We start from the raw sequence: 72,089 nt of genomic DNA on the forward strand, positions 1-72,089 counted from the left end.
CAAACCATCTCCCTCCCATGGTATGAAATATAACGAGGCATTTCTTTCCTTCCCAGTGATTTACTGTTCTGTAGATAAATTTAATCCCACCCACTGTCTCCCACACAGATTTTTTGCACAAACTTGGACTCAGGAAAGACTTATTAAAAGGAATATAGATTTGCTATTATAAAGGAAGGTAACAGCCCTACTGCCCCTCAAGTTGTGTTCAGAGGGGTAGAAGTTCACTACACATTGCATCAACACGTGTTGCTCTGTATGTCTCTTGCAGGTTTAAGATTAAGATATTCCTTGGTCAAAGAACTAATGATAGTGGCAAAGAATTGTGATACACACATATTCTGTCATTTTACACAATATTCATACATGTGTTTTATAACAGAATCTCTAATGTAAGGGGAGAACAAAACAAGGGCATTTTTTGCTTCACCTTTAAAGATAATGAGACTTCTCAATGAAGTGGAAGTTTTTCTCCCTGCTGAAAAAGGAATGGGCTATTTCCTACAATTGCCAAATGATTGAGGTCTGCCAAGGAGGCTCATTTTGCTTGCATCATCTTACAGGAATGATTCACCAAGGTATATACTGGCCAGCACAGCATCTGGAAACTTTGCAGCTGAAATTGAATGCCAGAGCTCACTGTGGCAAAATCTAAGAAAGCTATTTAGAGTGACACATATGACAATAAAGATCATAGTTTTGGCACAGAAGAAAATTCAACCCTCAACTTTCTTTATGTTTGCCAGTATCTGGTTTAGTATAATTATTCACTTAACAAGGCTTCTATTTATTCATTTCAAGAAAGAAGATAATGGCCTCAAGTATTTAATTACTAAGGCAGACTAAAGGGGAAGAAAAAAACTCTTTAAACCACATCTTAAAAAAAAAAAAAAAAAGCCAACCCATAAAACCTTTTCAAATATGCTCTTAAACAGTCCCAGAATTTTTTTTTATCCTGATGTTTTATCCTTTCTCTGGAAATTCTCCTTCTTTTTCTCCAAAATATGTACAATACAAATTCTAGACAGAAAACTAATAAACAAGTAATACAGACCCACACAAATGCATACACAAGTTCATTACTAGATAGTTTAATACTTATATATTCTGTGCCGTGGGAAGCACGCACTCTGTGTACTTATATAGGGGGATAGATAAGCCACTAGTTGAGTGGAGAGTACTAAAAAGGAAAATTATGTCTTGAAATATGACTGGGTGATTATATTTAGACTCTGAAAGATCCACTGAAGGGGGAATCATCTGCTTTACAAAGTAAACTCCCGGAATAAACACTGGATGTACAGTATTCATCTTCAATCCAGCAAATCATTGCAATGTATGACATTCTGTGGATTATGAATGTGCATTGAATTAAACATTGCTACAGAGTTTTTCTCCCACCTTAGAATGCACTCAACACTTTCCTCCTTCCTGTCTGACAATATGTTGCCATGCTATAAAAGCCCTAATGCCCATTTCAACGATTAGCTGTACATCAGCATCACTACTTCAAATCCACAAGTTTCACATCAAGCATTAAATGGGATGAATATTGATCTGCTAAAGAGGATTTATTTATTTCTAGCTCTATCCAAAGATCAACTGCTAGCAGCTTTTGGTGGATCTGTTGAGCTCTCACAGCACAAAGCTACTGCATACATGACACCGGACTTGACATTTCAGTTCTGGAAGAAAACCAAACAGTAAATTCACTGCAATAATCCTAGATAAATGAGATGATCACTGGAAAAGCTGAGATAGTTAAGTGGTCTATCAGAAAAGTCCAAAGGATGATATTGAATTGTTGCTACATAGTAACCTCTCTCATGACAACATCATGGCACAAGATCACCATATCAGATGCCAATATCTTTGCCTTAAAAAAGCACCATGACTTCAGATTATCTTGGAACACTTCACAATTATGTTCTGAGCTGAAAATTTTATACTTGGCATGATTATATCAAATGCATATCAATATCACAATATTTACCCATACATTCATTTTTTTGTCCTGTTCAGTCAATAACACACTAACAATAACATAATAACTTTATAATTCATTCAAGAAACACAGATATCTATTTCAACCCTGCCAGCATAGGTAGGAGGTTTCCTGTGATCTTAGTGCTGTCCTCAAAATACTCTTTTCACTGTATTTCAGTATATTTCAGTATTTCAGGGATAATTTTTTACTCTTTGGCATGGATAAAGTAGGAAAACATACAAAGGAGTGGATGAGGACTGCAAGCAGATTAGAGATGAACTGGTGAGTTGCTTTGCCTTTTATACTCAGATGGCAAGGGCATAAGTGGATGCTATATTTCCACTAACTTTGACAAGGAGTGTTTGAAATGCCAATGTAAGAAGCCATGACATTTTCGCTGTGTCACTCACACAGGAAGCTGAAAAAGCCAGTCAAAACATTGCCTCAGTGCTATGATTTCATCAAGACATATCATTTCAGTAGCTAATAACATCATTTGAGTCATCTGTTAAATGTTTCACTTTTATTTATCTGATTTCTCTACACCAACTTTCCCTTATGAGAGTATTATCTTAAAGAACACATGGAGAAGAAACAGAAACAATGACATACAATTAGAATATTTGCAGCTATTAAAGATTGCCTCATTTCTGCCTGCTCATACAACCACATATTTTAAAAAAAACCTTCCAAAAAAAATCAGGAAAAAACCTGTGCAGCATGTTATCAAGACCAGATCTGAAAACCAATGCTTTGTTTTGTTTGCTTGAACTCTGTGAATTCCTAAATGTCCTTGCCACAACTAGCACTCAGTTTAATTAGGTTTGTTTCTGTAGAACAGTGTCTGCTTCACCAAGGATAGAGGACTTTGGGTCAGCTCCAAGTGTCAATGAAAGAAGAGCAAAATGCATTTCAAAATTAGCCCTGCATTTAGACAAACTCAATCTGTTTCATTGTTTGTTTTTTTTAAAAAATATATCTTCTATTTCATCTGTGAAAAAAATAAGACAGGCTTCTGAAAACAGTGTTTCTATGTTCAAATATATGTCCAATGCAGAAACATCCCTTAAATAAAACAACTCAAAAGAAGTTTAAAAAGGTAATCTGAAATATTTTCTGGGTAATCTCTGCTTGGTTAAATATTTTAAATTGTTTTAAAGAGATATCATTACTGCAGAGCCCCTCCCCCCTCCCTCACCCCCCCAAGTTTTCTCTTCCAACATCCTATTTCATTCTTCTGGAAAAACAAAACAAAACAAAATGAAACAATATAACCATAAGTAAATAGTGCTAGGAAAGTCAACGCTACATTGCCTGAGGCTTTCAGGCTATTTGTATCTGGAACACATGAAACGATACCAAATTCATATCCTGAGAAGTAAGAATCTTTTTCCTGTCATTCATATTCTCATAACATGGCTCCTTATAAACTACCTTCTAGGAACAGTGTCTACATTTGCAACATAATTTGGTGGAGAAGTCTGAAGTCGCTAATTCTTTCAATTTTTTCCACTACTAAATTAATTTTAAATAACAGAGTGTAATATAAGGAAAACTTACACAAAAAGATCATGTCTATATATATTTCAGTAGTTTGTTGGGAGTATCTGTTAGAAGGAAATAATATCAGGAATATTTGCTTAACTCTGGTGTAGCACACAAGGCTTTTACCTAACAGTAATTCCGTTCTTCACTAACACTTTATAATACTTATCAGTCTGAAAAAGGTTACACTGCTTATGGTTTGAATATAACTGCAAAATTTCAAGTGTGGTGAAACTATCTCTTATCCTGACAGTGTCCTTTTAACATCCCTATGGTAATTTCTGCCTCTGCAATTTGCTGTACTATTTAATTAAAAAAGGCGTAAGCTCTTTCTTCTTCCTGCCCTTCCCCCTCAACCCTTTGCACTAGATTCCCGAACTGTTGAAAAATGCTCACATTTTAAAATTATTTTATAGTGAGTTTAAAATTAACCTTTTTATTTTCCCCCCATGCCCCCCCTAGATTTACTTACTCATCCTTAGATCACGTCTAATCTGCATGCAGCAAATGAAAAAACAAAGATGTCATAAAACAATACTTGGTGTTGAAACAGAGACACTGGTCATCCTTGGAATAATCACCAAGTATAACCAAAGGCCAAACTCTACTTCAGGGCTTCCACCAAGTCATGTGAGAAAGAACCTCAGTGAGCAATTTACAACAGCACAACTTGTTCAGGCAGCAGCATCTCTCAAATGTGCCATATTAACATATAAACCACGGATACTTTTGCACGTCATATTTCCATACGATAGAACATTTTCTCTTTTGGTATAAACAACAATTTATGTAACTTTATGTCCTAATTAGGAATTCTGTGAAATGTCAGTGTGCCACATCCCATCTTCCCACCCCTAAGTACTCAGGTTTTAAAGAATGATCATAATACAAACAGCACTATATGATGAACTCTCTGTAATACATGTATCACATGAAATACAGATGAGGATTTTTTAAATGTATTGTTCTACGAATCAAAAATTCTAACACTGCCTAACAAAACTCCTAGCTGCATAAGATGCAATAAACCTCTCCAACAGTAGCTGATTTGTATGCAACATTGACCATAAGGGTAACTCTTCAGTAAACCTGAATCTCATATATAATGCATAGCAGTTAATAAATCATAGTAAAATCAGGTGGCTTAAAGCCAACAATACCCAACTAGTAATGGAAAGAAGGGAAAGATTTATAGAGAAACAGAATCTGTCTGGATTTTGCTTTAAAGAGGCTCACACAGTGCAGTGGGAAGATCTTGCTGTGGTTTCCAAGTGGACACATCTGTGTCATGCTGACTCACTTCATCCTTCCCCCAACATTGCTCCTCACTTACCGCAGGTGATGCCGCTTCTCCAAAATCATCTTCTTTGACTTTCCACTGGATTTTTTTTTGCTTATCAGCTCCCTAGCGTCTGCGCTGAAAAGGAGACAGTAGAGATCAAAATAATATCGGAGTATTGTTCCTGAAATTTCACAAAAAACATCCCACACTAGATTTCAAACTTAAAAGAATACTTAAAAAGAGACTCCCAAAACTGGCTTCTCAACCCTCAAAAGCCCTATAATGTTGCAAATTATAGAAAGTGTCGCACATTTCCCAGATCCAAAATCCAGCTGCACAGAAGGGAGAAAATGTACTTCAGCATTTAGGTTGGGAAGAATGTTTTTTTACTTTAAATATCAACTGTAAAACTGTTCGCTCTCTTCTCATTGGAGATCCAGGGGAGTAGGATATTAGAGACGATTGCTGCTGCACAGATCTGAGAAAATTCTTTTCTTGTTGTTTTGGAGCTTGCCCATGCTGACCAGAGGCACTTAGCTAGGCAAAAGCTTTAGTGCCAAGACGAGCTGCAGCACTTTCACATTAAGCACGCTTGCAGCTTTATCAACAGATAGTGTGATGTCAACTACATACATGTAACAACTGGCACGGTACACTTACTTCTTAGGAATCACATTCTGAAGGCATATATAAATGGCTAATACTGAAGTTCTTCAGTTCTCAGTTACCTTTGTCTATGTTATTCATTCTAAGGAGAAAACATTTCTCTTTTTTGTTTGGTCATGCTAAGTTTATGGTTGTCATTGCTGGGACCATCCTGGTTCAGGATTTAGCTTGGGAAAACTGCAGCAAGATTTCTAAATTGAATTAAGACCAAACCCCCGCTTCTCCACATTAAAAAGCAAATTACAAAACATCTGCTTATGCCAGGTTTTAAAAGCCGATCTTGTTATTAAAAATACCCAAGTATCAGGCTGGTGCCACACCACCAAAAGCTTTTTAAAATTAAAAGCATCTTGACAGCGTGACAATCCGAGGCACAAATCAACCGTGGCCAGGCAGCCGAAACAAAACCAGAGCGGCAGAACCTCGCACAGAGGGAGCGCCTTTCCCCTGTGCGCTCTCGCAGCCCCGTCAGGGGAGAGCGAGCGCTGCCCTCAGGGACCGCGGGCGCGGCGCAGCTTTCCCGGCCGCGAGTCCCTCTGGGAGGCGGCCCCGGGACGAATGCGGAGGGTGCCCGGGAGCACCGAGGGGTGCCCGGGAGCATCGGGGGGTGCCCGGGCTCTGCACTCGGCCGGGGTTCGGCGGCAATTTGCGGCCGCTCGCCCGGCGCATTCCCGGCCCAGGCACAAGATGGCAGCAGCCGCTTGCGGAATGGCGGGCACCGGGCGCAGGCACAGCCCGGGCTCAGCTCCCGGCTGGAGGGCCCGGCGCTGGCCTGCCACACCGCCCGCAGCCGCGCTGCGCAGGGGTACGCGCTGTAGTAACAGGATTAGTAGAAAAAAATTACACCTCCTGACCAAAGTGAAACGCAGACCGGAGACAAAATCACTGCAGCAAAACTGTCAGAAATAACGCGAAGTCTACCATTTCAGACGGAGGTAAATATTTAAGTATCGCCCACTGCCAGGGAAGAGGATGGGATTTTCTCCACTGACCTCTGTGGCAGTAGGGTTGAGAGCAAAAAAGTTGGGCCATATGTTTTTCACAGATATCTTATTTTCTACAAAAAAATATATTCTTTTCTTTACATGACAAATTATTTTCTTGCAACTTATTTGCAAGTATCAAACAGCAGCAACGAAGTCCTTCAAAATGACAAAAGCCAAAAAAGCCAGTCTCAATGATAATTATTTAGGGATGTTCATGACGATAATAATAAACAAACGAGAGTTCTTTCCAAGTAATTCAGGCTTGTTCACAGTTTGTGTATAGTTTGGTCTAATTCATTTTGCAGATTTTTTGTGATATAAAGCAACACAACTAGCACAAATAGTTACCAGTCCACAGTTTTCCACCTCTGCTCTGCTTAAAAAAGGTAGGAAGATAATTCATATGAAATAAAACTGTCTTGCAAACAAACATTTGTTGCAAGCCCTAGAATTGGTGAGCTACCATGCAAGCAAGGGGTTCTCAGCTGCTGCCACCCTGTCCTTCCAGAGGCACAGCAGGAGCCTGGCCTGAGCACTAATAGAGCCCATGACCCCACTGCAGCTCTCCCAACACACCCTCTGCAAAAACAGCTGCAGGCAGAACCCACTAATTTTTATGCCTTTGCTTCAGAGCTCTACCCATCCAGGGGACAACCACTGGAATTCCATCTTGTGCAGGTACAACTGACACAGGTACAGTTAGAAGGAAGTACAAGCAAGAAGGAATCCACCAGGACAGCAGCACCCACTCACTGCCACAGTGAGGAATGCACACTGCTAGAAGGTGCTGTGATTTCCCTGCTTCATCAAACTGGGGAACAACGAGGCCCAGAGGATATAGAAGCGCAGAGTATGCTGATGAATGAAAGCACACTGTTCTTACATGCACAACAACTGATGACAAATAATCATTGCAAAGGTTTTTTCATGTATCAACGCAAGCATTGGATTATGCTTTTCTGGCAAGAAATGTAAACTTACTGACTATACTCCACATTGTCTTTACAAGTAGCCAAGAAAGTGTTATTCCAGAATTCATAGTTAGACTTGGTAATATTTTGCAAGGAACGGTCTGCTGGCAGACTCCGAGGATGTACAGTCTGTACAGTGTCTCGGTCTGTGGTTTGACTGTAGCTCTTAGCCAGAATATTCCACTGTCAATCAATCCTAAACAGAAAAAGACACTCCTCTGGCTATTAAATAAAAACAAGAACATGTATGAATTAAAGAGTTCAGATTAAAAACCAGCAAAAATGTATAAAATCCTCAAGTTAATCAAGAAATAAATTACTGGAGAAAAAGTGTAAATAATAAACATTTTTTTCCCCAAATACAAGCCCTAAAACTAGAACAGAAAAGAGCAAAAATTGTAAACATGTTTTGACCAAAATTCTAGTAAAAACATTATTTTGTTGGGAGGGTGGGGAGAAAAAATTAAAATCAACTAGTGCCCTCCTTTTGCCCTGATCCCTCAGCTTCTCCTGCAAGAGAGTTACGTGTTCCATGTTCAAGAAGAGTCTAATGACACTACATGGGTTCAGCCTGTCTGCAGTGCATTTAATTTCTGTTTAATTCCCATTTATCACTAATAGATGAGACTGAGCACATGGGGCCCCCCAAAATCTGTATTTGCTTCTAATGTTTTTTTTTTTTTTAAGTCTTTAATAGACTATGCATAAAGTGTCAAGCAGATCTAAAAGATGCAACTAGAAAATACTACATTAAGCTTTTGTATCAACCCCCATTTGGTAATGGTTTGTAATATGTGCTGTTTGAAATAGTGGTACAAACTCAGCAAAAGATGATGTAAGATTAAATAAAGAGGGTCAGAAGTTTGGGGAGAAGCACTGAACAGTAGCAGAGGAGCCAGCAGCTGTTACACAGCACGCAGCAACACCACAGAATAGTTTATGACAGGAAGTGAAGAAAATTCCACAATCCACCTGAAGCTACAGTGGGAATTATGTAGGCAAAATATAGTTATTAAAATTGGAATGCAACCAAGACTTCAGGGGCTAATAATGCTTTTCTTGCAAGAGATAGCAAAAAAATCCCCAAGCATCTTCATTGACCACAAACTGCAAGACCACAGCTTTACATCTCAATTGAAAGACACGGCTTTTTCCATGATAAATTGTCACAAGAACGTGATCTTTCTGGGATGTGATTTCCTGGCCAGCAGGCTCCATTTCCTTCCAAAAACTGCAAAAAGAGTTAGTGATTTTGGGATTTAAAAAAAACCAAAAACAATCTGTCTAATATACATCTCTCTATAAATATACATTCCTTTATATATGTATATACACACCAACATATATATGGAACATGTATATAAAAAAATCCCTTTAAAGCCAGTGTTTAAAAAATAATTGGCCAGTCTCGATGGTCTCAATGAAATGCAATTTGGCAGTCACAATATGAATGTATTTACTATATATAATGTCCATTAAATTTCTTTATGCTAAAATATTATTATTTCTTACCTAGAAATTGACTTAGATTTTACAGCCCAAATATTCACTTAAACTTAAAAGGACTTAAAGGACCTCATGGAAAAATTTAAATACAGTGTGTGTAGTGTGTTTTATGTCTGCATCTATAAAACACATACATGTCATGCACAAGTATTTAAGTATATAAACGTGCCAATTCTGAAAGTACACATGCATTAGGACCATAAATACTCCCAGAAGTGGAACACACACATTTATGCAATGTGTATTTGTTTATACAAATATGACTAGAGTACATAAATGTAGATAAGCCTCATGTGTATTATACATTGAAGGCGCTTTACTGTGATATAAAAGATTCTTTTTGATGAAATTTCAGATGTACATGTTTCAAGGAAAACTACATGGAAAATAGCTCTCTAGCTCATCTCAGTACTGAACAGATAATGGGTGCTATTCCAATTTGTCAAATCCCTTTTACAGCCACTGTCTGTTCTAGAGAAAAATAATTTTTTGCAGATGTTTATTTAAAACCAAACTTGTTCTTGTATTTTGCTTCATTGAAAGATACCAATCTCTTGCAGAGACATAAAGCAGCTGTAAAGCAGCATTGACTGCTGTAACATCTTATCGCATGAAGAAGTAACATGCAATGGTAGGCACACAAAATGGCAATTCTTCTGAATGCATCCTGGTACCAATAACATTGGGTGACTTAGAAACTTCAGTAAAATTGTACTCATAGTAAGACCTGCTAGAGCAGCAGAAAGAATTTATTTTTCTTTTCTTTAAATTGAGCATAGTAAATGCTGAATATGTTAGAAACTAATTATACATGTATATAAAAACCTGAACTATTATATAGTCTTTCATTACTTGAAAATATTAATTTTCCTAGCTTTATTCAGTGCTTTAAGATTCACTCCTAATGCAATTAATGCTGGACAAATCGATGCAACATTTAAGACTTTGACTTTGCAACCTTAGTGGCTTTCTTTTATCATCAAGGGGAATTTTTGAGATACACACTGAGCAAATAGGTAAATATTGGGACTTCGCTGTATCCTTCCTCCTAATAAATTCCTTGCCTTGAAATTTTCTTTTGACTATCACACTAAGTGCAGAGCCTGGAGCATGATTTAGAAGTACACACAAATGGAGTCACTCGAGTCTCTAACAGGTTCCAGTATCCCCAGTTCTTGGCTGTGTCAGATCGGCCAGGTACACATAAACACACACCTGTGAACACACGCTGTGCCTTCCTACTGCACAGCACTTCCAGGCTGGCCAGGTGGGAGCCAGATTCTGCCAGGTAGTTATGTGACCACAGTAGCTTGTTACACAGTAGCTTAGGCTGGGGGACCCAGCGCTTACACCATCCACACTGCTTATCTCATCCTGAGAACTGCTACCAGAAGGTGCAATTACAGGCTTGTCTACAGATGTACAAGAGAGTTTTAGCCACAGGGAGTCTCTGTGGGACTCCACCCGCTAAGTACAATTACTGAATTTGTCTCACAAATGCACTATTAGGTGCACTCTTGAAATCTGGATGTTATGACTGTGGATATGTGCTCAAAGTTTTGGAAGTGTGCCCATTATGCTGACTGCCCAGGGTAGTGTCACACACTGCCCTTGTGCCCAAACTGTGACAATGCTTTTGGTTGTCTTTTTTAAGATAATAATTTGTCTGATGCAGAAAGAGACATAAATAAGTAGGGTTGTGTTTCATTCCCCAAAGTATTTGTACTTCCACTCTGTTGGAAATTTAGCAAGCATTATTTGTAACTATGAATCGGGAACATAAACATTTACATGACCTTGGCATTCACACCACAATTATCTATAAGTTCTGACTCAACTCATGATTATTTATCATCTTTTTGAAGTGTAAGCATATAGAGGCTTTCACAAGGCTAACCAGAAAACCATCCACAACTTAAAATTGCCTTAAGCAATATTTGCAATACAGAAGATCTGATCCTCTGATCCTAAGGACAGCTATTCCCAAAATAATCTAATGGAAATACATAGGAGAGCAGACTCAAATGAACATTATTCACACAAGGATAGAGTTTGAGATTGGGCCCTAGTTTGTAATTTATTTCTTTAGACTGCAAATCACAAAACACTTGATTCTTTTGTTATTATTGAGCTTTATAGCCTTTTAAGTTCTCAGCTGTCCTGTTTTTGTATTTCATTTTTAATTCTTTACTTCTGCTGTTTCGCCCTTCCCATACCAGTCATTCCTGTTTTTCCTACCTATACATTTTTGCATAGCTCAAGCAGAGTTGGGATGTTTACAGATGGCAGGTACAGGGGTGGGGGAATGAGCCCACACAAGAAGCAACTTGTTGGTTCAAACAAGTGAGCAAACAGCAGATTTGGACTGCTCATCACAGAGCAAGGGCCTGGACAAGATGACAGCAGCAGTCTGCTTGAAAGCAGGTTGGGACCATTACTGGTAATTACAGTTAATCAGCAACAATTGTCTTGACCAAGATACAGATCAACATTGAGCACTAACCTAACAGGACCTAATGAGTGTAATGGAGGATGAAGACTGCCTGATTAAACTTGCAAGGCACTGAATGACCTGAGCAGATGAGGCATTATAATTCCCAGACCCTCTCTCTCCCCTTCTGCCTCCAGTCCCCAGTGCCAATGAGAGCGAGTCCTGTAGCTACATGGCGATACAGACTCTGTCACAATATGCTCTCAGTGCTGGTTAATGGCATTAAACCTTGCACTCTGGTGTGACTGGATATATTTCTATGCTTTTATTTTCTTTTTCGTTTTTTCTTTTTAAGTAACTGATATTATGCTATATAGCAATTTCTTAAAACTAATCAGTAATGTTGTTCAGCAGTCAATGGCTATTGCAATGCTCAGACCATTTAAAAAGCATTTTGGAGAGGTAAGGAATATCTAAGCATTTAAACATAAGTGAAAAAGGTGCATGCATTTCTGTAAACTTGTGGGTAGTGCTCTTTCTACTAGAGCCTAAACTGATTAGAGGCTCTTATGAAACTTCCATGTGAGTAAAACTTCAATCCTTAAGATCCCTGTTAATTATATAGTATTCTTATAAAATAGCATTCTTGTGTAATTTTTGCAGGTAATTTTATGTAAATTTTTATCTGAAAAGTTTCCGATTAAAATAAAAATCTGCAAAAAATTTAAGAAATGTATTTTGGCATTTATATAAAAAATGCTGCAATAACTGCACATTTTACAAATTTTACATTCAAAAAGGTATTCTCACAGTATATGCTTTAAAACAAATAGTAATTGTAGCCTTTCACAAAAAACATGCTATAAAATGATTTTAACTCTTGACTCTTCAGGCTTAAGAAAATGAATGTGCAAAATAAATTATAATTGCCTAGACTTTCCCAAAATGTGAGTACAAATGATTAGACTATTTACTGAAACACAGCCCTATCAATACCCCTTCCACTTCAAAGGAGGAGTAATTTGGCCAAAACCTAGGAAACCTTTTGGTGTGACACAAGCCATCAAAACATCTAAAAGCCAGCGAGCATTTGGTACACCTGTGTTTTGTCAGGCCATAATGACATTTCTCAGCCTACCCCTATTTTCACATATGCTTCATACTGCACCTATGGATCCTTTACAAGAATTGTGTAGTCAGTTTAGCAGGAGTGAATAGCTGCAAGCAAATCCTTATTTAGCAGAGCATCTCTGTTGAGTCTCACTTTGTTTTCTGATCTTGATATAATTTTTATTGAGCGGAAAGGGCATCATTATAAATGACATAAATACTATTACCTTTTCTGCACTAAATGCATAGCCTGATGAAGCCCAGTCTTTCCTGCTCTGCCTCTTTCTTAGTAATAACCTCCCATTTTCTTATTTAAATTCTTCCCAGACGCCTAGCCTGCTGTCAAGCTCTGCTTGGCCATTTGCTCTAGCAAGATATTGAAGACAGTCACAGAATGAGGACATGCTACAACTTCCCTATCCTATACCCCAGCAAAATGCCCAAACAAGATAAAAGAAAGGGGCATGCTCACACTGGGCATTTTGTTCAGAGTGAGGACTGTACTGAAGTAGTAGATCTCAAAGTGCTAGGGTAAAAGGAGGACTAAAAAAAAAAAATTAAAAAAAAAATAGATAACTCCATTAGACCCAAAAGCTTATACTGCAGTTCCTATTTTGTTGTGTTAGTCCTATTGAATAACCTACAAACCCCTAAAAGACCAGGAAATCTTATTTTCTGAATAAAATAAGCTAGGTTCATTCTCACAACACTGCATTGTGCTGAAGCTTCAGCTGCAAATGAGTCTGCCAGAGAAATTCTTCCCATCAAAAGAGACGAACTGATTATGGAGAATCACACACACAAGCCTACAACCACTCTCCTCTGCATGACACAGTCAAGGACAATTCTCCTGTTATCCAAGGAGTTCAGCAGCATCAGGGTCATCATGTAATTCTGGTACCAGTGTACTGGCTTGTGTCCTTGTCCGTGAGGATTGGGTTTATCTCAGCTGTTGTTAGGAGCCTCTAGCTGCTTTGGACACTTTAGAAAAGACACTGCAAAGAACCACAGATACACTTAGATTTTTCTGTTGATATACCATGCTGAATGAGTGAAGGATAAGAAAAAGCATCTCCTGGGAGGAATGGAGTTTTCCATGAAGCAGCCAAAAATCTCAATTTGAGCACCAGTTCAGGCCAGCTGTGCACCTCATCTACATTTACCTTTTAGGCAGACTGGAAGGAAGAACAGTGTTAGAGACTGGGCAATCTTTAGGCAAATCTCAGGACATAAAAAATAAAAAATCTATAAAGGCTTGGGGTAAAAGATGAACAACAAGCTGAGGTTTAGTTTTTCACCTAAACTTATCTTTCTGCAAGAAATATGTGACAGAAAAAGAAAATGCCTACTACATGTTAACTCTAAAAAATTGGACCTGTAACCAAAAGAGACCAAGAGAGACAAAACAGATTATTTAAGCAGTTTGGAAAACCTCTAAGATTATGTAAGATTATTGTTAGTCCAAGATATTAAACCCAATATGTATATAAGGCATCCCATGGTTCTAGCTTTATTTTATTAATTAAAAAAAAAAATCAAAGCAAAATGAAAACAACAAAAGACCCCAACCAAAAAAAAACTGCCACAAACCCACAAAATTTTAATGATCTACAAAACATCAGTCTTCTACACTTTCCTAGAAAAGTAATAAAAGCAACTGAAGTGTGCCTACATTCAATACAGAAGTTATTCTTTAAGTAAAGGATTTGTTCTGGAAATGTATTTCATGTTAAGTATAATGTAAAAGATGGAAAATTGACTCCTTTGTTGCTGCCAAGGTTTCCCCTCCTTCTTGGTCATTCTCTCTCAAACCTTTTTAGTTCATTTTAAAGTAGGACACATTTCATGCTTCTCTACAAGATGGAAGAACTCTTATTTTCCAGCCCTGTTCTTCACATAAGGACAATTAACATTGTAATTAAATGATATCTGTATTTTTTTCTATAAATTAGAGTTTCTTAATTCCCTCACCATAGCACATTCTCTCCCCTTTGTCCCTAATTCATTTTAATGTCCTTTTTACCCTCTCTAGTTTTTCACCACCTTTTTAAACATGCTGACATCAAAACAGACTAAACTGTTTCAGTATCAGTGTTTAGAGATTGCTAAATCTGTAGGCACAGAGATGATCTAGCCTTGCCTCATAATTTTTCATGCAAAATTTAAATATTGTAAGAGTATGACCCAGAGAAATGAAGATTTTGCACTAGAAATTATAATGAAGAGAGGATCTACTACCAATAAGTCTCTCTGTCTGTGAATTGAGCTAATTTTGATACTAGTCATGTTCAGTACAAAAAACATGGGGTTTAAGAAACAAGAAAATTTACTCAAGATGAATCTCATAAGTCAAACACTTTTAAGGATTTAAAGAAGCCCATTTACTTTTGTCAACCTATTGTGAAATAATGCACAGATTCCTATTTCTGTGTAGAATGTGAAAGAGAGTAGGTTTAGATTAGATAACTGGAAAAATTTCTCAACTGTGCAGGTAGTGAGGCACTGAACAGATTGCCCAGAGATGTTGTGAGTGCCTCATGCTCTCCAAGTGTTTAAGGCCAGTTTGGATGGAGTTCTAACCAGCCTGAGCTAGTGTCCCTGTCCATGGCAGAGAGGTTGGAGCTAGATCTTTAAGGATCTTCCCAACCCCATCCATTCTATGTTAATATGCTCCCTGACATCCACAGGAGTGAAGAGCTCTCCTTGACCTTCTGGATTCTGTGCATCTCACTGGTTTGAGCAACATTCTTTCTTGTGCTTAGGTCAGTCTGAAGCAACTAAAAAAGTTTTGGATACCCTGTAAACCAGTCTGAAGAAAACCTTAAGTCCTTACAAAGACTACTATAAGGCCTTATACTCAAGCATTGGCAGGGTGGGAGCAGTACCAGTCATGTTCACTATTAAATATTCCAATGGTTTTCACAGCTTTTTCATCCTGGAATTTAATTATTCTCAACACCACTTTGATTGAAATTGTAGCAGCACAAGATTATTTTAGTACCGTTATCTGTGACTCACATGGTGCAGAAAAATATAAACGTTCACAGGACTAAATTAGTTTATCTATACCAGTTTTATATGACATACCTGTGGGGATTGCTTGAAAGAGTAGAGCTCCTCCTCAATATATAACATATACACAGACTTGAAGATACATTGTTTTTTCCAGAGCATCTAGTATAGGCTAACATGAAAGTAAGACAAATTTAGTAGATCTCATTTCAGTTGCTAAGCAAATTAATTCATGAATCTTGCTATTTGCTTATGTGCAGATTATTCCCAGTCTAGTTTTTCAGTTTGTGCTCTTCTGTTTGTGCAGGAAAAAAAAAAAGAGGAAAAAGGTTGTATCTCTTTACAGTTTATCAAATATGCCTGTCTTACACTTAAGTGCCTCTTTTTATCCAATTCTTACTAGAATGCTACATTTTCTGAATGATGAAGTGGTTCTCCCTTTTACATAAGGGAAGTGTTATTAAATGAACAAACCTTGTCTGGACATATCCAAACACATTCCACACTTTTGAAGGTAAAAGCAATTGTTAAATATTGCTTGAATAATATACAATTTTTAATGAACAAGACACTTGCAGTTTTACTGAATCCTACAAAAACTAAACTGAAACCAAGCAGGCAAAAACCAGGGGCTCAGTCATGTGAACATAATGGGAGTAATAGGAAAAAAAAAAAAGAAGATCTAAAAATGCAACCACAGAAACACTCCTGACCTCAAGTACCAAGAGAAATGGGATAAAAATATGAGTACTAATGGACTAGTGAGCTAGGACACTCACTTTTTTCAAATTTCTTGGCTTGCCATGTAAAGTAGCAAAAGAATGCATATACCAACTGAATGTTTCTTTTTCAGATTTTCCTTTTAAATGCGGTATCTCAGAATCTGCTTTTAAAAAGTAATTGACAATCAAAGTCTGTAGACTCTGCTTACATAAATATTGATGTCATAGTCCTGGATTCACTGCATCTGGAAAAGATGAAATCAGTTGGCTTTTAACCCTGATAGCAAATCATCATGATGTATTTGTATGAAAATATACAAAATTCATTTGTGTTTTGTGCTTCCATGATGAATGTTTCACTGTACAGAAGGAATAACTGATAATGCTGCATATTTGGCCTAGCCAAGATGCTCAAGGTGAATTGCGGCAAGTTTCCAAGGGAAAGAGCAGGACAAACTATGCTTAATTTTGGCTGCAAGTGAGCCTGAGACATGAACTTCCAAAAATGGGGATTTTTTTTCAGATTGGATAAGAACTCAAATCTTGGTCAAACATCATTTAACCTGGATCTTTAGGCAGAAGTCATGATTCAGACAGGCTTCTGAAGGAGCCTAATCATACCGTGCTTCAGAGAAGGATCAAAACCACTGAGTGAGTTGCCTTCCCCTCCCACCTCCCCCCCAGAAAAAGTAAAGGAGAGGAGATTAAAATCATAATTTGATATAAGAAATCATAGAATTATTTAGGTTGGAAGAGACCTCAAAGATAAGGTCTCTTCTGAGCCAACTTTTCTTTAGGGTATACAAGCCCAGCTCCCTAGCCACTCCTAAAAATTTCTCCCTAAACTTCTGTGGCCATGATTCATCTTAAACAAGGTAAAAGTAATCTGATGCATAGAAATAGTCATCTTATTCACTGCATAAGTCTTACAGTAATTATAAATTCCAGTTTAGACCGGGAAAAAAATATATTTGACCAAGTAATTTGCTCCATTACTATAAAAACCAGATTCTTATGCAAAGGCTGAAGAATTAATAGATATAGATATAGTTTAAGTATGCTATATTCATTTTGGTTTTAAGCAAACACATTTTTGGTCACTATTTTTCTTTTGCAAATGGAAACCATCTGTCATATTTTTCTTTTTCAGCTGTTAGGAAAAAAGTTTCCTAGCTGTTGCTTTTTCTTGAGTAAAAAAAATGCTGATGAATTTTTTTTATGGTTAAACAATACCGGTGTTTCCTGAAAGTAATTTTATGGGTATACTTTTGTTTTAGAAGTTCATGACAAAGAGTCAATTGGAAATAACTGAATCAATTATAGTGTGTTCATACTTGTCTAATACCCTATTAGTTCAGAAATAACTAACTCTAATCCCCAAAAAGGGAGAGTGCTGAATTTTCTTTGTTTTACTTGAACTCTCCTTACAATTAAAAAGGCAAGCCTAATGGCTCAGAGATTTGTGTTGCCATGTGCCAGTACTGGGATGCCTGGTAATCAGCTTACTGCCTGCCACAGCCAGCCTCTGATTCTTCCAGGAAACATGAAATATTTTAGTGTAGTTGCATCCCTGTGTCCCCTGTTGCCATTTCAATCACCCTACATTCTCTCTAACCTGCTCTGGGATGCTGTGCAGCACACTAGACATCTATTCTAGCTTAGTATGAGGGCTGTGTGTATATAATTTTTCAGCTACTTCAATTGGTTCATGTAGAGGTAGACTGGGTCCAGTTGCCAACACTCACATCTGAAATGAAGAATATTCTTGGTCTCATTCTACTTGTTTGTTCTGTCTGGTATGTTCTGCCTGTGAGCTCTGTTACAACTACATTTTACAGGGTCCTCTCCTAGCAAAGTTTCCGTTGATATATATTATTATTATATGGCCATTTATATAGACCCAACTGTGTTATTTCCATTTTATTGCAAGGACATAAAAGCTGGAAATTTACCAAAAGTACAGAGAGGAGACTAAGAGCCTTTGAAAGAAAATGCCTTAGGGAAATACTGGATATTAAATGAAGCTGATTTATAGCTGTTGCCAGAATTTGTCAAAGCTTGAGAACTCCTAAATATAAAGTTGTCCAGAAGAAAATGTAGAAATACTTATGTTAGCAATACCAGCCATATCATTGTTAGATACACTGTTTAATCATTGCCAGCATACATGCTGGCATGATCAGTGAGATGGTCCCACCAGAATGCTCCCTCCACCCTAGCCCCACACAGTTCTTATAGAGGGAGAACTAATTAAAAATAGGAACCTGGAGGTTGCACAAACAAAAAAGCCTTTGTAGTACAACACAGAATAAGATCTGTTTGCCTAGGAAGAGTTCAGATTTGTAATATCAGAACCAGCAGCAGTATTAGACATGTAGGAAAATAAGAACATGCAAAACTAGTATTTGTTTCCAGAAAAATCTCTCTCATCCATATCAATGAGTTCTGACTCTATTTTCCCATTAGGGCTTAGCTTGTCAAGGTTACAGCGATGAAAACAGGTAACAGCAGCTGACCTGTAATAACAAGTCACTTGTAAACTCTTTGTCCACATCAATACTGTCCATCCCTGGCAGTGTTCAAAGCCAGGTTGGATGCAGCTTTGAACAAGCTGGTCTAATGGAGGATGTCCCTGTCCATGGCAGCAGGGTCAGTGTTAGATGGTCTTTAACGTCCCTTCCAACCCACACCATTCTATGATTCTATAACTGCAAGATAACATGGCTTAGCTTTTAGTAATTCATATGATCTTGCTGTCACAGCAGGGGTAGAGCAACTGCATGGAGAGTTGCTCACAGTAGAGTAGGGAAGCCTTTATACTGAATTGTGCCTCAGACCCTCACAATCTGCACATCAGTCATTTAGGAGAAAAAAAAAATTAAAATAAAAACATATAAACACATATATTTATAAATCTTCTGATAACCACTAAGTCATATCTCCCCACATTTTTATATTTCTTTCTCAGCTACTTCTCTCATTCTTACTTCTCACAGTCATTACTACCTTCCTTTCTCCATAGTGAGCTCCCGTTTCATTTATGCTGTTTGGAGACTGGCTTCCATAGACATATCCTTTGAAGACTTCAGTTGCCCATTTAAGGAAAGGAATGAACTCTTGCTCCTATTAAGTATTTCATTCACTGATAGGCATTGATGTTCTGTCCTTCTGAAAGCACTCTCTACATGTCTCAAGCCTCTGGGCAATGCTTTAATGCACATAAATTAAGAAAAACAAATGGTAGAGATCAGCATCACAGAGGCCAAATTAATAAAATAGAGCCTAATGATTTCAAGTTGGACACAGTCTCAACACTTGCTTTCTCAGAATAAGAGAATTTTCTCACAGATTAGAAGACTAATAGTTCTTGGGAAATTGTCTTTTCAGAGAGCTTGCTTTACCTTCTATTTTGTGTTATCAATGCTCCAAATAATGCTAAACACTGTATGTCTGAGACAGAGTCAGCAGCACTTGGGACTTGCTGGTAATTGAAAACAGGTTGTGAAGCAATGACTATCACACAGTAAAACTACAGTACTTCACATGCTGCACAGAGCCAGCCAGTAACCCTAGCCATTTTCTTTTCATCTGAGAGAATAGAACCATGCACTTGAATATTTTTTTGGCAGTCAAGCAGTAAATGCACTGTGAACTTCTTTTTCAAACTGTGTTGATATCTCCTGGATTTACTACTCATCAAATATCAACTCTGCACTAAAACAAGTCACATAGTTACAAGTTCCAAGACAGTAAGTCAAAAGACTATTACGCATTATGCAACTGTAAGCTTCCTAAAAAAGCTTCCATCTACTTTGGCCTAGTGTCAGGTTTTTCAGAGGTGTGATTCACAGATTCTGAGAAAGAGGTTTCAGTTTGAATTGTATACCTGGATTTCACAAAGCATTGCATCAGATTTCTCAAAACAGTTCAAATTCCTATCCAAATTCACTTACGTACATTTTCACTTAAACACTCCTGAAGATCTCCTTTAAGCATAATTCATGTCTTGAGATTATTGCAAGAGAAACACCAACTACAATTTCTTTCCTGGGTTTGGAAGGAAACTGCAGCTGATTGTATTTGGTAAGACACCTAGAAATTTGCACAGCCCTTCCCAAAAGAACCAAGTTAAGACATCTTTAAAAGATCCAGTTTTCCTTTCCAGTAGAGAAGTACAATTCAGAGAAGAAAAGCAAAAATTACCTCAATGGATGCCTGGGTACTGTGCTCCCAGATATTTCCTCTCTCACCTTAGGCAACTCACAAAGCAGAGCTCTAAAAAAGGGGTTGCAGGACCCAAGTGCACTGTCTGTTTATTTCCAGGTTTAAGTCATTGCCTACTCAGTAGAAAATGTCCTTTCCCCTCTCAGATCTGCAGATTTCTCTCAATGTTTGTCATTCATTTTTATTGCTACTGCTAGTCGGTATTTCAAAGGCTGAGCAAGGCCATAGTTAACCTCTTTATAATGTTATTGCCAACCATGGCTGGCATGGACAGATAGAAATAAGAAAACTGCATGGATGATACAAAAAGTCTGAACTCCCTTTTAAATCGCTGCCATAGCTTTGCAGAGTGAGCAGGATTAAAGGGTAGTAAGAATTGATTTTCTCACAGGAGTCAGGTATAGCTATCTACACAGCAATCAGGTTTCTGGAGCAAGAGAACATAATTTGTAGAATGACTTGATTTTTCAGGCCAGGACTTCACCTGATATATGTCTGTGCTTTTTTTGTCATTGTCTAGTGAACAAAGAAGGTGGCAGCTGAAAGTTGGAAGTGTGATATGTGTGAGACAATTTCGCAGACAATTACTGAAGTGATCTTTTGGTATTTGAATTGAATTTTACATGAATAATTTCCATATGTCTGTGTCTGTTTGCACTTGTAATCCTAAAATTCTGACAATGTGAATATAGAATTTATAAAACAGTATAAACTTGATAATTAAATTTCTTCCTTAAGTATTAACATCACAAAATAGCTGTATTGAAGATGTTTTAAATAAGAGCTTTTTACATCTCTCGTAGTTTTGCAAAGGTGAAGTTCATTTTATTACTAAAGTTTGACCTTCTTAAAAACACCTTAAAATTTCTGTTCTGAATATCAGCTGTCTCTAAAGACATTTTTAGGTGGTATTCCACTACTGATGAAATGCACATTTTCTTCTTAAGGATTTCCATTAGCCTGTAGGTTTTTCTACTTACTAGCTATAAGTCATTGTTTTTGCTGGAGTGATTTTAAAGGTAAATACTAAAATTTGCAAAACTGGATCCTCCCATAAACTTATTTTTGTCAGCTGTTTTGAATTTTGTAATGAACTAAGATAATGTGTTCACCCTCTCAGCTCTCATTGGTTAGATATTATTTTAGCTGCAAAGCCAAACAATTCTCAATGACTTCTGTTGCATAAACTTGTTAACGTGAGACCTAGAGCATTTAATGAAACAGAAAAACATAGTTTCAGACTTAAAATGGTCCAGGTGCTTTTCAGGATTTTATACCAAACTTTTTCCTATTTAAAAAGTCTTTCAAATTTTTCCTTTGCATGGTCTTTTTCACAGAAAAAAAAATAAAATTGAAGGAAACTTGGAATTGAAATTATTTAGGGAAAGAAAAAGGTTTAAATAAGCAAAGTCAATGATCTAAAAAATAGATCCACATTCTCTTGGCTGCAAAAGCTTCTTTAAAAACCTCTGATGTTATTGAAACACTAATGGATAAAAAATTGGACTGGAAAGTATCGTTTTTTCATCTTGACAGTCGCTATGCAAGTTGAGTAAGGCTGGACCTGTTTCCACGATGTACACTGACAGAAGGCAGAGGAAGAGTTAATAATGCCTTCTTTTTTCTTCACCTTGGAAAATAAGGAAACAACAGGACACTGGAGAGATTAGAAACTAGATCCCAGGATTTAACTATCTTAAAAAGAAAAGTTCCATCCCTGAAGCACTGCAGCTTCCCAAGGTCTGAAAAAGAGCTACCTATGATGTGCAAAGAAGGTACAATTTACTCTATAAAACGCACACGCTAGTGAAAATAGTTCACTTAATGGGTGAGTCCAAGCTGAAGCCTCATTTTTTCTGGATTAGATGGGCATCACTTGAATGCACACAATATTTTACACATTCCTGCTGCATTAACGTTGTTCTGCGTGTGCTAGAGAACTTTAGCATTTGTGGAATAACCAATCAATGAAATAGAGAGTATCATAACTTCTGTTCAGTTAAATGGGAAAAACATCAATCTTTTTCTGACAAGACATGAAGTTGTAAAAGCAGGCATAAGAGCAAGTATATCATTTGCAGATATATTGCTATTGGAAGAACTCTCAGGTTAATTTTCCCTCTGCTGTCAGAAGAGGCTTGTAAATAAGGATAGTTTTTATTATGATGTATTAAGCACTTATTTCATTAAGGAATTGGTCAAGGGAGTTGCTAATCTGGATTCAAACCATAGCTCTATCACAGAAATCATTTGAGCTCCTGGGCAAAACACTAAACTTTGCTAGGCTCTGGTTCCCAGTTTGTAAAATAAGAATAACAAGTCTTCATTATCCAACATTTTACACATCTTCTGTGCCTACATTGCAAATTCTGTGGAGTGAGGTCTGGATAATGTACGTTTATGCATATGGAAAGTCTTAGAGGCTCTGTCTACTTACAATTTCTACAATACTGCCTCAAACACAAGCTCTGGGCAAGTCATATCTCCTCTTTGACAGTCTCACAAATCCTTGTGATACACATTATTCACACTAGCGCCATTTCTGATGTACCCAGCTCTCTTGGGAACTACCTCTGAATGTCATATTTACAGACTTGCACTAAAGTATATTGAAATAGGTATCAAGCCCAGGGAGCTAAATGCTGTAGTGGGTTAATGCATTAACCTTTCACATCTGACGACCTGAGGTGAAACCTTGGTTCTGTTGAAGTCCACAGCGAAGTCTCAATGATGTCAGCTGAGCCAGAAGCTGACAGTAGAGGTTCAAGCACTGTGCCAGTCATGAATAAAATAATTCTTTACCAGCAGCCAAGTGTCCAGCGAGCACTCTCACACTTTGTACTGAGCTACTGAAGAGCCTGACACATCACAGTAATTTGGCATGGCAACATCTTCCCAAGAGCTGGAATAGCAGAGAGAATCATGCCAATGTGACATGAGATGCTGCAGAATTTCTTTGAGGAGCCTTTTATTTGTCTCTTACCAATACTCTCAGGCTTTATACTTCTGCCTTGCACAGACAACTCATACACATATATCCCATATCCTTCCCAGCACACCCAAATCTAAACACGATGACTGCCTGAATTAGGAAAGAATTTTCTCTAGAGAGCAGGAAACAATTTCCTCACTATAATTTCCATTTGATCAAGAATTTAGAAACAAATTTAAAATGAAGAATTTAAAACTTCCATACACTTAAGTTAGAAAACAGTATGCATCACATGTGTAACTCTAAAACTTGACGTAACCTCTAGAGAACAGTAGAAGAAATAAAAGTTTTTTTGTATTTAAAATTAAGTCATGACACATTCTGTCCAAGATTGAGAATCTGCATTAAAAATAATGTACTTTCCCTCTGTGACCACTCAGTATGATTTCCATACCAATTTCAGAGTTGGATCTACTCTGAGAAAATATACCCTAAAAACCATCAAACTCAGGAGATCACTTCCAGAAGAAAGTAGTCTCTCCAATAACGTCCTGACCCTGCAGATAGATATTCATTGACAACAGGCAACATATTTGTCCCCTGTATATGGTTAAGGTTAAGTCCAGCATGATGTGAAAAGATCCCTCTTCTCTTTATAAAATTTAGGAAGAAAACTTATCTAGATTTGGGATGTTTCTCTGAGAATCCAAAGGTTCAAAGGAATTATTGCAAATATAAGGTTAAAAACGTACTATGTGTAGCCATACTTAAACAGAAATATAAAGCTCTTTGGGAAAGTGTTTTGCAGCAGCTGTAAGATCCAAAGGAAATGGATTAACAGTCATTAGCAATTGCCCCCAGATACAGTTTCTGAAGCTGCGTAGGCCCATTTCTCACTTTAAAATGAACAAGGTTATTATTATTCCTCCTTTAAAAAAGTGGCATTCCCAGGCACTTAGGAACTTTATCCTAAGGAATGTGTATTTGAAAGGAATATTAAAAATTTGAACCTCTTATTACTCCTTGTCATGGGGTAGCTTTACCTTTAAGGTGGTTTTGAGAGCTAAGGAAGTTGAAGCTGCTGGTGACTGATGGGAGTCTTTCCTCCTGACCAATTATCAGTCATTTCTAAGAATTGACAGCAGTTTTGACCATTAAAAAGTGAAGTCAACTTGTAAACACCCCCTTAAGATGTACAGTCAAAGCTCTCTTGTCTTCTTTGGTTTCTGGCTTCTGAGAAGGTAATGAGGCTGTGTCTTGGCCTCACCCCTGCCCCCTCCAGGCCAACAAGGCCGCAAAAGGGGGGGAGAGAAGCAGAGCCGGCCAGCTTGGTTTAGTTTTCAGTTTCTGCTGCTGGACTGAAACCTGACACCATGAACTCTTGCAGCTTTTCTAAGGCTTTAATTCTTTTACTACCTGGATAAAACGTACAGATTACTCCTTTTTTCCCAGAGAGACAGAGAAAGAAAGAGACAATTAACATAAAGAAGGCATCATAAAAACACCAAAAACAGTGAGAAAAGAGTTAAGTTTTAGATGGGGAAGAGAGAATAAGGAGATGCTCTTTAAGCTGAAATATCTTTCTGTTAAGCTATGGAGATGAACAATAGAGGTTTAAAAGTACTTTAATTCATTACAGAGTATATTGGGAGGAATGGAGTGTTCAAAGTGTGGATTTTTGAGCAAAGAGAGAGTAATTGTGATACAGTGAGGTGCTGGAACAGAGTGAAGCGGAGATTTGAGGCCTTGAGAGCAATGAGAAAACTGTTTTCCAGCAAAGCTCACAGAGACAGACTTTTGCCTTTGAATAACTCATCCTTAAAAAATGACATCCCTAGACTCATGGCCCATACACACCTCAGAGTGATGTGAAATGGGAGGAGTGAACTCTGGTGACAGGACTGCCGGGCAGCTGGCATCAGGAAAATAGAAAACTATAACAGAAATAGTTTTCTCGTGAGAAACTCCATAGATTAGCAGAAGACTTCTGTTTCTGTACAAAGACTGATGAAAAGACTGTAGCAGAAATTGAGACTGTTTTAACCACCTAAGTTCTAAAGTTTTTTGTCTCTATGTTGTCATGTGAACAAGGGAATGGTGGGTAGTAGAGGATGAAAAGGGTTTTCTGGAAGCTTATTCTGGTGTTTTTATTCTTGTAGTTTTGTTAATAAACTTTCTTTATTCCTTTTAAGTTTTAAGCCTGTTTTGCTCTTGTTCTAATCCATATCTCACAGCAAGAAATAAGTAATTTTTTTAGTTACTGCTTTAAAACCACGACACTCCTCCAGCCAAGGAGAGATGGCCTGTCTATTCCATGGCCATACCATTTCTTATACTCATTTGAGGGCAGTGCAATTCCTTGTGGCAGAATCGCAGAATCTAGAAGCAGGAGAAGGATGCTAAGCCTGAGCACCAGCACAACCATATAAGTGTTTGGGTTTTTTTTTTTCCTGACTGAACTCCACCTACCTTGATTTAAATGATACCAAATTTGTAGCTTTCACCACTTTTTTGGGGAAAGCATATTGCACCCTGATGGAGAAGACATCAATTATCTAAATACATCATAGGATGTTAGAATATTTGGGGAAGAAACAGAACCACAAAAACCACAGAGATTTTTGTTGTAGCCAAGTGCTTAAAGTCTGCAAACCATCTGTGCAGGTACTTTTTCAAAGAATGTGAGTCCCAGAGGTATAACCTAACTCATGTGAAAAAACACATCTAGCATGTTATTAAACTGAATTCTCCTCTCTGTTAATATAATTCAGTAGCATAGGCCATAGCTTGCCTCTCAATTGCCATGCCTGGGACACTACAACTAGTATGTTAGTCATTGTAGAAGAACTCTCTTAGTAACATAAAAAAAAAATGTCTGTTAAATGGTTCCCAAACCCAGAGCGTTAGGTTTGCATAACTGAATTTTGGGCATCTAAACCAATTTTATTCATATAGCTTCTCTAAAACTAAACTGGCACAGTATTATATTCCAGTGTACTTTATACTCTGACAGGTTTGTTCTAGGTAGCTCAACCTGCATACAAACACAGGAGCCAGTAGGAAGAACTACAGCTTCTTGGATCTTGAAAAATTATTTTGAAAGTGCTCTGTGGCTTCAACATCTCCCTGTTGAGCTGATGAATCATTTAAAACCGTTGGCACTGAGGGCTGTTAGTATTTTGGCTAGAGCAGTCTGCTGATATACACCACACACACACACGTGTGTACATATACACATACACACCCACAAAGGAAACTGAAATAAATTAGCGATTCAGCAGAGGCGACGTGAAATCATATTTTAACATATTAAGAAAAATCCATTGCAGACTGACTGCCAGAGCTCATATTTTGAAGCAAGTTCCTGAATTTGTCAGTTTTTTTCTGACAGCTTTGACTCATCTGGACTTGGATATGAACTGCTGGCCCAAGATAGAAACAGAGACATTGCTGAACATACTGGACTAGCAATTAAACAGACTGGGACACTGAACTTACACATGGGGCTTCCTGACCTCATATGAAATGATTTTTACAGTCAAACACATTCATACATTCAGGAGCTTCACATAGCATTGGGGAGGATGCAATTTTCATATCTGCTGCTATAGGGGTGAAAGTCTGGGCTTCAAGCTAAATTATTCACTGCTCTCTTAATACATCATGTAGAGATAAAAAAAATAGAAAAGTAGCATGTAAACTTCTGTAAAAATTAAGTCTTTTTCTAAATCATGTTTTCTACTGCATCAGGATATACTGTTTTTAGCACTGCTGAAATAAATGCAACCTAGTTTGTCAAGAATGGCTGGTAGAAGCACGTGCTCTTGAGGGAAGTTGTCCAAGTTCCTGGCTGGGTACAGCAGAGGGAACAGGTTTCTGTCTGAAGGGAAACACAAGCTTCCCAGGGGTTTGCTGTTCATTGAACAGAGCAGGAGGAGTTTTCAAGACCACATGGCCAAGGGCCTGTTGTGAGAACCCTTCGGCAAGCTGCTGACAACACTTCCAGGAAGGTGGCCTGCAGAGGAAGAAATCAGGTCCCCAGTGCAGGGACACTCAACACACAAGCACTGATGAGCTGGCAGCAGCCAGGCTGAGCTCCCACATGGCAATGGCAGAGTTCTACTGAGTGTAAATACACCACAGGTCCTCTGATGCCAGAGTATTAAAACCTAATTACCATAAAATAAAGTAAATATTCTAATGTGGACAGCAATCAGTACTTCATAACTGATAACAGCAGACTCCTTCCATCCATTAAATCCCATCTGTTCAACGTTATAGACCAACCACTGCACTGCGATTAATATTTATGATAGAGACTAACTTTTCCAAAGGTTTTATCTCCAGCAGAATCCAAGAATTTAAACATTTTTCTTTCTGAATGCCTGAAGAAAGCATCAATAATGAGAGGTCTGGTCCTGCCATGACTGAAATTCATAGCAAAAACTCTCCAACATTTCAAGAGAAGGGAGGATGTGGGACTCTTTGACTAAGAAGAAAAAAACCCCAAAGACCCAACAAATAACACCTGAAAAAATCAGCTGAACATAATGATCTTCATACCTGAGTCAAAAGGTCATTCTGTCTTTTTTTAAAATTTAATATAGAAAATCAGCCAACTAAATTTAAAATTTATGAACTTTAGAGAAATAACCGGCCATTTTCAGTGAAATAGTTTTTTTTTTAAAAAATAGATTTGAAGCATTTTCATAGGTTTTGAAAGTCAAAGAAGCCAGTGTAGATTCCTTTATTTTTCCCTTCAGATTACTCTATTTCATTCAGTCCTTCAATTCTACACTTTCCAAAATTTACAGGTTTTGAAACACCTGCTTTAATTTACTGTGCTTTTAAGTTCAGGAAGCTAAACAATTTGTCAAACATAGTATCCTAACAGTTTTTTCTAAGTTCAGATATAAGAGCATCTCTATCAATTATACATTTTTGCAGACCAGAGAGTGAATTGCATTCTTCCATAGCTGGTTTTGAGATAAACTGCTTGTACTACAGAAGGAAGCACTGACTCCTTTCTGGAATTGTTCATTTGTTCTCTGATTTAATTATAGTAATTGCTCAGGAAACATCATCCTCATCCTTCAAAGCTGTACTCATGTCTGCACATGGAGATGAGTGATCGACACTCTTCGACATAAGACATACTGGGAGAATGAGACCAGAAAAAGACAACCTATCATTCTGGAAATTAATCTTTTAATTACCACAAAATAAGCTGTTAAGAAGAAAAAAGTTATCTTGCGCTACACTAAATAGCAATAACACAATTTAGAACTGCCTTTCCACGTAGTACAAAACGCATGTATATGCCATGGTTTAATTATAAACTCACACAACACTACAAAAACGTGCATAGCTCAGATTCTGAGGTTTTGTTTGCATCATTTTCATGGCTTTAGAACCATGTTCAAGTTAAAACCTATTTCCTGAAGGTTACTAGATATACAAATGTATATTCTATGAAATATGAAAAAAAAATTTATATTCTTATGAAGCCAGACAAAAGGTCTGTTCTTTTTAGACAGCAATATTTGCATCTATCTTTATTTTAGCTGGAGAACTGAGTTTATTGGAAACTTTAGGTGTTAATTTTTTTCCTTGGAATAGAGGTTAATGCTTAAAGGCAGCTTTTGATTCACACAGAACAATAGTAGGGTAACTAAAACCAAAACAAGTGCTTTTCTGGTTTCACCCAGCAGAACTGCTTCCAGAGTCCCAGTAGCACCTGTATGGAGGAGCTCTGGCACTCACACACTGGGCAGCTCTGCAGCACAATGGTCCTGGGTAATATTCATTCATCATGCTAGCATAGCACCTTAAAGAAAGGAACACTTATACTGAAGACTTGACTTGAGGATGTTACTGAATTACTGTGACCACTTCAAACACATTGAGGAATGATAGAAACGCAAGGAATACTTCATTTTTTCCTGATTGTTAGCAGGACATGCAGGTGTGGAGCTGTTGCTCGCTGCCTGTCCAACCACTCCCAAGAATCCCATTTGTGGGCCATGCCTTCAGAAGGCATGAAGGTGACACAAGTTTTTCATGTATGAGGACAGGAAGCCTGTCCTCATGACACACTCATGTCACTCCTTTCTGAGAGGGTTGCTGTAAAACACTTTTGAACTGGAATCACCTTCCTGGTAAACACAAGGGCAAAGGAAATTAGGCATTACACCACAGAACAATCGAGCAGCAGGAGCTGTATCAGATTTACCAGCACCGGGCACAGTGCAGCGGGATCTGAATTCCAGGTCCCTGCAAGGCCACTTTGTCCACCTGAGGGGTTTCCTGAGCAGCTCCCACTGGCCCTGCTCCCACACACTCCTGTGCTCAGAGCAACAATGCCAAGCAAGGGCTCTGGGAAGCACTCTGGCTGCTCACTGGGTTTGTTTTGCCAAAATGGTCTCTTCTTCCAAAGCCCCCCTGCTTCAAGTTCTGCATCCAAGTTTGTAAAACAAGGCACAGGGATGTGACAAAGTGTCCATGAAGTTCAAGGAATGAAAACCAGATACCAAAAAATGAAGCAGATGACGTAAGAAGAAAATGTTGACTTCTCCCTTTCTTCTTGGATTTTTTAAGGTTCAATGCTGCAAAGAAAATTTTCAGAGTGCCTTATTTAAATTAGAACCACATAACCTCTTTGAATATTTTTGAAGCATGTTTCATACTAGCATATAGAAAGACACCTCAGAATGGAAAAAATTTCAAATTCTACAGCCAAGGTTGGTCATGGAAGAAGTTAAATAGCCTTGATTCTGTTTTGTGGATGATTGCTCTCTTCCAAATTTTCTCCAAAGAGAGTGATAAACAAAGAGTGCTCTTTTTGTGAGCTGGAATTGGTATTGGCAACATTTATGTACTTAGGATAGAGTAAAAATTTACAAAATTCGTTTGAACAAAGAATAAAATTTCATCCAGAAACAAGTTACATAGGTTTATTTATCCTTTCATCCTTCTCAGCCAGTAAGATCACTTTTAGCTTAATATTTTTTATTAACCAGGAGCTAAATGCTTCCCATGTATGCCTGCAGACATGCCTTCATGCATTCATAACTTTATAACTGGGGATATGGTAAATATATCATGCACAAAACTATTATTTATATTCCCATATCAGGAGGGTGCGCATGCAATCAGTAGCCACTCTTCCTGTAAAAGCATGTTTTCAGTAAACAGGAAAACAGTTTAAAGGTTCTGATGATCATTTCACATTCCTAAAATATCATAGTCCATCTCCTGACCCATACAGAAAATATTAAAAAAAAATTACATTATTAATAGTAGATTATATCCAAGACAGTGTATTTGCAATTATGTATTTTTTAAACTAATTAGAAGAACAACTTCAAATGTTTCATCTACTGACTTCCACCAATTTGACAAATGATGTTTACTGATATAATGCAAGATACACAGCTGTCTAATCTGCAGAACAAGCTTTAATGCATGGAGATACATTGTGTCATTATAGGAAATTTAAAACACTTGGTGACAACAGTCCACTTGACTGTCCTGTGATATGATTTGAAAGTGTTACCTAAAATGGCAAATGTAGCACTTTTTCCCCGGTATCATGACTGCCATGTTCTCAATTAATATAAACATGTGACATTCTCAAATGTTCTCCCCATCATAAAGCCATCCATGACCAGCTGGGTGATGTTAAATAAGAACTAATCATAAACATCTGCTTAGTGTGCATAAATGTTGCTTTTATTCCAGATTTTTCTAAAAGAAAATATACTGTCAAGCTACATGTACATATTTTAGTCATCCTTCTTTTTTTTTTTTTTTTTCCTTAACCACACAGCTCCATTAATAAGCTTCAGTCTACAGAGGAACATATTATTTGATCTGACACAAAGACTAACAAGCATGCTATGTTTGAGTTTTGGTTTCCTTTTTCTAGCACTTAAAGAGGTCAAATCCCTTGTATCAATCTGTCCAGGTTGACAACACCTTTTTTGTTGCTGCCAGTCCTCCCGTGGTGTTGCACTCTGGGGGAGGAACAGCTGACCCACTGCCTGCACCCCACACACACACTTCTCCAGCACCACTGAAAGTGCTCAGTGATTTTTGAAACCTAGTTTAGGAGTGAAATCTGATGTAATGTGTTACTTCGGATGCAAATTCCTGATTGCCTTAATTTGTGTTAAAGTATTACACTTTCCTATTGCAGACTAGAACAGGTTCAGCCTTGTGCTGCTGTAAATCCTGCAGCTTCACAGCAGCCACATCTCCAGGTGCATCAGCCCAGCCATGAACACATCCGAAGATGGCATAAATCCCATGGGGTTTGACTCTTATCTAATTTTTCATGCCTCTTCTTTAATTTATGAAGCAGACAGGGAAACTTGCTTAATCTGAATATGTGTCCTAAGTGCAGTGAACTACCTTCTGGAGTCACCCTAGAGGAAAGGAGCAGCAGTGCCTAAAGGTGACATCCCTATACCAAGTCCATACAACTGTAAGACTCCCTGTTACCCAGAGAGGGGCTGGCTGAAGTCCACAGTGCAGTTCAGGTGTAGCTGCAGTGGTAACAGTACAGAAGGTGGGATTTTACAAAATTGGTTTATCAGCTACTTTTATGCCTCCAAAATTCACACTTAGAAGTTTTTATTAAATTTTTACTAGCTTTCAGAAGCTAGAGTTTTTTCTCCTTTACAATCAAAGCTAGTATGTGAAAGTGAAATCTAAATTTTCCTATTACTGTTGACTCTCACAAAACACAAAAAATGTAGTAAAGAGGGAAAGACAATGTCAAGAAGATCTTGTCCAAGAAACTATCACTCAGCTGGTCTGCAATTCCCTAACAGTGTTACACAGTATCCCACAATAGTTTAGAAAGATAATAACTCTTTTATTAAATTGGTTTGCTGATCTACAAACCCAACTGATAGTCATATTATCATTGAAGACCAGGCTGAAGGGAGATAGGGAGAGACCAGGAGACCTGAGGAAATGTGAAACTTGCTAAAATTTCACCAAGGCAAACTCTTAGCCATCAATTTAGAGCAGGTGTGATCTACTAACTATCCTTCACCACATCTCATTTCTAAAGATGAACCTTAACTTCTGTGTTCTGCTTTCAGGTCAAAACTGTCCTTTTTTCCCTAAAAAATGCCCAGGAAGGAATACAGTCTGACACTGAAGGAAAATGTGGTGACACTGGAGGGGAAAATAATTTAATGGATCTGAGTGGTAGGTTGGTCATTTCAGAGCATGATTAGAGGACCCATAGCTACTTTTCCAGACTTTACTGCTATTTTATTTGCTCTTTAAAACTCTTCTTTACTCAGACCTTGTAACTTTGCTTGAGATTAGTAATTAATACTGATGCAGTTTCACACAGTTTATGTGCAACCCACATGAGGAAGAGCCAAGAGGTTTTCCACACGTGTCTGTCTTACCTTTGCAGGCAGAGCAGCAGCTGTGTGACAGACTGGGTGTCCCTGGCAGCCACTGCATGCTCTCACAGGGACACCTCCTAACACTGCTGTTCTCTTTAGGCAGTGGGCAGCCCCACTGTTAGCCAGCTCCTGGTTAACCCCAGGTAACAGGGCTGTGGGCTGGGGCTACACAGGTGTCATTCTCACATGTATGGAAACAATAATAATTATATAGTGTCTAAATCTTTCCTGATACAGAAGATTATTTTCATTTACTAGAAAAAAATTTCATTTACTTAATTTACTAAAGTTGCGCTGAATGCAAAATTTTGCTGGGAGAAGGATATAAAATAATATAGGACTTCAAGACTAGTCAGGATTCTGAATCGGTAAGACCTGCTTCTTCCTATTGATAGCGCACAATAAAAGCTCAAACCAAAGAGCTATCAAGGATATATCACAGGCTTTGCCAGCTTTAGGTTTGGGACTTCCAGAAGGAAGCTTGCTTATAGTACAAAAAGGCAGCAAATCTCCTACTCCTTTGAAATTTGATGATATCAACTTCCTTTAAAGAGCATAAGCCACACTTTTAAAGCAAGTGTTCTTTCTGAATGACTTAGAAAACTCATTCAACAAGCTTTCTAAAATCAGCCTGCTGACAGGAATTTTATATGTGCAACAACAAAATGTTTCTGATGTACATCTTCCAAATACCCATTTCTAGGAAAAATAATAATAAAAGTTACAGCCTCAAGTCAACTTTTAGAGAGGACATCAAGGGCCAAATACCGATCCCCTGAAAGCACAGCAATTCTCCCACAGATATCAACAAGACTAGAATCTGGCCTTCTACAAAATGTATTTCACACTTACAACAGCTCGGGAACTTTATCTATATTCAGTGAGACAGCACTGTGAATACTCTTCAGTAGAGCAGTTTGCATGAAATCATCAGCCAAAATTAACTAACAAGACTGTGAAAGAGAGCGAACGTGTGTCCAGCTGCTCACTCTTTCCATTTGAACTTTACTTGGTGCATTCTCTTCAGTCAAATCAATTAATCAAGCACTGTAATTTGAACTGCAGGAAAATGTATGGGGAGAATTTATATGTGGGGTGACTGCTATCAGAAAGGGCCATTCAAGAAATGAGCCTTGCTGAACCCCATCTCTGTAATTCTTAGAAACCAGGGTGTGCGATGATGATTGAGTAAACATCTGTGACTCAGTGTCTAAAGCATGGTTATGACAGCCTCTGGGAGAAGTGTTACTAACTGTGCTGCCTCAAGTATTTTCCTGGCCAAAAGATCACATGCCGAGTCAAACACCATGGGAAAAATTAATGATTCTTCATGCTTCCGCAGCTTTTCATTCGCAGTCCCAGCCCAATGGAGTTTGTACACAATTGTTGCAGTTTTCTTTACAGGCAGTTCTAAAAGCTCACATGAGCTAACCCAAGTGCAGCAGTGCATCAGTATTGCAGAGGTGCAGCACAGAGCACATCCAGGTTTCACGTGTAGTTTGTAGGAGGTGCGGGGGTTTGTCACTGTGCCAGTAACATCTGCCCACTCTTGACACAGGCTCAGCACCACTTCAAGGCAAAGAAAACTGTGTATCCCTCACTAGAAACCAACTACCAGGTGAGGAAGTTAAATCACATATTGTCTTAGTCACTCCTGCCCTTTTGCCCTGGCATATGTTCTACTGTCCCTAGTGTTTACAGGAGAGCATTTACATCCTCTGCCAGCAACAGCTCTTCAGGTATGTCTGTGCTGAAAAAAAAAATTCTCCTATTTCAAAAGTATCCACAAGAGACACCTTTGTAGTCTCTGTTCAGCTTTTACCACTGAGGAAATGATCTGCTCTGTGCTTGTAACTAAAACACAAGCTAAAGGGAAAACACGTTTAAGGCTAACACATTAGATTCTACAGGTAAGGGAATTCAAGTGTTCAGAAAGACTATGTTTTTAAGTGAATAAACGTGCATCTCAAGATAAATACATAATGAGGATGCTTAAGTTCAACCTGCAATTTGATTTAAAGTATCATAATAAATATTTTACTAACAGACCATAGCAGGAGTATTTTTTCCTCCTAGATGTTACACATAGAGGTCAGAATGTTGCATGCAGCAACACCAAAACATTGTTGCTTTAGACAGCCCAGATGTGACAGTGACAGTGTCCACAGTTGTTGTCCCAGGAGCAGCAGTGAATCTGAAGATTGCTTACTGATTATAGATTATACTGCTCTAAGTATGACTTGTCAAGCACTGTGCTCATAAACTGAGATAAAGTCAACACAATCTTGCCCTTTACAAAGGACAAGGTGCCGCTTTCTAACCAATACTTTTGGGAAACTCAGCTGTAGGCATTTCACATGGCAGAGCTGAGCCTGCATCTTGAAGCTTGGCAAATGAGCAACACAACCTAAAACTTGCAATCACAGAAATGATTAAGAGGTAGAAAGGGTGATATCTGGAATCATTACAGTTAAACTTGTCAGCTGAGGAAAGTCAATTTAAATTAAAATCCTATGGAAAACCAGAATGAAATATTAAGTAAATCAAACTGTTACATAGCACAGTACTGGTATAGCCTAGTTTCCCTCAAATTTGTGCTCTGCATCTTTATTGATTCCCACTTAGCTTTGTCCCCTAATGCCTCTTCCCTTTCAAATCTGCAGCTGCCAAGTGGGTGAGCAACATGCATGTTGTGACTTGGGAAGGTGTGGAAATAGAAATGCAAAAAAAGCACTATTTTCTTTGATAAAGCTTGTGCAAGTATCATCTCTGCTATCTTCAGCTTTTTTCAACTTGAATCAAAATGGGATGGAGGGTGCAAACTGGAATGTGGATTGGAAACAAAGGGAACTGGCAAGGACAAGCAAATGTCACTGCTAAAATAAGCCTTAAAAAAAAAAGAAAAAGAAGAAGAAGAAGAACAAAACCTTTCACAACCACAGCAATGTGATGGTCTTGTTGTGATCCTCATTGTCTATAACATAACTACCCCATGCATTTTGACATGTGTTTACGTGCCATTCTTTATACAGGAGAGTGAGACTGAGACCGAACATGCTTCCCTGAAAGGATAGAGAGAGAAAAAGATCCTAATAAAAGTATAGTGCCCAAGAGCATTTGCACCCTGTTTTTTAATGCAAGCAGAAGCATGCACAGTTTATGAAAAGGTGAGACAACTGGGCTCATTCCTCAAGCTGTCATTTGCACGTTTGTACTAAGACTGCCCTTTCACTGTGTGGAAAAAAGATTATCAGAATCACCTACTAAGAACCTCAACTCATGGCTCTGCTGCAGCTGGCTTGTTGCAACTCTTTGCAGTGCCCGGATGATGTAAAGCAGCTGCAAGCCTGACTTATTTGGAGTGTTAAAACTGAGTTTATAGCCAGGCTGCATTACCAGAACTAAGCTGCTAGAACTTACCAGCAAATCTTTCTCTTTTCAGTGTTGCCCAGTTGTTTCTTGACTTACTACCATTGTCCACTAAAATAGTCCTATCCCTTTTCTATACCTGATTTTTGAAAAAAATTAAACACTTTCTTCCCCCCTCACAGTTTTTTTCAGACAGCTTATTTACTAATTTTTGGAAACAAGTCCTCTCTTCTCAAATCAGCTTGACTTGTTAATTTATTAAAAACATTAGTTTTATTTTTTTACTATAAATTGCCAGAAACTCAATAGCAGTTTACAGAGATGAAGTTGAATTATAAATCACTAAGTATGCTTAATATTTCATTCATTAGTAAAGTCTGAAGCAGCATATTGCAACTCAAGTACATATGACTACTTGTTAACTAAAAGTGTTGATAAATAATTGATTGAAAAGGACTACTTATTTCTCAAACCTTGGCAGGGAACAGCATTCATGCTTGTGTAAGTAAAGAGTTTTTAATTTTTAATAATGAAAGTGAAATCATATAATTTAGCACATGATGTCATAATATGTACTGAAACATATATTCTGGTGTTCACTAGAGCAGCAGGACTCCTCTCAGCAGCTATTACAGGGTTTTTTTGGAAATTAAGGTATAGATTTGGTTTTCTTTCTACCTAAACTATTTTTGTTTCCTTAAATCACAGGTGAGAAGGACCTGTTTCTTCTTTTGATGTTTCAAGTTGCACAGGTATTGCACAACTGGAATTGTGGCCATGCATAACCACAGGAGAGTGGATGGTTAATTAGCTTCGCTTCAGCTTTGAACAGACAATGTTTAAACTGTCTCTAACATCAACAAGATGATTGCCATGAGAATGATTAGCAGCACACCACAGTAGAAAGCTTTCATCATTCCTGTTGACCTAGTTCTTCATTTTTTGTGGACTTTCATCAAAAACTACAGTGAATGCAGGATGACTAAGTGCTTCAATTTCCACCAGCAGTACAATTTGTTCTCTGCTTTGCTGTGTGATTATGGGGAGAAGAAAGCTTACTTATTTTGAGAGAAAACAGATCAACACCACAGTCTACATTTATGGACCACAAAAGGTGGCAGCAGTGCAAGACATCCCAAACTATTACTCCAAAATACCTTTGATTTCTCCCTCCTGCAAGAAAACTTCTGGAGTTGAAAGGTTACTTCAGATTTCCCTAGCCAATGTGACATGCATTCCTGGCACCCTGAAAACAACTGCTACTCTGCTGTTGGACCAGGAGATCCCAGGGTTTTGCCAGTAACTCTGCTGTACCTGTCAAAGTCACCCTAGAGTGACAAAGCACTTTTAAAAATAGATTAAATTCCTCACTTGCAGCAGGCTGAAGTTAAGAGTATCTAACTAGACCAAAACCTAATTGTCACCAGTGAACTGACCAAAATAACCTCTTAAAAAGATAAAAAGAATTTCTTTCCCCATACTGAAACAACTTAAAGGAGGCGAATACTGTATAGAGGTACACATTTAGAAAACTCATTCAACTTCTGAGGACTGCAAAACTCAATTTTACTCAAAATTGGCAACCCATTCCTCCCCCTCAGTACAGATTCAGATCTTTTTCTAGAGTGTAAAAAGTCAGAGATGCCATCTAAATAATAAGCTGTAGACAGATAACACCTTGATGCAGAAAGTGGTCAGAAACATAACTACAAGTCTATTTTTTTAGGAAGAACACCTATACACACACCTGACTTCATATCAGAAACTTTTATTTGCTGCTAAGGCCCAAGCCTACGACATTTGGTTCAGCATACACTGCTAATTTTAAACTAAAGTGAAATAAAGTTAGCAGTTACCTGATAATTAACTACTTGGTTAATCTCAGGGTAGAGTATTTTAACACAAGTATTTCAAATACTAATATCAGTGGGAAGGGATGTCTCACCACAGTGTTCTTACTTTCTTGCTTGTATGATCAGCTGTGTGTATTTGTACATAAATGAGTGTTAAAGATGTTTTCCATCCAAGGATACTTAAGCACATGATATAATAGCAAAAGTCTCAGCAAAAAATCTTGGGCACTTCATCTTGAGAGCTTGGGCATGAAAGCCCTGCTTGTAAACCACCAATTGCTAATGCTGTGGGTAGAGAAATATTGTATGTATTTAAGGCAGGAGCAGCTATGCCTGGTAGTATTCTTTCGTGTGCAAAACCATCCATCTGCAGAAGCTTCTGTGTGTTTTAGACATCTTCCCATGCTAGTCAATTCCAACACGTCAGGGAGAGCAGGCACAGGCCTCTGCTCTCTACCAAAAACAGTTAACTATGAATATTTTCTGCATGAAAAATGAAAAGGAAAAAGTGGCAGTCAACCTCATCAAGAAATTATATTGATAGTATTGAAATTTCTTAAAACCGTGTGCACACTTACAAAATTGCCCCAAACTGATAGAAATACAAATTTCAAGATATGATTAGCACCTTATTTGATGACTGAAAGACCCCTGAATACACATGAATGATTTAATTTAGTTGGTTTTTGGTTTGTTTTTATTCTTTTGCAATGCATTTTTGAGAATTTTGTCATGATCTGGCTTCCCTGGTGAGGTTAGATGATGTTGAAGCTTGTTACTCCTCACAGCTTTAAATTCACTGGTACATTACCTTCCAGTGATACTGTTTTAGAACAGCCCCTTTACCTGGTTGTTCAATTCACATATATCTTACCCCCAACCCCTTACTAACCCTTTTCAAGAAGCAAAAGTGCAAACCAAAAGAATCAGTGTTATGAATTTACGTATTTTAACAGCATCAGAAGCACAAGTGCCATGTTTGCAGACTAACATTATCTTCCCCTCTAACATCAGTCTAAAGAACCTGGTGCATTTTTCTGGTGTTTGGTGTTGCAAAATCTACTTGCACAGTCTACAAAAGGAAAATAGACTGTAAGAGTAAAAAAATGAGTAAAGATTGCACTGAAAATGACATGTGAGGCTCTGTTGAAACTAGACAATAATAAGGTAACTTTGAAAAAGGGCAGTGGATAGGACAGTTTCAACATCTGAAGAGTTTAATAAGTTGCCTAGCCCTATTTCTGCTGTTGGTTACACTGGTGTATATGTGGGATCAGTGCTTTGAACATCCCAGAGCTAACTCCAAATTCATTCATTCCATGTGCAATAGAGAGCAGGATGCAACACAACAATTATGTGGAAAGGAAAGGATATTGCCTTTCTTATCCAATGTCATTTCAAAGTTTATGCTTGAGAGTCCATGGAAGACTCTAAAAAAACCCTCTAAAAATCACAGTCCTTGCTTTAGGACTGCAATAGTTGACTTCAGTTACACTGTAAATAAAGAGTCTTGAACAGAAAATCTCCTCATAATCAATAGCTTTGGTATATGCCCAACCAAAATCTCCTGACACCTACTTATGTTCAGCTGTAATTTTTCAGTAAGTCCCTTCCCCCTCTCCATGCTCCAGGCTGATGGTAACACAGGAATGTCACTAAGTGCCTACATGCAGCCCATTGTCACCTCCAAACCCCAGCAGTAATCTCAGTATCCCAAATGTTTCACTCATCTTTCAGTCAAGTCAGGCGTGCAGCTTTGAAAATGAAGCAAGATTGCAGGTACTGGTAAAATTACCTTGTACAGAGGTTAAATTCAGGGAGAAATTTCTCAGTCACAGGTGTATAGAGCCTCCACACTTCGCATCAAATGTAGCCAAGACCATCTTTTCTGGACTACACACCCTGACCTTCTGAGGATAGTAGTGAGGCCCTCTGAAATTGGACTGAGGGGTGCACAAACAGCGAGATAATCAGTTTTTTCCCATGGAAAGTCAATTCAGGAAGGGGCCATTTTTTCTGGGGCTACAACCACAGAAATACACAGACAAGAGGTCTCAGTGATATAAGGCAGCAGATAAACTACATTTTCTGTGCATGCTTTCCTCCCTTACTGGAGAGTTCATGGCAATATTGCCAAAGCCTTTCTCCTATGCAACAAGCACCTAGGTTAGACAGATATTTACAAGGGCAAGAAATTAGCATTAAAATGATGCTATGAGACCAATATCTTTGTTCAGATTTGAAAACGCCATTATGAAGATAAATTAAGCACGGATTCATTTCAGTGAATCAATTATTTTCTGTTTTCCTCATGTGCTTGGCACTAAACAGGGAGCCACAGCACAACCAATGACCTCAGACAAGCAGCTGAAAGTGTAAAAGTTGGATGAGTAAATAGCTTTTTTGTTAAATAAAAGTTAATTTTTATTATACAATTACATGCAAGAAAAAACAGTAACTCTTTCGAAGGACCAAAACCACCCTTAAAAAGACCACACAAAGATTGGGAAAAACATTCTGTTTATTAATAACTTGCTCTTATTATATACATCTGATAAAAAACTAGTTAGCTAGCACTAACATTTATAACAATAAAATTTACAATAATTCATTCACATTGAAAAATGTAGATGCACATAGCTGTAGGTGGTCAGTATGCATTCACTCTCACAAGAATTTTGTGCCTTCATCACTTCCAGGGATATCTAAGACATCTGTATGTTGATGATTATCTGCAGCTAACTAACACAATCCCAAAGTTTTAGGGACCCAGCAATCAATCAGTCAAACTTGTGGTTTGCCGTGTCAAGGTTTTTTCCTTGAAAATTTAAGGATGTGTTGCACTGGTAAATGTCTTCTAAAAAAAAAAGGGAATTCTGTCAATATGCTATTAAAAAGGAAAGGACTGTAACAGACTAACCCACCCATTACTTTAAGGTTCCTTTATAACAAGAGTCTGTTTTATCTCAGCACAGCTTTGGTATCCTGTTTGTAATTAACGGGACAGCTCTGTGGGATTCACATAACCATACCAAGAAAACAAGTATCTGATAAATATCAGTATGCCATTATTCAGCTCATTTAAGGTTACTGATCAGCCCCACCTGTTTTTATAGATTATTAACAACATTTATTTTTTATTTTTTCAAATTTTGACTAGTTTGGCAAGAAATTGTGTCAATACTGTCCCCTGCATGACAAGAAAAAACCTTTAACTTGAATGGATTGTCAAAGCCCAACACTACCACAAAATTTTTCCCTATAAGCACAAGCTCTTACCGCTCTGAGGATAAATCTAACCCTCTCTAGGGTTTCACAGGTTTTAAAAAAATTAAGTGTATGGGGAGGCACAGGACTGGGAAGGAAGGAAACAGTATCTCGGCTCCTGTGGGTTTTGGCTCAGGAGATGTGACCCACACTGGTTGGTGAAAAAAACTTTGCTCTTCATTTCTAGTTCTACTACAAACCATAAAAGCCTAACTTGCAGTTCTTCTACTCTCCATCTCCCGTCCAAAATATTGTGTGTGAGATTTAAGCAGTTGGGGAAAATTTTTGTCTATTATACTCAACAAACAGGCTGGCTCAGCTGTCAAAATATTTTGTTTCTGTGAAAGGAATTAGTGTAAAAAAGTATTAGACTGTGTGAGTCAGAAGATGAGGAGAAACATTACAAAGATCATTGATAATAACATTGAAATAGGGAAAGAAACATGTAATTATTAATAATAAAAAATTCATATAGAATCAGCCTCGGCAAGATTTGCAAGAAGTTTAGGAAATACAGCAAGAGATAGAAATGGATATAGGAAAGGTATATTCATGGTTAGAGGTGCATTTCACAAAAATTGGCCTTTTCACAGTGATGTGCAAGTGCACAGCTGCTTCAGTAGTCCAGCGCCTTTCCCTGTTAGGGATAGATAGAAGGATTAAAAAAATACCAAACAGTATCTTATACAGTAGTTTTTCTTTGTTTCCCTCTTCACACTTGATTAAAAAAAAAGAAATCTGCTTTTAGATGGACATTTCTGAGCATAGAGATCTGGTTGGAATGCTTTGAGGACCTTACTGCAATGTGGCCCAAATTTTTTAGATATGTTTTCACTCATTTTTGTCACCTAGTCTCTTAACACTAAAAAAGACCCAACAAAACAAACCAAAACCTCAACACCACGGGACTTTCACAGGTTTACCTCCAATAAGAATTTCTGTGATGAAATGTAGATGTCTATTTTATATAATACTGCATGAGGTTTTCCAAGTATGCTGTCAATAAACTAAAAGAAGCTTCTGTGGTACAGTAGAAGCCTTGCATGAAACTTCAGGCAAGTCACCTGAAACATGAAAAAGCTCAAGCAGTAATAAAAAAGTCCATTAAGATCAACTAATAATACACTGAGGTATTGAGTAATACATCAAGTCATAAGAAGAATAAACACAGATTAAGCATAGCCTTTAAGCCTAATGACATCATGCCTCAAATTATAACACAGATAAACAAACACCAGAGCTCAATCATGAACTACTTTATCATTGCTTAAACTGTAATAAACAAAATATTCCTTGTGTGGAACAAGGCAGACAGCAGGGATTCCAGGCATAGCCTTGCAGATGTCTCAGAAAAAAAGTTGTATTTTACACAAGCCAACATTCTACTTTTTGTTTGTTTTCTTTTTGTTGGTTTTAACCTTTCCTAAATATTTTATATTGATGTAGGAGACTTGAGCCATATATAACCAATCAAGAAACAGAATACTGTCAATAGTCACAAATACTTTATTCCCTGAATAGAAACCAGATAGCTTTCAGTGTTTTAAAAGAATGCCAATTATATTAAAATCAAAAATTTGGTTCCCTTCAGTATTAAGTCTCTTGGCTGTGTATGAAGCCATTTCAAATCAATGTGAGGGAGGGATTGTGCAGTTCTGCCCTTGATGTCAAAGCAAGGACTCTTATCTAACAGTTTCTGCAATAATGTTCACTTAAGAAAAGTGTTTCCTCCTTTGTAAAGTCTGCAAGGCAGCAGCCATCTCACATAACAAACATCACTATAGGCCAAATTGATGAAAAAAAAATCTGTATGACACATCCATAAGAGAGGAGGAGAGGCCACTGGCACCCTTGCAGCTATACTAATCCAATGATAAGGAATGGATCTGGGCCAGTGCAAGCTTCTGCACAAGTTAAAGTGACCCAACAAATCCAAAACTGGGTGAGTAGTAAGAGCTAAAGATAAAATTAAGAAAGGTAGCAAAAGGCAGTCAAGTCCAGCTAACAGTTATTTCTTTTCAGGGATGTCATCTGAGCTCTGAGAACTCAAGAGTTTTAAGCACAAACTCAGTGAGTAATGTTATATTCATTTGGTGAAACACCTAAGGAACGTTTCCTCATCTATTAACTTCCATGCCAATTGGCAATATTTACCATATTAGCCCAGATGTCTGCTGAGGAAAGCACAGTAAATTCAGTCACTGTAAGTTGGTTCTTAAGGATCTTTTGCATGAAGACTTAAGAGTCAATCTTTTGCACAAGCTCCCTTTAAAGTTCATTTCCATCCAGCTTCTCAGCTTTGGTGAGCACTGGGAGTCAGCTTGCTTTGCAGGCACGGGAATTCATATTTATTCATATATTTACTTCTGTGAACTTCAATGAGGGTTAGCCCTGCAAGGCTCTCTAAACCTGTGCCACTGTTTTCCTTCCAATCCTCCTGCTTTGCCCTAGTGATAATACAAAAATCTTAAGCAAGACTACCCATGGATTGAGTCCACTTTATTTTACTAACCCATGCTCTCCTTCCAGCTGACAGCCCATCCATTCTTTATACTAGTGGAGGAAGGGACTGCCTTACCTGGCTATCCATGAACTCTAAAGAAACCCCCAAAACAGCAAATGAAGCCCAGAAGGCCTCACAGTTTTGTTTCATAGATGAAAACTGAGACCAATATGTGACACTTTAGACTTGTTTGTAAACAAATGTGACCCCTTCTCCCCATCTTCCCATTACCTGGGGGTGTGAGTACTCCTGTCTCGTGACAGGGAAATGACATAAACAAGAAAAGTGAAATAGTTTGCTGAGTTGCTGAAAGAACAAAGGGGCCTGAATGTTTTTTTTCTTCTTCAGCAACAGTTTAGAGCATCCACAGGATGTAAAAAATTAACTGGGTGCCATGAGCATTAACCATGTTGTATAGGCCACAGTGTGCTTAGACAACAGGAATAAAAACCTCCAAAACATGAGATTTTAGACATATTTGAGAACCATGCTTCAAATGGTAGCTTTGCTACCCAAGTAGCTCCATATCTTCCCATAATTAAATGTTAATACAATATTTAGACATATTTTATTAAAGAAAACAACACTTTACTCATTCTCCAACTAGAAGATATTTCTAGACACTTCAGTTCTGGGCTTGTCTTTGGAAAGTTACTTGTGTAAGAAACATAGCATTTTTGGCGTGATGAAGATACAAATAGAAAGTTATAGGGAAAACCTCTCCTTGGGGTTCCAGATCAATCTTTTGGGCAGTTAACCAGCACTTGTACTAATTCATGAGCTTGGCTTTTAACTGTTTAGCTAATAGGAAACACTCATTATATTCAAGTTCTTTTAAAGAACACAAGGGCATCATTCCTGATTCTTCAGAAGAAAGTGTAGAGAACTTTGCTTTTTAAATGAATGGTACTAATTTGCATATAAAGGAAAAACCATTAATACCTGCTATAAGTTTTGTAATACATAGGCAGCCTTTATTCATAGTACAAAAAAATTTTGTAGCCTTATAGAACAGTTTTGGGTCCCGTGTGTGTACACCAAGACCAAGAGACTGTAAAGAACTGCTGCTGCTTCTCCAGCTCTGCTGTACACTGGTTCAGGATTCTCATTGGAAAAGACCCTGTCTCTTGGTGTCTATGGTGTCAGATTGACAGAGGTTGATGAAAAAGTATTGATAATTTGCAAAAACCGGGTTCCACTTAACACATGCTGTTCCATGTTTGACTATCAAATGTGTTTGCTTTTTACCTGTGTGCAATAATTGGCCAACACATCCTAAAGAGAGAAGCAGATTTTTGCAAAATTTCATCATCTCTAACTGAATAGATATAAAATAAATTAAGACATCCAGGAACACATCCATTGAAGTGAGATGTGATTTTCCTGCAATGGCCCCTTGGCTTGCTCCAGATACTCTTTCCCACTTGACTTACCCAAATGTAAGTGGAGGGTTATCACACACCCTCTTTGCTTCCAGATGATTGTCATAACCTTATTGCATTTAAATGGCAATATACATATATATAACACAGATACTCTTTTACTCTGTCAAGATATGAACACTTTAAAAACTTCAGCACCCAATGCATCCTTTAACACTAAGTTTGATAATTATAACCCACCATGAAAACAAACCGTTTTAGACTTACCATGGGTAAGAAAAACCATCTCACAGTAGCTGTTTTAAATGTGCTGCTTAGTGGTTATTTTCAGTACTACATCCTAGTTCATGCATTACAGGTAATACCACTGTTTTTGATCTAATCTCCCTCATAATCAGTAACTGTCTTGGCTTTTGTCAACAGCATTCCCAATTTGTATCTTTTAAACTGAAAAATTAAAGTTACCTAGACTTCAGAAATTGTCATGTCCCTCTCCATTCCCATTTCATCAAAGTCTTTTCCTATTGGTTCTGTGACAACTTACCTTCCTTCAGTGTTTTTTGGGGTTTCTTTGTGGGTTTTCTCTTTTCTTCCCTTTGTAGTGGCTAGATGAAAAAGACTGGATATAAAAGACCCCCCTCCCACTTTTCCAAAATTAGAACAGTGCTCAAATGACTTAAGATCACTAAACTTGTCCCAACACAGGCCTGAAGGCAGGTGGCCCCCTGATGCTGTCTCCTTGCCAGGCTGGTGTTTGTATTTGCCTTCCAAGAAGAGGAACTCAGGTTTTGGGGCTCGAGACTTGCAAGGATGATTTCCAGCCTGGATCACTGGGAGATACACCTGCCAGTACAGCCTGTAGCAGCCTTCATTGCTGGCAGTTTCCAAAAAACCCTATGGGAATTTTAATTAATTGTCTTCTTCCTCTGAAGGAGCAATGCTGACTAACTTATCACATTCAAGGTGTTCATAAGTTTCCTTATAATAATCATGCCAGATTCCTTTTTGCAGCCAGTCCTGCCACCCTGTGGGTAGTGCCTGAACCCTTCTCAGAAGGGCCAGGCTGTGCTCACCACCTTCCCATACCCTGCCTGCAAGGCCAGCCTGAAGCCACTGTGCACAGCTCAAAAAGTTTGTGCAGAGTCCCTTTAAACTCCGGGTAAGTTCTGTCTGGCCCTGTCAATTTGTTGCATCCGTTTTACAGATTTGATCCAAAGTATCTTTTTCTGGAACTCTGACTTGATGTGTACCCTCTAGTGTCCCCAAAGCCACAAGGCTTCATGGCCAGAGCATCACAAAGTGCCTCCAGAGCAAGTCCTGCTTGCTGACAGATCATCAAATTGGCTTTAATCACCTTTTGTTATGGCCCTCACAATCCTAAATGCTTTTTTTCTTCTTCAGTTATTAGTCAGGCTTAGACAATTCTGCAGTTCTTTGTGTCATTGGGTTTGAGTAATTTATTATTAACAATATTCAGTCGTTTGTTTTTTAATTTTGACCTGTTAGACTTCAGGATAGTATTTTATCTAATTAATCCTATTTTTCTCTTTTGGACATCGCTTCTACAGTTTAAGGAATGTCTTTTCACCTGTAATAGATTCCTATGAGGATAGTACAATTACTGTTCCTAGTTATCCTGGACTGAAATACAAGAATATGACTCATTTTCTGATTGATATTATGCTTATACTGTTAAGCAGAAGCTCCACCACACAAAGGTCTAATGAATCAAGATGTAGATCACTGGTGAGGACTTAGAGAGAAATTAATGTACCTGCAGCTTTAAATGGGATAAAATAGCATTCTACATGGACCAAGATTCTCTTTAAAAGGATACAGTTTGGTTGGTTTTTTTTTTATTATTATTAAAAGTGGCCTAATTATTGACCTCCCTGCCTTGACAGAGCAAGACAATACATTTTTCTAAGTTTAACTGTAAAAGCCCAATGATGTGTAAAATGAGCCTTGAGTAAGATTATTAGATGCTATCAGCTTTTCAAAGCGAGTGTGTGACAAGATCTGATAATGCGTTGAGGATCAATGCATCTGTCCTTCTTGCATCTCTGCTCTCCTGGAGAGAAAGCAACTGTCAGACCTAGTGAAGAGATCACAGTTGCTGGGCAACAGTAACAACACAAATATGCTCCTGGCATTGGCTTGGCAGCAGAAAAAAAAAATAATCTGTTGAAATAATAACCACCGATAGACAGAGAAGGAGCCACATCACACAAACTTAACGCTGAAATATTAGCTGCACTTTTCATCAGAAATCCTGCTACAGATGCAATTATTGCATGGCAAAGTGTATTCAGAGGACAAATATCACTGGTATGAAAAACATGGAATAAAGTGTGAGAATAAATGATGAGAGATTAATTTGTGTTCTGTGGAAGTTATCCACAGAAATTACTACATTGCCTAGAAATTATAACATGACCCAGTAAATGCCAAAAAATATTCTTCTAGTAAGTATATTGGATGTTTTAAATAACCCATAAAAAGATCATAATTTGTCTTAGATTTTGTAGGGCTTTTTCCTAAAGGATCAGTTGCCACTTTGAGTTAAGCACAGTAGACTTAATTTAATCAAGCCACAGGAGTTGGAAACCTCTGGACTAATAGCTAATTCACATTATTTGTCATCTTGATTTTGGGCAATTGCTTGCCATTTTGTAATTTGTGAATTGCAGGCTAATGAACACGAGCCTCCCAGAGCTTTCCTCTGTGTTGCTTAAATACAGAAAGTGGAACTTACTGGACAAATCTCCATATGCAAACCAAGCAGGAAAAATTTAAGTGATCTAATGTAATGAAGGAACAAAATTAAATTATTTATTTTAGTATTCTTTGTTTGCCTATCCTTAACTACTAGATTAGAGAAGTGTAAATTAAAAGCTGAAATTATTTATTTCAAAAATGAAATCAAGCAGATGGCTACTTTTCCATTTCTTTATGTACTTTCAGTTCCTGCTTTCTTCCCTTCCCTTTGAAAGGGCTATTTCAACAAGAGCAAGTAAATGTCTATAATTGCAAATGAACATGTTAATATAACATTTACACAGTTCAACAGCTTCAAAGATGTTTCACTGAATGAATCCAGCTAAAAAAGACTTAGAGGCAGGGGGCAAAACCAACAAATTGGTACTTCAGTGGGAAATTTTGCAGTGAAACCCTAAATGCGGAAACAAAAAATAAAGGGGAAGGAAAAAAATAAATCAAAGTCTCATCATCTACCTAATTCAAACCATTTAGGCGCTCTGTGCCTAAGCCAAGGATTACCAGTGATACCATCTCCTTCAGTATGCTGTGCCTAAAGAAAGCATCCCTCTTATTAAAAAGAGAAAAAAGTTTAAAGCCAAATAATTCAGGCTTGCATAAATCTTTAATAGGAGCTACCATTCCAGGATTGGCTGCACTTTCTTTTCTCTGCCCAAGGGAAACACAATATGCCTTAGAAAAGAATAATAGTAACTCCATCTTGTGTGTTATATGATATCTTCCAGTAATCCAGAGGATTTTGCCTTTGTCTGTCATAAACAAAAGGCCACCCATACATAATGTGTCCAGGCTTTTTCAGGCTCCTCACCTTAGCAGGTGACACTCAGGAGATGGATGGGGAATACTTAGCCCACCAGTTGCTGCAGGCAACTTACTCTCATGGCAATTTAGAAATGGAAAAAACAACCCAAGAAAAAAGCAGATATTCTCCCTGTGTAAGAACAAAGCATTGTTTTCACCCTGCAGTTGTCCTGATTTTCCAGAGATCTTTTTAAAAGTTATGCTACTGGACTAAAAGGACATGATTTCAAGATGTTGCTTTGTCTTTAGTGGCGTTTTTTTTGTTTCTACTGATAAAGAAAATTTGCTTTTAAAAAAATGTCCCTCTCTACAAATTATCTGTAAAAACTATAGAATGAAAGAATAGTTTAGATGGAAGTTTAAACTCTCAGGATTGGAACTTAACATTTAAGTAAACCACCAGCAGCAAATAATAAAAGCCTGTTCTCCTACTGCAAAGAAAATACCCAAGATGCTCAACAAACTATCATAACAGCTTATTCAGGAATGTGGCAAGAAATGTTGTGAAAACTAACAAAGCATCAGTGTCCAAAATAAGCAGAACAATAAAGAAGGAGGGGGCCATATCTTTTGAACAGGTGAGGATGGCAACAGGAGGAACAGAGCAGCCCCCAGATACATTACCCAGCTGGAGTTTGGCCAGGAACCCAAGGTTTTTCAGCCAGAAAGCCAAAGTGCTCCTTTGGAAACAGGGAGTTTAGCAGTGCCAGGGCAGACCTGGTCTGACGGCAGAGCACAGGGGCAAGCAGGGCACTGTTTCTGCAGTAGACAGGACCTGCTGAGGAGGGATGCTCTCAGACCAGTCTCCAGGCTACAGTGGCATGCGTGGCCAGATTATAGAATAAAGGCGTCCCTGAGAATATTTTAAATCAATTTATGTACATATGCTAAGCAGTAATTGGTGTGAAATGAGGCTTCATGGGTCTTTTGTTGACTAGCATTGAATGACCTGTTAAATTTTCAGTGACGGCACTGGCTATCAGATGGCAGCCACAGAAATTGAGGCCTGTCACCCTCAGCAGCTTCAGGGCAAGTGCAAACGGGCATTAATTGGAATAGTTTTTCAGGCCAATGACAAGATAAAGCTTTAGCACAAGTAATGCTTATAACCTGTGACAATAAATCATTTTGCTACTTAACTGAGGGTGGATGGATTCTGTCTCATTTGGCAAAATACATGAAAAAAGTGATGTCATACTGCAATCTCCAAAGGCTACCACAAGCTAAGTTACTAACAGCTTCTAATATTTCTAGGAGAAAATGAGTATCAGAATCCAGTTTTGTTAATAAGTATTAATGACCCCACAAAACCCACACCACTAACAAACTTGGATTGGAGTTTGTATATACACATACATGCTCATAGAATTGTGTTTAAACATATACTCTTTCTACAGCACACAGATTGCTCTAGGCTATTACATCCACTATAAATACATGCATCAAGCAAACATCTCTCAGGATAGCAAAGGGGAACAAAAACCCCAGGTATTTAGCATGTCAAAATGCTCAGTGTTACTGTAAGGATGCTTGTAAAAGCATCACCACCCTACAGTCACAGGCAGCAAGAGTGCAGCAAAGTCTACCCTGCTGCCTCCCACTGCCACCATTTCCCCCATGTACTGCCCGTACCTCCCAAACATCATGCTTCTGCCCTTAGTCAGACTTCTGCACTAAAAGATATCTGGCACATCCTGAGCTGCAGCTGGTGGAGGGAATACAGTGAGGCAATGGTATGTGTGCAAATGCAGTTACAGAGCTGACTTTGTTCCATGGCAGTCCTTGAGCTTTAATGTAATCAAAACTGTGCCAGCAGCCTTACTGGGCGAATATGTTACTGCGTGAGTACTATGAAACTGGCACCCAGAGCTGACCTTTACATCAGCTCTAAGGTGGGTCTCCAAGGAGCCAACTTTGCACTGTTGCATACAGGGGTTTGATGCTTGAACACTCTGCAATTTCAGGAGCATAAATAGGGCCATAATGGCTACCTGCCTACAAGGATGCCCAACGAGATGTGGGGTTTGCAGTTATCAGCATCCTCCTCTGTCTGATATACTGCACTAGGCTTACAGCTCATCGTGGTGACCTATTGGCCACCAGTAACTGCATCAATCCACACTGAAATACTGCACTATTCAATACTTGCTTTTCCAAAAGTACAAATGTGAATTGATTTGATGTTCATAATATTTGCATGTTTTGCATGTCTGGGGCTAATTCCATGAAAGAATTGGAGTATCACAGAACTAACTGTGACCTGTAACTACTTGTTTAACTCCCATGTTCTTGATCCTCAAGCAGGGCCCATAACTCAAGTCAGGCCTACAGAATGCCTCTGTGACATATATTACTTCTTTAAAGAATTGGTTTTAATACCAGCAATAAAATGATTGCACTGAACAGTTCTGGCAGCTCTTGTAGGGAACCAGCTACATTTCTGTGCCAAAGGCAGAGTTAGCTCTACTAGATCAGCAGAAACATTTTTAGGACTTAACCTCCTGACCTCCTACTTCCTTCTTTTTCTTCCCCAAGTGACAGGACAGGGCACTACTTTGGATCAGAGGAACCCACTCATTGTGGGTAATTAAAAGTATGAAAGTCCTGTAAGTGGTTTCAGATGGATCAAGAAGGTGAGCAGTCTCCAAAGTACCTGTCTTTGACGATTACACAGCTCAGGATTCATCTCAAAGTCAGCTGAGTTCTATATCAGAGGGCATAATTTTATCAGAATGTCAAAAGCAGTCCTTTTGAAAAAAAATCTAAAAACAAAATCCTACCTCTTGGGGAGAAGAAAAGCAACCTCAGAATCAATTAACCTGGAGTTTTCTACACTTGAACAATACTAACTCAACTCTGACAGAAATCTTTCATTTGCCCAACCCTCTGATCTGTTCTTCTTGCCTCGCCCAAGTCAATGCCCTGATAATCCAACCCAATGTAACCAAAGACTGACACTGCCTTGTGAGGCAGACCTGCTGCCCTGTTTGCTGTGTGCTGTTTGGCAGCTAACTCTTCACCTAAGACATGCACTATTGCTTTTGTTCCCTGATCGATTGACTGAACCTTTTATAAACAGGAGTAGGGAACTCAAGATTGTCTTGCAAAGGTTCATGGCATGAACCCTTGCATACATCCAGGGATGTGCCACTTCACACAGACTTTCTTGCAAACACAAACATTCAAATAAATGCTTACGGAAAATGTTACTGAGTTCATCACTTGCTATTTTTCTGCACTATTTGTCTAGTTCTTGTATCAACTCCCATTTGTCACAAGAAACCTAGGAGGCACTGCAAGCATTTCAAGGCCAACGTGCACAGTGCTGGTTACATGACAAGCAAGCCACAGACATTGCCAGAATACAGGATTTTTCTTACTTTTTAAAAGCCATTGTTGCACTGTATCAAGAAAGCAACTATATTTCATCATATATTAAAAAAGAATACTAAGGGATCAAAATGAACTGTTTATAATGTCTACTGTTCTTTTTCTACCCCTCTCCATTAATTCCCAAGTTTCATTGATGGCTTGCCCTGGATTTCAGGGATCAGTGAGTTTAGCCTGGGCACAATTCCAAGGTGCAGGCTGTGAACTCCTTCATGAAGAAGCGAGGGTTTTCCTTATTGGGATATAATTACCTAGCAGCCAGACTGGAAGCAAGATTATGATGGTAGACCCCATTACTTTTGAAGCAGCATTATCACCCTCTTGTAAATACTCTCATCCTCTTCTGGTGCTGTGTTTTGAGGTTCAGCTTGCTCAAAGCCATGCCATAAGGACAGTGACCTCCTTGGGAAGCTCTTTTAGGAGGGTCAGTTTTCTTTCTCCTGGCAGTACAGTTACAAGCATGGGACTGCAGTACATGACACCATCCTCCTTCATGAGGAGCATATTTTTCATGGATAGAAATTTCTGGGTTGCTTCATGTCAGGATCCCCACACACCTCTGGTTCCTCAGCAAATTTACCTACACATCACACAACACTGTTTTCCATGTTTCTCCAATGCAAGGACCAATTCCTTTATACAGTTTATCTGCATCCACAAACATTACGGAGAATTTACCCTACTACATTAATAAACATTTATTCTTTTGATAATTAACACCTTAGAAATTCCCATTTTGCTAACATTGAAAAAAATACCAAGACACAACATTGGCCATTCAAGCCCAAGCCATTCTGGATCAGTCAATGTTTTATCTACTCAGCAAGAGAAACTAATAAGAAAACATAATTTCTTTGACCCATTTGCAAAACTCAGGTAATCCATGACCAGTCAGATATCTTAATAAAAATTAATCCAGTTATTTTGAAACCACAAAGAGGTAAGACGTCTATTAGATATTGTTAAATACTTTGTTTTATCACCTGTGAGGAAAGTTCTGTTCAGCATGAATCATTTCACATACCTATATACCACTTTCCATTATCTACTTGGTACTTCTCAAAATTTCAGTACTCAAGACTGTCCATGCACTTTATTTTGAGTTCTTTTTTAGCCAGTAAGATTAAACATTCCTTTACTCCACCCAAGGGTAGGTCCCATTCCAGAAAAATATTCTCATTGCTGTAAAACCTGAGTTTTTAATTTCTGTGCCAACAGTTTATATTTTAGAGCTTACATCACTATTTCTAGCACTCTGCTGGCTTTGATATAGTTGGGCACAATTACTCTATAAAAATCTTTAAAAGCTTTCCTTAGCTACGTATTGCTTCTACGCCCAGCATCAACATGCCTGTAAAGGAATTGTCTGAGCAACTGCCGTTGTCTTCACCCTCTAACACCACAGAATTGTGAAGTCAATTAGCTCTAAGCTCATCGAGTCCAACCTGTGACTGAAAACCACCTTGCAACCATACCACGGCGCTGAATGCCACATCCAAACACCTCGGGGAGAGTGACCACCAACTCCCTGGGCAGCCCATTCCAATGTCTAACCACCCTTTCTGTGGAACTCCTCCTTAATATCCAACCTGAACCTTCCTGGCACAGGCTGAGGCCATCTCCTTTCTTCCTTTTATTGGATTTCTTTCCAGAGGCCTACAGTAGTGTGGAGTCTGCTCTGCACACAAGTCCTGCTGCACACCTGATTTGAAGGTGATCTAGCAGTCTTGCTGTAGCTGGAGTTTGCCAGCAGGCTTGCAATGCCTGGCAACAATTATTTCCCCCGATGTAATTATATGGTCTCTCTAGTCTGTTAGAACCTATTTTTTGGTGGAGATTAGTCCAGGATATTTCAAAATAAAGAACAGACTACTTCTGGGATTAGGATCCTATGGCACTCTTAATAAGCCCATCAGATTTTTTGATCCCTTAGGGGATGAAATTTTTTTTTCATCCTATCTGAAACCAAAATATTCTGTCCTTTAAATTTTTAGATTTTTTTTTTTAGTATCAAGTGCAGAATTCTTCACATTCCTCTAGCTATTTCGTCTTTCCATTTTTTCTACTTAACCATAAAACTGTTTCATAATAAGAATTTCCACTACTTTCAATGCCTTTTTACTCCCTCCTCTCCCTTTATCAGATGCAAGTCCATAGACAGGGGTCACTCAATAACACAGGGAGAGCAGCAGAAAGCCTGGAGTTTTGATCCAGGGAAGAAATTTAACTGTTGATTTGTCACACTACTTTTGTAGGCTTTCCCTTCCCTCTGTATCCTTTTCTGACTCTCAAGAAGCTGCAAATACCCAACTTCAACATGCACAACCAAAACACCACAGCGGTGAGCATCAGCTGACACGAAATCAGGCAAACTTGTTTTCAAGCTTTTAAAAGATTCAGTCCCCCACAGAAAACCTTGGGTTGCTATTCTGAATTTAATGCAAAACCAGGAGAAGTAACATCTAGAGCACAAGTAATGTTTGTTTGCCTTGGATGAAAGAGCTAATGCCGCAGTATTATCCCTTGCAAAGTGTTTTGCAACATACTTTTTTTCCTAGCTATGAATCTTCTATAAATCATTGCTGTGATTCATTATACACGTATTAGTTATTTATAACAATAAATTCACAGATTAACATGAGCAGTTTGGGGCTATGAAATATTAAAACCATTTAATAGTTGTATAGCACAAGGAATAAGAGTGCACTTGTTTGTTCCATAATTGAAAATTAAATGAGGAAATTACAAGCCAGAAAGCAAGCAACACTCCAAATTTTATGTTTTGGGAATCATTTCAACAAATACTTTTGCACCCCAGATAGATGCAAACAAGCCACATGCTCAGAAGTTAATGCCTGCATTGAGAAAGTGGATATTTTTTACATGTTTGTAACACTTGGTTGTTCTGCATGCCTCCAAGGTTCTCTATATTTAATAAGAAGGCTAAAAAACTGTTTTCCTGCATTGCAAGCACCAGGCCAGCATTCAGCAGGGAGTGCTACAGAAGTAACCATGTGCATCTAGAAGCAGAGTTACAAGTGGAGCAGTCCAAAGCCGAGAGTACTTGTGATAGCAGAAACCACACTGGGTAAGGCAACGCCAATTCAGCCACTCTCCTGGGGCAAAGCCAGAAAAAGAGCTGGGTTTGAGCACTTTGCCAGAAGAAACCCACCCCACAGCAGAGGCAGCATTTGGGGCAGGCTACAGGGAAGCATTGTTGGGAGCAGCATCACTTGGTAAAACAAAGGCCAACAGAAACACTGTAGCTGGGCCATAAACCACCCTCTCTCCAGAGGGACGAGCCAGACCAAGTACAGAGACATCAGGACACATTTCTCACAGCAGTCTCCCCTATCTTCTAGCAGAAATACTCCAAAAACACTCACCAGCAGCTGCAGCCCTCCTGGCTGGGTCAGGCACATTCCCACAGACTTCACACCATTCAGGACTTGGCATGTCCACCCAGAATGAAGTAAGCTCCTTTTTACATCACATCCCCCTTTATAGGGGATTCTTTATAAGCACCTTCAAGTTTTAAATTCCCCCACAGAAGTGTTTTCCAGGGAAGCAGCATCTCCAAGCAGCCTGAGGCAGTAGAAGTTGTTTTTAAGAGCCATCCACCCCCTCTTTGTCCCCCACAGGGCAGCTGCCCTAATGCAATAGGCAGCAGCTGCCACTAGGAAGACTGATTGCATAAACCAGTCCCTCTTTACTTGCTCCTTAAAAGGCTTCAGGTGAAGCTTCAGGTAAGCCTTATGCTCTGAATGAATTGCAATCCCTATCAGTGTTTGCTGTTTTGGGTTAGCTAGTGCTGCTCAGCACTAAGCAAAAAGAAAGGTTATGAAGCAGCAGTTGGAAGGATCCTGACTGAAATTGCCCTTTTTCAGCAGGAGAAAACTGCTTCAGACCTTTTTTTGGTCAGGTTTGTTTTGGTTATTTTTTTGTTGTTGTTGTTGGCTTTTTTTTCCTGCTTTACACCTTTATGCCAAGCCAGTACTGCCGTTTTTGATGTGGTCAGCCCAGAGTCATTTCAGCACAGTTGTGATGCTCCCACACTCTCCCACACACTGTAATCAAGAGCAAAAGTCTATTTCCAGACCATGCATCCTCTGGAACACACCTTTACTTTCAGCTTGCAGCCAAGAACCCAGCTGGAAAAACTCTAGCCTCAATACCAGGACAAGGAAAAAATATGTTTCTAAATGCACCTCTGGGGTGCACTCAAGTCATCTACACAGCCAACAGGTGTTTTTTCAGATGATACTTTTCATGTTACCTTGAGGTTAAAACCATAACACCACTACAGCCTGGCCCTGACTGGAGAGCATAGCACAGCCAGACAAGCAGTGGGTATCCCTTCAGGAATGTGGTTTTACATTGCCAAATGCAGTAGTAAGGCTGGGACTTCAAAGACACCAAGGCAGACTCTGGACATGCCAGGTGTACACTGTTGTATTCCCTCTGACTTCAGGTGGAGAAGGAAACCAGCACCATCGACTCGATCCTTTTACAACATCATATTTATTGATGTTGAAGGTAAATAGGATATTTTGCCTTACTGACTTTAAGCACTGGTTTTCTTGGGGCTATCCAGCTCTAGCTGTGGAAGAACCACGATTCTTCCTTTTGTCTCTTTTTGGTGAGTGGTCAAACTTTACTATATTTACTACCTTAAATATTCAGCATGAAGGATTTCCATAGAGCTCATTGTAGTCCCCATGGCAGGCACAGGAACCACATCCCCCTCCAAAAGTCCTCAGCAGCTTTTGTCAGGAGCAGCTAGGGATCATCCATCTGTCATTAAAGTGTTAATTTGATTCATTAACATAGAAAATATTCAACATTTCCCACTTTGGAGGAGATGGGCTGTGCCGTCCTTTTAATAGAACTCTGCTGGAAATCAAACACAATTTTTATTCAGGGGAATGATTACTGTGTCTTGTTTAATTCTTGCCTAACAAATGTCAGCACTAATGTATTACAGATTATTCAGTCAATTTGATGGTTCCAGGTGAAAGAAAGGAACACAAATCTCTTCTTTTAGTGTAAAAAGGGTCAGCTGGATGACTTCCACTGCAGGAGCCGAGATGAGGCTTGACATGAATCAATCAAGCAGGCTCAATTTTACAGTTATAGTGCCTAATGCCTAAACATGAGCGTATGGGTGAAAATTAGCACCCGATTATGAGCATACATGATCTTCCCTTGGAAGACAATAATATTGGCATTAAGCTTCTCAAGAGGGAAGATGCTGCTGGTTTTTAATATGTCTTAAATTATGTCAGGAAAAACACTGGAACATCACACAAAAGCCACAGTCAGTGTATATTGCTATCTCATAGAGCTGGAGATCTTTACAACAATATTGACACAGGAGCAGGCAAGCAAATGTCAGCCAATATAACATATGAAATACTTAACGTAACCAATTTTCAGCTGTCAATCAGCGGGGAATAATGACTGATGCAAGGAATCAATACACCACAATTGAATTCCAGCTCACAAACTTGTTTCGTTCTGCGCTATAAAAGACTGTCAAATGTCACACCCCAAGAGATGCAACAGGATTCCAAAGATTTATTTATTTCAAGCTCTGAAGTCTATTAGCAATAGTGCTCCTTGTGCTATTGGAAAAAGAGCTTTGATGACATTAAATTTTCAGAAATGACAACTCATTGTATCAGGAGACAATTAGTTATCATTGTATCATATTTCAACAATCTTTCACCATTTTACTAATAAGTGATTGCACATAATTATGGTCAAGGACATTATTGTGACTTTAAAGATGCAAATATTTGATTGCAGTACAGTATATTAGCTGAATTTTTTTAAATAAGTTGTTTTACACTTTTGATAAAAATAGTGTGAAAAGAGCTCACTCTATCTGTGGCTATATTTCATTTTGGTAGCTTAAATGTTTAAATTAGGAGATAATTCTCTCTCAGCTGAATGAATAAGATTTAATATAGAAATTTAGAGAGCTGTGTATTATCCTGTACTGTTGGTTTGGGGTTTTTTTAATTTGGTTTTTTTTTTCAATTATTTAATAAATACACTGGAAAAAATTTAATTTTCATACTACACAGTATTGTTGTCTGACAAGGCAATGGAGATATCAAAAGGGAAGACTGAAAGGATGCAAAGGTGAAGCCTGCAAGAGTCATAATGTCCAAAGAGCATATATTGTTTTTTATAAAGGCATGTGGAATATACCCATCATCAAAAGAGATAAATTAAATCCATATAGAAGGCTGATTGTAGGGTATCTGAAACATAGAAATGTGCTTGTTCCACAAGCACATAACATAATCTGGTTTTGGTAATAGATTACCCATTCACTGCTTCGTTCCTGACTTCTTCTTGTTCCTTTCCATTTCTCTATCCTGCATTCCTGGAAAATGGCATGGCAGTAGCTCCTTCCTCTCTCATTAGCACAGCTGAAGCTGGGGAGACTCTGTGCAAGACTGGGTACTGTTCTGCATTTGGACAGTGGAATCTGCCCCACGGTAATTATAAGACTATTAAAATTAGCATATTTTCTTTACCTGAAGCTGAGTGCTAATTAAAATCTGACAGTACAATGCATACAGAAGATAAACACTACTGTATTTTCTTTCCAATACATGGATATATAGTAATTCATTTAAGACAGAGGAGCTCATGCTGTTGAATGTGCTTATTAAAAACAGCAAGGAAGGTCAGGGGCAGTGCTTGCTGTATCCTTCATTTGTTCTTCACTGAAAATGATATAACTGAACTGCAAAAGTTGAGATTGAAAAGCCGCTAGCGTGTTGTCTAATTTCAGCCACAGAAGCTGCTGTGCACTTCATGACTTTATGAGGGAATAAGATTACAGGTCACAAGAGCTTCTTTATTTCCCACCTGTAGCTTCTAACAACATTTTATTAAGGATTTTCCCATCTTCTCTCTCTGACCTACAGGGGACAAAATTCTAACAGCTGTTACAGGACCTGTACTGAAGTGGCATTAAGACAGATTAGCAGTTCTGGAAAGTAGTATCATTTTATCAGGACTCTATTTATGCCTGCTAACTAATTTTTTATGGTGCTTCTAAGATAAACACAGCATATCATTATGTAAACAGGAAAAAAGGCATTTAATACACTTAAACACTTAATGCATTGTGCTTGTCTTAATGCATCTTGCTGTCTAAAATCACGCTAAGCTGCTGTTTGAAGTTTTAGTACTCATTTACAAAACAAACTGTTGAGTAGCTCATGTACTCATCTCTATATATTTACACGTACATATATATATATATATATATATAAAAACTATATTACTTTTCCGTGTATTGCACATGAAGGATCCTGACTTGTTATTCATCAAGCAGAGTCTATGTTTACTAATACACCCAAGCAGGGGTAGACCTTCTGCCAAAGGTTAAGATATATTAATACAGATCCAGTTCTCAGCCTTCCCTTTAGCTCTTCAGTGTAGCTGTGTTTTCATAGGACTGCAGGGTTAGGACCTTTTAATGTATTGCAACAACAATAATCTTTGTTATCGAGGTTATTTGTTATGCCAGACTTTTTTTTTTTTCATGAAGATGTAACAGAGAGGAAGAGAGAGAGAGAAGGAGGAGAGGAAGAATGAGGGATGAAGGACATAAAAGAAAAGCTACAGATGTTACAAAATTCAAAAATGATTCTTTAGGAATTACCCGAAAAGAGCTTATTTTTTCAACTCTGTATCTTCAAGGAAACACAAAGTATATGTCAAGTATGTCTACAATTGAGATTTTTGACTCCTTCTGTACATGCACTTGCAGTGGAAAACCCAAACAGCTTTCTAAAGTTCATATTAGGCATCTGGAAGACTGGGATAGATTATTTCTTGACATCATCTTTCTAAATGCAGCTGCTAGGCTAATCAAGTTGTATTATTATTGCACTAGAGAGTTAGGAAACTCAAGTCCAGAGTAATATCAGAAGCCAGATCTAGTCAAGATACTACATATGCATTGCAATATTCAATGTGTCCATTTTGCCCTCCCCAGAGACATATTTTTAGCTGATATGAGAATAAAACATTGTTAGATTTCACATTATTGGGACTTAGAAAGGACTGGGAGGGAAAGTAGATGTGTTCAAATGGGGTTGCAAGGCTGCTGCACAGTACAATGAGAGTTTTTAGGATGACACAGTAATCATAGCTGAGTTCAAATTTTCAGGTCTTACTTAAGTAGCTTAGAAAGACACATAGATTTCTAAAAATTTCACACCTACCATAATGTGATGTTTTGAAAATCTGCACATAAGGTAATACCATATGATAGTAATAGTTCTGTACTTCTGACAATCTGGCTGTGTGTGTAATTGTACTGAGTCTTTCAGTAATATGAGTGATACAGCCAGATATGACCAATAATAGGACCACAACATAAAAAAACAATTAAACTTTAATTAAAAATCTGTGATAAGAAGTGATGTGAGACACCTGTTCAGCTCATTGCTCTGTGAATTGCCTCAGAGCAGAGATGCCAAACTTTTGCAAGATATTTCCCAACAAGAGCATCTGTATGCTGGCAGGCACTGCAGCCATTTGTGCTCACTCCTTTTGATGGGCTTCCCCACATCTGCCAGTCGTCAGACTGCTACTGATAGTTAGTGTCTGAGCTGGACATGCCTTTTACTTAGGGTTGCTCAGCCTGTCACCTGTATTTTTGACATTGAAAAAGTAAATTAGGGATCAAATTTTTGATTACAGGACTTTGGCAGAAGTAAAAAACCTGTATTTTGTTTTTGTAATACTCATCTTGGCTTTCCTTCTGGATTCGCATCATTATTTTTAAGCTTTTATCTGTTTAAATAAAAGCTCCCATTCTCTGCTGAGGGGTGGAAATAATATTCCTTTGATATGACTGCTGGGAACTTTGCCTGCATTTTCCTTTAGATCTTTCTGGGAGCACCACAAAAATGACCACAGCATTTTCTGTCAGTGTTAGGGGTCAGGTGGTACCAGCAGAAAACAGCAAAAATATCCTTCCCTGTGTGGGCCATGGCGAGAAGTCACAGGCACTGTTTGAAAGGATGAGGGAGTGACTTGTGCTTTAAGTATAATTGACAAAGGATGAATCTGCATTATGAAATCCTGTCTTTATGAAAGCCCAGCTCAAGCTATGACTGCTCCAGGGAGCTCAGACTGGCTTATGACAGGCTCCCAAAGTGTGAGGTACAAACTGGAGCCTGGGAACAGCCTCTGACCGGGCAGGCAAACACCAGCACAGGCCTCAGGTTTATTTGCCCAAAGTTTATTTACCCAAAGTTTATTTTCAGCAATTTCTTTCTATTCTTGTTGCTGCTGTTTTACTATTTTGGTGGGATGCAATGTATTCCCTTTGTCAACAAAGCTGGTCCTGTTGTTGTAGTAGTGATTTCTGGAAAATAAATGTACCGAAGTACACAGTAACATATTATTGTCCTGGATATTGACCAGATGAAATTGTACCAGAAGTCCTTGGCAACAGCCCCCTTCTTGCTCTGAATTCATTAAACCATTTCAAACATGTTGAAGTAGAAAAGTCTCTTGCAAAACATAGGAAAATTGCTCATGCTGCTATTTGCTGATCTTCTCTACCTTCTGATTTTTTGCATTAGGAATCTGCTTTGACTAAGCAAAGTAACATAATACAAGCCAAGGCATCTGCCCAGAGCTCTAAGTTTTAATTAATTTAATTGCTTTTGTGAGCTGTCAAATTCTTTTTGCTATTCATTTTATAAGCCATTAAGTATTGCTGACTCCACGTGCTGAGTGGAGAGGATAGGAGAAGTGCACAAATAGGAGCAGGACCAGCTTCCTACATTTAGTTAAGAAAAAACTTGGTTTATTTATCACTAATAAAAATTGCCATATCTAAGGTTAGAAAATAAGACTGCTGCTGCAGTATTTTCTCATGCTAAGAAATCCCTGACACAGTAGGAGCAGCAACATATGCGAGGCTAGGAAATTAGCACAGATATTTAGTGTCATAAACTAGTAATTATGTCTGTGAATTTGAGTCAAATCATGGGCCTAATTCAATGTCTTTTATGCAAAGATATCTCCCAGTGTAGTGACTGTATAAACAGCATGGGATTAAGTCAATGTACTATCCTGTAATTAGTTAGTAATTCCTTAATGTATTTTTTTCTATATAGGTATATTTTTTAACACACACACTTGAAAAAACTCCAGGGATGTACAGACTACAGTTTTCAAATGAAGAAGATTTTCTTCCTGAGAACTGTTGAAGAGCTTGCTGCTCTGGTTTTTCCCTTTTTTCTTTTTGCTTGGTATCTGAGGTTTCTATAGCATTAACCTTTAGTTGAAAAAGAAACGGTAGTAGTTAATAATAAAAATTCCCTATAATAAAGCACATTTTTGAAGGTTTGAGTAATAAAAGATGCATAGTAGTAGTGCCTGTTCCAGAAGAGCTACCAAAAGATTGCATCATCAATTACAAATAAGGATCACTCAGTGGCAAAAAAAATTTAAAAAATTAAATAATAAAAAAAAAAAAAAATTGCAGTCAGTTTTTTCATCAGAGTTTCAGCTCTTATAGCCATAAACAATTTGTACATTATTTATTCATGTTAAGTACTCAGAAGATAATCCCAATGGTCTTCTTGTTGAATATTTTTCTTTGACAGTTTTATATAAGGTTTTACATCCTTAAAGGATCACCAGCTTGTTAAAAGGCCCAGTTATTTTATAATGTGTAATATCCAGTAAAACCATCTTAATCTACAACACCGTGTGGTAACCATTTCATCCTTCTGAATGACTATAGCTCCTAATATAGGTGGATAGCAAATAATCACCTCTTTTGCAGGAATTGAATTAGCCAGGGGAAATTCTCTGAGCTGCAGTCCATTTTGTGGAATGTTTTCTTTTCTTTGCATGATGTGGAAGTACACTTCTAACCAGGCTTATTTATCCTTTAATTATAAAAATAGAAATCTGTTCCTTTAACTCCTATTGAGCAAGAGTTATCCCAATAATGATGCAGAAACTTATTCTGTGTGCAGATGCAACAAATTATACACAGGTATATTTGCATCTGTGGCAAAAATATGACATCACAATGTTCTGCTTTATCAATTTACAGACTTATGCTGTAAATTAATTCCTAGCTTCATTCATGATCTTAGGTCATCTGTTAAAATCACTTGAAAAGTTTCAGTGAAATACTGGCATTTTCCAATGGGCTTAGAAGACGTATACACAGCTTTAAAAGTCACAGTTTCTGTTCTCTCCACTGAACTTGACTTAGTGTGCATACTGATAACCTTCTACTGCAGTACTGGTGCATACAATAATAGATTTATTGTTTAATAAATCCAGATTTATCCTGTAGGTTCCAATCACTAAAGTTAGGGAAAGAACAGTGATTGACTGTCAGTGCTGGGAGATAGGAGCTGCAGCCTAAAGCACCTAAAAATTTCCTTGCCAGACCTGCCTATACCCAGTTATTCCTCCCAGACTTCTTTCAGCCAGCACAAGCCAAAGAAGGCCATTTGTCTTTCATTTCCCTGCCTAGTGATTGAGAAAGCAAAGCCAAAAACAAAAGCAATAGTAGGTTATTGCTGGCTTATTCCACCCTATGGTGGGAATAATTCATCTGTTGGCTGTGCAAAAAGTTTCTGCAAACTGTAGAGCTCCATGTACATGAAACCTGACCTGTGGGCATAAAAGTCCTAAGTTCCCCAAGTCATCCTCCCGTGATAAAAAGTAAATAAGGGATTTGCTGTTCTCTCCAGCAGCATAATTTTTTTCACAAGTGCACATGTCCTCTTTTGTGAAGCCAAAGCCATGTGCATGTACTCGATTTTACAAACCCAATAAATAGCAAGGCAGATTCCTTTAAACAAGAGTTTAAATCAAGAGCTAAAGATCACTTTCCATTTTATCAGTGTCAAATACTGGACTTACCTAAGAAGACAGTCTTGATTCCTATGAAGATCCAGGAGTTAATTGACACAATGGATTCTGTGTCTTTGCACATTGCTTGATTTCAGATATGATGCTACATCCAGAACACTGGATGGATCCTCAGGATCATAGCAGGGAGACTTTTCAGAGTAGAACAGATATCCCTCCTGCCTGTGAAAGAAAACCTAAGAAAAAACAATAATATTTAATCCTAAATTTGTTTCACAATGAATAATAATTACTGTCCTGATCTTCCCTACGTTCTGTCTTATAACTGAAAGGCGAAAAAAAGCGTTTGAGAAAGATGCAGCTCAATTTTCTTTTGTTTTGTCAGTAGGCAAGAAAAAGTCTCTAAAACCTTAAGAAATTACACTATATGTGATTCAGATGAAGAAGGAACGTGTTTTCAAGGTCTGGTTGGACCAGAACCCCAAGAAACTGATTCTGATGATCCCATGGTTGAGATAGCATATTTAGTGAAAAAGCAAAGATGTTCTGCTCTCCAGCTATCATCATCCTCCCTCTGTTCTCATGCTGGCTTCACCTTTCTCTGGCAGAGACACACCATTAGCTGACAGTGAGCATCAGAGGTTGATCAATTCTCTTACATATGTAAAAGAATATTTTATCTTTTTTTCAGTCTGGTTCTCATCTATCAAATAATCATTTTTATGTGTTGGCCCTGGCATTGAGTCATGGACCTCCAGGCTATGTAATGAGGCCAAGAGGTATTTGGTATTCCAGCTTTCCCCCTTCTAAAAATAAATACATGAAATTGTAAAGAAAAAAAAATTAGTATCTTTCTGTCTTCTTTACTTGGTTTTGTAAACATACAGAACATGCAGCCTGGGACTTTCAGGTAAGTTTCTAAGCTACTGTCTGAAGTTTTCAGATGTGACTGAATACTTTTAAATACCTTTTTACTAAACACAAACTGCTCTTTAATACCTGTTGAAACCAGTCTGCATCTAAAACTGTGAAAAAAAATCACAGTTTTCACAGCATTCATAGTACTCACTAGTCATGCAAACATAATATAATATCCAAATAGTTTTTTGATAATTGGTATGGATCAGACATTTATTTATCTAAGAACAGAATAGGTTTTCAGTCCTTAATTTTAAAATTATTCACCTCAAAGAAATGAAAAATACTTTTCTTGGATCAAAAATTCTATTTGCTTTCAGATTATTATTTAGAGTCTAAGCCTTAAAACCATGTCAGATTTCTCTTATCTAAGAAAGGTCTCTAACATTTTTATTTCTACATCATGCATTGACTCATAACCACTAAGTAAACAAATTTTTCCCTTCTCTTTTTGGCTCAAGATTTTCTGGGCAATGTTACCTTTCCATTTTTATTGCATTTCCATGGCACGCTTAATATCCAACAAGATTTCTGACAATAATATTTTTAAGGGCTGTGTACTTGGCTCTTTAAAAACAAGTAGAGAGCTGTAAGGACCTATTCTGGCAAATCAGCTCTCTGATAACTTCCAGGTTATCGCAATTCCTGTACCACGGTCACGGTGGGACCACGCCTGCTGTGCTGAGCAGCCAGAACTCCTGGGAGGCAGAGAGGACCACTGAGAGCCGTGTGGTTATTATTAGCAGGGAAGAAAAAAAGTACCAGGAGCTGGTTTGGCAAAACTTCCTGAAAGGCATGATGATTTGATTTGAAAGCACTTTGTTGAGATTTTAAATTTGATAGCATTTAAAATTGCATGCAATGTATTTGTATTTTATAGGTATGTTAACATTTCTATATGCACAAACATTTGTGCTGAAAGAGGAAAGCAGAGGATAACTATAATAATGTAAAGCAGAACACACACCAGCATGTGCTTGGCTTTGCAGCTATGAGTTTTGCAGTTATGTCACATAAAAGGAAAACAAGTCTTTCTAGATCAGTTCTCACTATTACAAAAAAAACCAAAACAAACCAAACCAGGAAAAAAGACCAATCACAAATATTCAGGTGCAAATAATGCTAGATGAGAGAAATAAAGCTTCATACACTTTATAATTTATGTAGCAAACATTTATCTTAGATATCCAGTGCAAAGACACTGTAATTTGCACCAAGATAAATAACAAATACTACACAAAAATACCTAAAGGACAAATCTTGTCTTCCTTAAAAAATTCCCTAAATATATGTTTGTTGCTGTCTAGAATTAAACGAAAATAAACAGGCAGCAAGGGGAAAAAGAATATTACATTTCCTGTGGAAAAGGATGGGTAGTACAGTGTGAAAGTCCTGTCAGATACTGTTACCTGAAACAATCACCTCACAGGTTTTTCTCCATCTCTATGCTGGTATGAAATGGCATTTACCTACACCACTGTTTCCAAAAATAGCTATCTCAATAAGACATGTCTGGTTTGAGCCATTTTCCTTCTCCAGCGGTTTCCCCAAGGCTAAGGAGATAATACCATCAGCCTATATGTCATGATGGGTTTTTAATTTGCACAGAGGTACAGGCAGGTAACAGGCAGCCTGCCAGCAGGGCTGTACGGCCAATCCTGTCCAAAGAGAAAGCGTGAAAATGTGTTTAAATGGAGAAATGCAAACCAACGTGTCAGCAGAAGATGCCCAACATTTCAAGGGCTCCCAGAGCAGCAAAGAGCAGCAGACCTGACTCCTGGGCTGAAGCAGGAGAGGGTGGGCAGCACCCCTGGGCATGGCCGTGGCGTGTGCTCATTTGTAAATGCACATCCATGTTTAGGCAGCACCCTGGCTGTGCTTTGGATGTTTTGGTTCAAGAACTGTGACACGTGGAAGATTTTCCAGCTGAGATGTGCCTATGTATTCTGCTTATGCTGCAGCTATCTGTGGGTGAAATTTTAAATTTGGGTTAAAATCTATAAGTTTTGTTAAGCCAAAGCAATGTGTTTGAATAGCAATCACGTTCAGATAATATTAGAAATATTAGATATATTTCAATATTCATATTTTAAAATATTTTGTGTTTCTTTTAATCCCCAAGCCTGGAAGGTTTCTACCTTTAAAAGTGCTTTTTTTCATTCTTCTATGTAATGGCCATTGTTGGTGTATTCCCATTAAAAAAGTGAAGGCTTCAGTAATAATTTCCTTATAATTTTTCATTGTGAGGTTAAATTAACACTTTAAAACACTAAGTTCAGTGTTTTTTTCCTTCTAAACACCAAAAATTGAGCTATAATTGTAGATTGATTATGAAGAATTGATGAGCTCATCACATAAAATTAAATACAATCCAATAGCTAACATTTTTTTAAATATTATTCCTTTAACCAGAAATACTGTTTTTATTTTTGAAGAAGAAAATTGTTATTATTTTAATTAGAGTAAATCATTATCACTGTAGCTACAAATTGTTAAATAAAAGCTTTCATTTTACTTTGTCTGGAACATACCTTTACAGGAATATACTACAAATCTTAAAGCAAATATTAAACCTCTGCAACTGATGCCTGATTTAATGCTTAGAAGCACAAATGACAGGAAGGACTAAGATCCAGATAACTCAGGCTGTCCCCCTGAAAGACACCATTTGTACTTCCAAGGGCCCTCTTCTGGGTACCCATTGGTTCCTTCAGATTCAGCCTAGGAGTGGGAATGGAAGTGCTTTCTCCTTTGCCTGCACATTCAGTGATGAATAAAAAGCCCCTAAAATAAACTTTACCAATTATTTCTCAGTGAAGAGGTTAAGGCTCAATTAAATCAGAAGTTTTGCACCAAAATTCCCCAACAGGATAAGGTTGAAAAAAAAAAAAAAAAAAAAGAAAAATAAATGAGATCCTTCAAAACAGTACTTGGAATCACAAAGAAGTGTCTGTCCAGGCTCATTTTAGGGACTTGGCAATGGGGATCTGCCTCCTAGTACTGATTCTACAGGGAATAATCCCAGCATGAAGCTGTGAAGTGTTAAATATTACAGTTCATGAAATAAATTAACTTTTGTCTTCCCAGTACTTTTTAGTTTTCCTCTTTTAAATCATTTTATGTGAGCTTTTCATATGACCCAGAACACTTTTTATTCTTCTTTGCCTCAGTTTTTGGAAAGCATTCATCTCCTTCCTTTTGCCTTCATATTGTGTTATTTCTGACCTCTTGCTCATCTTTTATTACTCTCCAGTTCCTAGCTCTATTATTCAAGCTGATATTGCAGCTGTGATTTCTATTTTTTTCTTTGCCCTTTTTGGCTTTGCCAGGCATTTCATTAGTGGACTCATGGGGAGCATTTATACTGTCTCTCTGCCATGATAGAGTTCAGTGGGATTTACTAAAACTGATTCTTTGGATATATCTGCTTCCAGTTACGATTAGAAACTCCTTTCCACTGAAGCATATCGAGGAGATCAAATTCAGATATTGTGAAAGCATGTACAGGGAGGCACAGGAGCCATCAGCCAAAGTGCAGCTTCTTACACCACATCTTGACTTGGACCTTGGCACACCAGTAAAAATTTTCCCCAAATAATACATTTTAAGTCCAAACAAAGTTTCTGAAAGTCAGCCTGCAGGAGAAAGCTCACATGCCTACAGAATAACTTGCGAGATCAGACCTCAGATATTGCAAACTAGCAGTGGAGTTCCACAATTGGTTCAAATAACTCACAGATGGGGTTTTATTTAGGGCTTTTCAGGTCAATGTATTTGTTTTTCCAAAGGAAAGCTAAACATAGAGGCTTTTCTTTGTTGTAGAAAGACGTGATAGCTAAAATATTGGTACATTCATCCCATTTGTTGCCTTGTGCCACATAGGTTCCTGGTTCAGTTTTCCCCTCCTGCAGATCTGCTGCTCCCATGTACCTTCATAACTTTCCTCCTGCCCTTTTTTTTTTCCCTTCTCCCCCATCCCCTTTGTTGCCTTTTAAGCTTACTGAAAATAATGAACTCTCCTGACCTTCAACCTTTCTAATGTCTCTGCTTATTTCTGTGAGTTAGTTTTGGCTGTTAGGTTATGTTATAATGTTCCAGCAGAGATATTCTTTTTGTGATGACAGTAAATAAGATACACAGAGACTTTTCTGTTTATTTTTTCAGCTGTTCATTTATAGTAAATTTTAATAAAAACTGTGAAACAATTTTGTTCCGTGGGGGAGGCTTGACACAAAAGTAGAACAATAACGTGCCAAAAATGCGTTGTTATGATCTTTCAGATGGGTACTGTCACTAGGAGGGGTCTGCACTTCAGTCAGTACTAACATGATAAAGTAGGAACAGTACAGCTGCAAACTCCCTTTGGATAATGCTACAAAACATATGGAAAACGTTTCCTGACTTATGAAAAATAATACTGGGCAGAATATAGTAAAGGGACTGGGTCAAAAGGGTGCATAAAGCGTCAGCGCAAACCTTAAGTGCAATCTTGTAGTCATAAATTCCCTGCTAATGAAATGTATATGCAATTCTTACAGCCCCTCAGTGTTTGAAAAATCTATAGTGTTAATAAAGTGACATAGTTAGAAATCTATACAGGACCTTATTTATTCATTATTTATTTTAAGAGATGGCCCTGAATCTAAACATTCCCTTTGGGAAAGTTTGGTTTGTGATTTAGGTTCAAACCCATACTTTTCTGGCTGGGTCCCATTCCTAATTCTGCTTGGTTTACACGCTGATGTGCTACCTTGTTTAATTCATCTTGCACAAAGCTGGACATTGAACTGGCAGCCCTGCAAATTGGGCCACCAGCCAGTCCCCTTCTTCCTGTGGAACGGGCTGGAGCCATTGCATCCTTGGCTGGAGCTGTCTGAATGCCCAGGAGAAGTCCCTGCCTTCCCCATCTGCACAAGGGTAGTGCTGGGAAGGGTTGAGGGTGGTGTGTGGTGCCCTGTGCTCTCTCTCCCTCAGCTCTGATGGGGGAAAGCTCTTCCTCTGCTTCAGGCTTGCATGTGGTTTAGTAAAATGTTGGATCCCTCCACTGCAGCTGCTACTGGCTCTATCCTACAGAGGTGTCTGGGCTTTCCACTCTCTCCAAAGGGGCCAAGTGGAACCAAAACAGAAAAACGCCTTGCTGATATGGAGGAGCACAAAAGTACCTGGACTAGAAAGCATGACTTCTGGACAAAAACTATCAGTCACTGGCAGGAAGTAAGCAGCAGGAGCCCAACCACATGCTTGGTAAGCCAAACTAATTTAACAAATCTCCTGGGTGGCTGCACAGTCCCCCACCTGTGTGACTGCCAACAGGATCCATCCCCTCAACACTCACCAGCAAAATGGTGAGCAAACAGATCCATGTGAGGCATGGCAGGAAATGTTTCTGAAGTAAAAAGAGCCCATTTCATGCTGCTGAAGGACTAGCCCTTTTTAATGATTCTGATTGAGTATCTTTACTTGGGGTAAGTGCCACGAGGTTTGGGATATAAGCACTTCTCTGTACTCTAAATAGACTCTTGTCATTTTTCTGTGATTTTTACTTGTTTTATAATTGCTCACTTGATCCTACAAAAAAATAAACTAGCACAATCAATGAAATAGGTAGACCATGGGAGCAATGAATATCCACATGATTAAGGGTTTTCAGGCTTAGGTCCTAAATAACCATAACTGCGGCTCTTCTATCTACAGAGTTAGAGGAAAGAGAAAGGTGAAGAGAGATTTTGTTACAGAGAATTTATGATAAGAAGCTTGTCCTCACACAGGAGCAACTATACTCATCCTTTAGCAATAATTAAACTCCAATAACGTAGTTAAAGCAACAAAATGCTGTTGGGTAAATAATATAAATTAAGAATATTCTTCATACTAAATGTCCACAGAATGAAGATGCACCAAAAATGTCAACTGTTGCCCAGAGAGTGTGAGTCTTTGGGACAGATGCTGGAGTAGGAAGACTCCAAACAGACAACTGAAACTTCCAGTATTAGACTTCTGCTCTGGATTATCCTCTGTGAACAGCAGAGATACTAGGATGAATGTGTTTTTGAGGCTAAAAATTTGTTTTACACACATGACAAGATGCTGCCAGGGTCTTGATATGCAGTTGTCTAGGTAAGAGACGATGAGGGATAATGCATTATATAAATGATGTGCTGTTCATAAATAGTGCTGAGGGGCCATTTTAAATTGTCTGCACCCACCTCCTGTTACCGATGGGCACGTTCTTCCTACTCTTATTTAAATTTATCAAATTTATCGCAACTGCTCTGTGGAAGTGTGGAAAAGATGTATGGCAAAGGAAGAAGGGGAGATTGAATATTACCCTCTCAGTCAATTTTTTCAGGGTGATGAATAACAAAAGAAAAAAAAAGCATTTTCCCTTAAAGAAAAAAATATTTTCCCTTTTCATAATTCACTGTTAAAAACATTCCTTCTTTACAACTTTGTAAACATTATTAATTAAGAATACTTTTTGCCGAAACTGGAAAAATGCTACATTGTTAAGTTTTAAGATAATTATTAGCAAAATTAAGCAAAGCTCCAGGAAGTCTTGTAGCACAATGACAATGAAATGAAGTGAGGTAATTTGCCTGAAAAAGGGTAAGAAACACCACTTTCTTTGCTTATTTATTGCCCTTTTAATCTGATGGGCTGCCTTGTCTAAAGAGACAAGGAAATTAGGTGAGTTTCACATGAATTTTTAATTTCACATGCTCTGATACAGAAGCATCTACATATCTGTGCCAGCTGTGGGGATAGCTCAGCCAACATAGCTCTGGGACAGAAAGTATCAGGGCCACTCGCTTTCCTCCAGAGAGGGCACTTCTTCTCACCAACTGAATGACCAATTAGTTGGGTGGTTCACAAGCCCATGACAAGAAAAGGAAGAAAAACTCTCAGGGACTGAGATGCTAAATGAAAATTTTGTGAACAAATTCAGCCAACATGCCAAGGAGAGGCTCAGAATAATTTCTTATTGCTAAAACAGACATGGAGACAAAAAGGGTAAGTTCATTATCATTTTCATTAACATTTCACAGAACCATAGAATGGCTTGGGTTGGAAGGGGCACTAAAGATCAACTTGTTCCAATCCCTCTGCCATAGGCAGGGACACCTACCAGCAGATCAAGTT

Source organism: Pseudopodoces humilis, chromosome 6, assembly GCF_049639895.1.
Source record: "Pseudopodoces humilis isolate 2021_Gansu_Grassland_sample_001 chromosome 6, ASM4963989v1, whole genome shotgun sequence".
Lineage (NCBI taxonomy): Eukaryota > Metazoa > Chordata > Aves > Passeriformes > Paridae > Pseudopodoces > Pseudopodoces humilis.